The sequence below is a fragment of the Carassius auratus genome, unplaced genomic scaffold (genome assembly GCF_003368295.1).
Source record: "Carassius auratus strain Wakin unplaced genomic scaffold, ASM336829v1 scaf_tig00003593, whole genome shotgun sequence".
In the NCBI taxonomy this organism is placed as follows: Eukaryota; Metazoa; Chordata; class Actinopteri; order Cypriniformes; family Cyprinidae; genus Carassius; species Carassius auratus.
The window spans coordinates 1-67,566 of NW_020523533.1; the positions used below are offsets into that span (position 1 = coordinate 1).

The 67,566-nt window shown below is 39.9% G+C and overlaps 2 protein-coding genes and 2 long non-coding RNA genes across 4 annotated transcripts; 3 read left to right on the top strand and 1 right to left on the bottom strand.

The window, feature by feature from the left end:
* Nucleotides 1-5,904: 5,904 nt before the first annotated feature.
* LOC113070248 (odorant receptor 131-2-like) lies at nucleotides 5,905-6,876 on the bottom strand. The gene has a single exon (XM_026243472.1). The coding sequence runs from the start codon at nucleotides 6,874-6,876 to the stop codon at nucleotides 5,905-5,907; it is 972 nt and encodes a 323-aa protein (XP_026099257.1).
* A 26,330-nt stretch (nucleotides 6,877-33,206) lies between these two features.
* Nucleotides 33,207-37,037, top strand: LOC113070250 (uncharacterized). The gene is made up of 2 exons (XR_003279889.1): nucleotides 33,207-33,465; nucleotides 36,795-37,037. It is a non-coding gene; the product is annotated as an uncharacterized LOC113070250 (long non-coding RNA).
* An 11,854-nt stretch (nucleotides 37,038-48,891) lies between these two features.
* On the top strand, nucleotides 48,892-56,179 carry st14b (ST14 transmembrane serine protease matriptase b). Its single transcript, XM_026243474.1, has 19 exons — nucleotides 48,892-49,249; nucleotides 50,107-50,266; nucleotides 50,376-50,506; nucleotides 50,601-50,671; nucleotides 50,770-50,954; nucleotides 51,099-51,134; nucleotides 51,219-51,453; nucleotides 51,570-51,712; nucleotides 51,969-52,066; nucleotides 52,170-52,276; nucleotides 52,798-52,931; nucleotides 53,031-53,135; nucleotides 53,232-53,339; nucleotides 53,429-53,545; nucleotides 53,797-53,919; nucleotides 53,999-54,182; nucleotides 54,257-54,528; nucleotides 54,891-55,027; nucleotides 55,125-56,179. Exons 1-19 carry the CDS (start codon nucleotides 49,217-49,219, stop codon nucleotides 55,284-55,286), a joined length of 2,541 nt encoding a protein of 846 aa, XP_026099259.1. The 5' UTR covers nucleotides 48,892-49,216; the 3' UTR covers nucleotides 55,287-56,179.
* Nucleotides 56,180-65,560: 9,381 nt separating this feature from the next.
* On the top strand, nucleotides 65,561-66,167 carry LOC113070249 (uncharacterized). The gene is made up of 4 exons (XR_003279888.1): nucleotides 65,561-65,621; nucleotides 65,704-65,750; nucleotides 65,884-65,944; nucleotides 66,073-66,167. It is a non-coding gene; the product is annotated as an uncharacterized LOC113070249 (long non-coding RNA).
* The last annotated feature ends 1,399 nt before the right edge of the window (nucleotides 66,168-67,566 follow it).

Genomic DNA, 67,566 nt, shown 5'->3' on the forward strand with positions numbered 1-67,566 from the left:
TGAATTAGATAATAATATTGTAAAAGTTTGCATAAGATGCAACAGACTCCTACACAAAATGCCACCTTCCTGCAGTAAGTCAGACTGCAGATTCCACAAGCTGCATTCTGCTCCTGAACTTATATAGCCGTTACATCAGAAATGATCTTGTTATCGGATCTACCACCGTCTATGGCTCTACCATTGAAGACAGTGTAACAGCCAACTTCGATCATGTGTTCCATAATAAACCAATCAAATCACAGCAATGACGTCGCTGAATTTATGCAACAGTTAATGTCTCTGTCCCAAATTGTACCCTAAACCCTTGTGGGAATCCTTTCGGAATGCTGCTTTGTCCTGTCGGATAGAAGAATGGCTTGGCAGAAGTGTACATTAAGGGTGCAAAGGTGGTGCTCAGTGCTCACAAGCACCCTTCTGAAATCTAAAATGACGAATGGGACAACTGTACAGCAGGGGTCAGCAAGTAAGTTTGGCATCGGGCCAAATAACATTCTGGCACAGATGGCGGGCCAAAAATATAGTTAAACAATAATTTAAAGAAATGAACTGATGAAAGATGCAACTAGAATTGCCTGTAACAAACTGTTAGACAGTAATTAACAAAAAGAGTGTGGTGGTGTCCGGCAGAATATGCAACAATTTCCCCTCCGCGCACAGAGCATAATAATCACTCAGCTTTGGGTTCACTACTTCCCGCTCCTACTCCAATCCTCGCAGAAACATCATTCCATGTCTAAAATATTTCAAAACGTATAAGAAAAAATAAAAGAAACAAAATAACAGGAGAGTTTCCAAAGTGGCTTATTGGAACACTAGTGTGTAAACTTTTTTCCTACCACACGACAAGCTGACATGGTTGTCAGAATTAAAAAAAAAAATTGTAATTGCTGCTTTTTGCTGTGTAAATGTTTTTGATCAAAATAACTAAGTTTTCATCAGTTACTTTACCTACGGATTGATGCATTTCTTACAGATTTCTGCTCATTCAAAATCAAATACAGATGAAGTAGAACTGTATTACATTTGTTGAATGTATTATTGAGAGAGCGATTGTGTGAATTAGTGTTGTAGTACTTGTTTAAATCATTCTTCTAGCTGAAAATATTCAGTATTGAGAAGGAACAAATTCCTTGAGAACTATAACTTCCTGCTCATGTTCATTGCCGTTATCATAACCTTCACATTCTTTCTGATTTGAGTGATCCTTCTCTATCAAGTTAGCTAAATATGTTTAACATGTGAATTCTTTCTAAATATGCAGTTACAGTATATTATGGGGCGTTGGCATGAATTGTACTCGTGGCAGACGCTCTTGGAGCAAGTGAAAACCACACTCCGACTTTTAAAAAATCCATTCCTCGCTCCATTCAAAATCACACCGCTCCACTCCACACACTCCGTTCACATACTCTGATTTTAAGTAACTGTTGTAGTCATGACAGATCTTTTTCAGAACCAGCCACTATCAAAATAATCTGGCTGTGGTCCAGATATTATTGCTAGCGGGCCAGATTTGGCCCGCAGGCCGCCTGTTGCTGACCACTGTTTTACAATCTATATAGGCATGATGAAGATTAGCCAACAGACTAAGGCCTTCTTGGGCGGGCCATTCAAATGATTACTGACAGGTAAGGCAACTAATATTTTTTAATTTTGTGTCTTATTTAAGAGCATCAAAATTACCCCACAATAACAGACTGTTAACTGTTAACTGTTAGACTGTTAACAGACTGTTATTTTAAAGATTCCTATGCCGCAAACTTTTAATTATTTCACATACTTTTGAAAATCCAACATTTAGTTGATCATTAAGCGATGATCATCAACACAGTGAGTTTCTTCCATAAGAGGGTTTGGCAGCATTTTTGCTTCCAGATGGAACGTGGAAAAAAGAATGTAACCCACATCTCCTGTATAAATCAACCAATCTGAGTTTATAGATAGAAGTGATACTACAGCAAAAACTACTAGGCATGTGAACATAAATATAGCATAATTTTTCACACATTGTACAACAGTTACTATTTTTGCATAATTGTAAGGGGTAGGTTCAGGGTTGGGGTAGGGGTAGACATTAATAAAACACAATCAAATAGGTAGAACATTTTATTTTATGTAAGCTTCCTGTTTTTGCTGCATCCTTTCTAGCCACAACCCCAATCCGACGATGACTTTGAAACTCCATAAGGGTTTCCAATTTTGTGTGTGATATGCATCAGACGTTCAGCCAAGGTCTATAGACGTGACGTCTGATGCTGAGACTCACCGTGGCAGACAGAACCACGTGGGTATAACAAAACAATATAAGTAAAAAGTTATAGCAAGATAAAGAAATTTCTCTACGCCCTGGTTTTTGCATAGCTTTTACTAAAAAATACGTTTCATGTAGTCATGTAAACACCAAAACAGTGTCTAAACAGGGCACAAGAGGTGCAACTTGACTAAAGACAACAAAACTCATGATAATCTGTGAGTCTTTTACATTTTTAATGTTGCATGTGACAAATAACTGAAATAATTTTTATCATAAATGAGGTTCTGAAAACAAGCTAACGTTGTTTAGCTTTTATATGTTTTTAAAGAGTGCGCATGTGTGTGAAAATGATTAAACAACTGAACTTGCAGTGTTTTCTACGTCACCATGTGGGAAGATTTGCATAACACCACCCAAAGGTTCACGCAAGGAAAGAAGGCATAGCTTTTATTAGAAATTAATGATAGAAATTATAATTATAATATTATAGAAATATAATGTGGTATAAGGTTGGCTGAATGGATGAGAAAGGGAGGGAAGGGTGGGTTCGAGAGAACAAGACCAGTGCGATATGAGGTGGCCCGTCATATATGGAGGTTTTTAGAAGTCAGGTTATTTTTTGGAGTGTGCCCCTGCTCCCGAACCATTGTTAATACCAATTAACTACGTTTAACTAGCTAGGACCACGCCACAAACAAGCTATGAAACTGGGGAAGAGTAGAAAGAGTATGAAGGAGTCAAGAAATTCGGATGAAGGGGTCGAGGGAATGGGATGATGGTCAGGTTGATCAGGGCATCTTGAATTGTTGGCTCAGAGAGACTCAGGGTGGGGGTACTGTCTCTACAATATATTTAGGCCTAAAACTTTCTAAAATAGCTGTTGAGAATTATTACAGATGCGAGGGTTGTATTACTATTAAGGGCTGAAGGCAGGGTGGCAGAAGGAATGTTGGGATGAAAGGGTGTGTGTGAGTGTGGTGTGTTGCAAGATGCAGGGAGGGAGGGAGGGAGGGAGGGAGGGAGAGAATGGATAGAAGATTTGAAGGTTGAAAAAGACCGGCTGATATGTGTGAGAAAACACCATAGAATATTCAATGCTCAATAAGGTTGCTCAATTTCAGGAAGCCCTTCCTTCCGAATGAAAGAGCTGATCAGTAAGTCAGCGCATCACTGCAGTTGCCATTAGAAGCGTCCCAGTTGCTATAGAAACAGGCAGTGGTCTTAGACATTCTCTTAGGACTACGCATGCGAACTGACAGATCTAGCCTGAATTGGTAAGCGGTGATATTGTTGTAATCCACTGGAGGCGCCGCCATGGTGGTGCAGTTAGCTGCGGGCTCGTCCGCCTGAGGCGCTGCCGTGGTGGTGCTGTTGTTGGCTGAATGATTGTCCACCTGAGGCGCTGCCATGGTGGTACTGTTGTTAACTGTGGGATCGTCCACCTGAGGCACTGCTATGGTGGTGCGGTTAGCTGTGGGATTGTCCACCTGAGGCGCTGCTGTGGTGGTGCTGTTAGCTGCAGGATCATCCACCTGGGGCGCCGCCATGGTGGTGGTGGTGTTAGTTGTGGTTTTAATAATGCTCCACCTGAGGTACTGAGATGAGCCGGGGAGTAGACATTTGTGGCCCGGAATGTGCGCGACCGCTCGGAAGGAGACTGCAATTGGGATGATGAGAGGTGATCCTCAAGTGTCAACTGTGATATTGAATCGAACAGAGTGCCGTCCAGACCAGGCGAGTCCATCTGTCCTTCGAGAGAAGGAGACTAGCAGTGCGGTAGGAGGTGGGTATATAAGAGTATAAATGGAGGTTTTTAGAAGTCGGGTGATTGTTTGGGGTGTGCCCCTGCTCCAGAACCTTTGTTAATACCAATTAACTCCATTAAGTCATTATAATCAGTAGTTATTTCCCCACTGGATGCAACAAATGCCTCGTTTGTAATGGGTTTCATTGGTTTTGTCTCTCCATGCTGTGAGACGGCATCACAGTATGTTAATGGGCGTAACATTTCTGTCACACGCTTGAGGTATTCAGCCATTCACAACACACTGGATAGCAGACCAATCAGCATACACCTTGCTTTTCAGAACGATGAGCTTTGTTAACATCAACACATTTGCGAAAGGTGGGACATAGAGGAGCAACAATGATGTACATTATGTGAAATTAATGTAATTTTTGAACCTTAAACCGCATAAACACATTTGAAAATTATGAATATTAAATTTTGGAAGCTTTATTATAGTTATTTTACTGTAGAATTAGCATTTATTTATTTATTTGTACAAGTTATAAAAGGTTACATAATATTAAAAAGCTCAACTCTACATACAAAATGTTAATATTCAACAAATCATCATTGAACTGTTTTCAGATCATTGTCTAGAAGGTTTCATCGGGCGCACACGCCTGGCCCTATGTTAACTTCTGGTTTGTGTTGTGTATATTGGTCTGGCTAGCAGTGCCGTCTACAAAAGCAGTTAAAGTTAAGGTGATGAGTAGACTGAAGTTGGGCTCAGGTAGTTGTGCTGTAGGGTGTGTTTCCAGTTCCCATACATTTATTTATTTGTGGAGACTCGCCACGATTTTAAAACTAAACGCTTATCCAAAAGGATCCATTGAATAAACATAAGCACATAATAATAATAATAATAATTCCTTACATTTATATGTACATTTATTATGAGGCACAGGTGTTTTTATATCACTGTATTTCTGAAGGAAGACTTGCATGTTATATGCCTGATAAAGGAGTTTTTAGGAGCGTAGCTCTGCTTTGTTAACAGTTGTTACTGGGGAAACTTCTATTTCTCACGCTTTAAAGCATCTCCTGCCGGCAAAGAATGATTTAGCATTTTCATTAAGTCCGCCTGATTTACACAGCAAACATATTTTGTTTGTTATCAAAACAATATCTACCGTAGAGGGACTTGGTGTTGTTATTGATTCTATTTGGAAGTCTACCGGAAGTAAGGTTAGGGCCCCAAACGCACGCATGCGCAGTAACGTTTGTTTATATTGTTGCAGTTGAAACTGTCTATATATAATAATATGATACACTGCTTTTCAAACAAAAGCTCAAATAAGAGTGGGTTATAAAGTTATGAATGTGTGGAGTTTGTAGATACAAAATACAAAAAGTCTCACTTTAACAGTGTACAAGTGCATAAAATAGATTGTATGCATACATTTCATGAAGATTATATAGTATGTGGCTCTATTGCTTTTCATTATTCGTTTTTTTTCTAGTTTTTTTTATTTTGCAAGAGAAAGAAAAAGAAAAAGAAAGCATGAAAAATAAATATAATATGTGTACATCACTGATATTTAAAAAAAATCTTAAATATTTGGCATAGAATAAATTAATCTCAGAGTTTGCTTATTACTTGAGGGCATTATCAGGTTTAATTATAATGTGATTTTAGAGTGAGCTCTAATGCATTTGCATACAGCATTAGTCCACGGTACTTCTGGAACATTTGAAAATCTCAGTCCATATGCCAAACAAACACAAATGGGTAAAACATTAGATAATTTCTTTATTTTATTTTATATATATATATGTAGTACTATGCTTTAATAAACATCCTTTCGATATTACCATCTGCATATCAAATTATTATTACATATCCTCTCATACCATACAATTAATGTATGATAACAGAGGGCTTTACTTTGCCTGAACAATAGCAGAAAAAATATTTAAATAAGGGCCACACAGCTTCATCTCTCATACCATAGATTAGAGGACTCAGGCAGCGTGGCAGAATAAGAACAACAAGATAATTTAAATATCTCAGATTTATGAAGAGTGAAGAGCCGCTTCCAATCACTGTGTATAGTGTTCTCTCTATTGTTGCATACAGGAAAGAGGTGAGACACAGTCCCAGCTGAATCAAGTGCAATAGCACCGTTTTGAGAGCTTTCTTAGCAGAATCTTTATCAGAGGAAACAGACTTGACTGCCATCATAATGCTAATGTATGTGAAAATTATGATCACTGCAACAGACACGAAATAAAGAACATCAAATCCTTGAGATTTATCTATCTGCCATTTGGCTATAAACAATTTCTCTAGAGTGCAGAATGCAATATCTGCTAAATAATTGGGGTTGACACTTAAAGCAAGAATAATGTCAGCTATAATATTGATAGAACTAAGAAACCAGATGATTCCTATGGCGATTCCAGTCCTTTTTGGTGTGGCGATGTTGCAGTGCCTCAGAGGGAAGCAGATTGCAACATACCGCTCCAGTGACATCAGTGCTAGTGTCAGAGGAGTGTTAAAGAAAGTACAGTATGATATAAAGACTAACAGAGTGCAAATAGATTTAGGTATTGGAAGAAAACAGAGAGCTACTGTGTACATAATAGTTGTGACCAGCAAAAGCACAGAGTCATTCATAAGCATGTGGCCAAAAAGAATGTAGCGAGGCGTCTCCTGGAATATGCGCTTGCTTTTTAAAGCAAAGAGCATCACACAGTTTACAAAACAGAAGAAAAGAGATGTTAACACAGCCACTGCAGTTTCAGTGCTGGTAGCAGCATCCATATCCAGCTTAAAGACTTGTGGATGAAGGAAAGACGCATCCCCAGTTGTGCCATTGGAATCCGCCATGAGCTAAAAGACAAGAAACGGTATAAATCATGCAGTTAGACTCATGATCCTGCCCAATGAATGTTTTCTACCTTTCAGTTTCATGAATTAGAGAGGAATTAAAAGTTTGCAAGACCTCAAACACAAACGTGTTGCCCATCTGCCCATCAGCCTTCTACTAGCTCCCGATTCTGAACTTATATAGCTGTAAAAGTTCTAGAGGGATTGAACGAAAGAGGGAGATGGGGGAAAAGAGTTTTTGTGGGTGGGGGTTAAGAGTTACATAGAGTGGGATTTTAAAGTGAGAGTAATTTAATACAAAATTCTTCATTAAAATTACATTGTCTTCAAATCAATTAGAGTTAACTGAAAATTTACATGAATTTCAAAATATCTTAGTATTTGATTTGTGTAAAACCTGATGATCATGTTATAATGTAAATCAAAATAAAGAAATGGCAGAGTTCACACTTCAAGGATCCATGTGCAGCTTTATTAGTTCACAAGGCAGGTCATACAGACATAAATGAGTAACTGGCATTGGATCCAATGAAAGCTGGGCAAATTCATAAACAAAGTTGGTGATCAGGGTCGAGGAAGGCGGCAGACAGATGTAGCATTTGGACCAATCAGACACACGACTATTTGTTATATTTAAGAAATAACATCTAACGCCCCCTCATTTAACCAAAGGGTCTGTCTATAGACCCATTCCCCTGAAATGCAACTAACACCTCAAAAAGGTCAACAGGCCTTTGGTTCCATGGTAACAAGAGACACACTGTCTGATAACACTAGTTTATGGCTCAAAAGAATGCTGGCAAATCAACTCTTACACAAGCCTCTCTAAAACAGACACATAATGGCCTTAAAAAGGGACTCTTCTCTAATAAATTAATAAGAAAACATTTCTTTGAATAAACACCCATATCCTTCAGGTCATATTTGGTGTATATTATTGGTGTTCTTGCATATTGTCTGTTGAATTTGACTGTTTTATGCATGCTTATGATAGATCACCTAGCAGGGCCGACCCAGGCTCTGTTGGTGCCCTAGGCAAGATTTTAGATTTGCGCCCCCGTCCCCCACTCCCCACTAAAAACAAATATGAAAATGCAGAGTTTTCAAAGCTTACTATAATATAACATAACATAAAAACTGATAACTATTAACATAAATAAGTATTAAATAAATTGTGATCATAAATAAATCAAGATTTTGAAGCGCCTATAGGTATTTTATGAGTGAATCTGATAAAATAGCTCATTGAAGAGACCTGACATGAGCTACTCCCACAACTATGCACAGTGAAAAGTACTTATTACAATAAAGGGAAATATGAGCATTATGAAATGCCTCAAGTAGTCTAACAGACAACAAAGGCAACATGCCATTGGTCGGAGAGACCTGGGTTCGAATCCACTGTGAGACACCCTGTCCCTGAGCAAGACACTTATTAGGGGAAGTCGTCGTTAGAGGGTTGGATTCCAATCGAAGGGTTGTGGGTTCTAGTCTTGGGCCGGACGGAATTGTGGGTGGGGGGAGTGCATGTACAGTTCTCTCTCCACCTTCAATACCACGACTTAGGTGCCCTTGAGCAAGGCATCGAACCCCCAACTGCTCCCTGGGCCGCAGCATAAATGGCTGCCCACTGCTCCGGGTGTGTGCTCACAGTGTGTGTGTGTGTTCACTGCTCTGTGTGTGTGCATTTTGGATGGGTTAAATGCAGAGCACAAATTCTGAGTATGGGTCACCACTTCACATCACAATTTTTTTTTTTTTTTTTTTTTTCAAAATAAAGGCTACATTTTGTATTTTATTTGAACATGTTAGCCAGCTAGTTAGCTAGCTAGTTTGTCTAATTAGCATACCAATACCTATCATTTCAATTTTGTGCATACATACAGTGGAAAATGACATACTTAAACTTAATTATTTAATCTTTTAAATGCCAGATTATAGTTCTATGAAACCCCTGGACTCTTTATGTTTTTTTTCCCCCTGTGACCCAATTTTTGTCTCCCCTGTATGGCTTAATTAGTCCCCAGGTGTGTCTAGTTTCCCCTCCACATGTGTTCCATGTCCATGTTAATTTAGTTATTCCATGCACCTGTGTTTCCCCAATTATCTCGTCTTTATAAGCCATGTCCTTTCAGTCTGTTTTTGTTGGGTCTACCAGTTACATAGGTGTGTCTTCCTCATGTGTACCCTGTGTTGGATTAATAAAGAGTCTTCTTTCGCTTATCGTTGGCTCCTTGTTCTTTCCGGCACAGTATCATGACTGAAGACCCGACCTAAAAAAGTTTAAGTTACATGTCTCCCCTGTTTATTTTCTGGTTTTCCTCAGTACTTTTTTTTTTTCTCTGTAGTGTTGTGTTCATGGATCCCCTCCTTTACCCTGAATTACTCCTCCTCCTGCTGAAGCAGAAAGGATGTTCTCTCAAGGACCATACGAGGTAGTTCCTGTTGCTAGCCCATCTCACCACCTGCCTGGACAAAGCACGTTCTATAATGCAAGCCTCAACACTGTGTGCAGAGAGGTGTCGTCCGAAGATGGTCCTCGGGAGGAATTCGCCACATTTGTGGAGTGGACTCTGGTGAGGTCACCTCTCACCATCTGCCCCATGGAAGTCCACTCCGGGTGGGCTCCTGATCCCTAGTTAAGCCCAGGAAGGGCTCCAGCCCCAGAGCTCACTCCAGTGCTCATTCCTATTAAGAATCCTCCAAAATGCCTGCCCTCCTGCTTCCTCCACCGCTGTCATCTGGCAGCCCCTCTGCTCGTCGTCAGCCCACCATCTGTGGCTCAACCATGGCTCCTAGCTCCCTCTTCTCCATGGCCAGGCAGTCCACAAGCTCCACCTGGCTCCCTCGTCCTTCCAGCTCCACCTTGGTCTGGTGTTGCCCATCTTACACCTCAGGACTCCACTCCTCTGGCTCCGTCAGGCTCCTTCATCCCCTCGGCTCCACCTCAGCCCTCTGTTGCTCTGGCTCCATAGCAGCCTTCTGGATCCACATCTCTGCGTCGGTCACCAGAGCCATCAGTTCCACCTAGGACCTCCGGATCTCCCCATCACCCTGGCTCTTTGGCTCTCCTCCTCGGGCTTCTGCTCCGCTGCTGTGGGTCGGCCCCCTGGAGTCGGCGGCCATTCCTCCTCCATGGGTCCTCCCACCTTTGGCTCCACCTTGGGCCATTATGGCTGTGGCCTGGGTCCTGCTGGGTTTCTTCCTGCTCCAGATACCTCCTGGCTCCTCCCTCCATTGTCTTCTCCCTGGCTCTTTCCTCTGTGGTCCCTGTCTGCTGGCCCCCTCCTGGTACTCCGTCCTCCACCAGAACCTCCTCCCAAGTTCCCACCCATTCCTCCCCTCTGTTTCTATGATGCGAGGATGCACCTACCGTTAGGAGGGAGTAATGTCACACCCCTGGACTCTTTGTGTGTTTTTGCCCCTGTGACCCAGTTTCTGTCTCCCTTGTATGGTTTAATTAGTTCCCAGGTGTGTCTGAAGAAACATCACTCCATGTCTAAAATATTTCTGTATGTTTCAAATATCACATTTCTGTTTATAACGTATAATTAAAGAAAAGAAACAAAATATCAGGAGAGTTTCAAAGTGGCTTACTGGAACACCTAGAGTTTTTTTTTTTACTACCACATGACAAGCTAATAACATGGTTGTCAGAATTAAAAAGGTATAATTGCTTTTTCAGAACCAACCACTATCAAAATAATCTGGCTGTGGGCCAGATATGATTGCGTCCCGCCTGTTGCTGACCATTGTTCTACAGTCTTTATATGCAAACATAACGAATTTTAGCCAACAGACTAAGGCCTTCTTGGTCAGGACTTTTGAAAATACATCATTTAGTTGATCATTAAGCAATGATCATCAACACAGTGAGTTTCTTCTTCTATGAGAGGGTTTGGCAGCATTTTTGCTTCCAGGTGGAATGCTAAAAAAGAATGCAACCCACATCTCCCGTATAATTCAACCAATCTAAGGTGAAAGATGGAATTGATACAACAAAAACTACTAGGCATGCACATCTCAATATAGTATAATTTTTCACATCTTACAAATTACTATTTTTGCATAATTGTAAGGGGTAGGTTTAGGGTTGGGGTGGGTAGACATTAATAAAACAATCAAAATGGTAGAATTAGAACAACCCCAATCCAATAATGACTTTGAAACTCCTAAAGGGTTTCCAGTTTTGTGTGATATGCATCAGACGTTCAGCCAAAGGTTCATAGACCTGACATCTGAGACGGATACTCACTGTGGCAGACAGAACCACGTTGGTATAACAAAATATAAGTAAAAAGTTGAAGCAAGATAAAGAAATTTTGCTCTACGCCCTGGTTTTTGCATAGCTTTTACTAAAAAAATAACTAAACTTGCAATGTTTTTCTTTGTCACCTGGTGGGAAGATTTGCAAAACACTGCCCAAATGTTCACGCAAAGAAAGAAGGCATAGCTTTTATTCTAACTGTAGTATTGTAGCTTGTTTGTCGTTTTTCTAATCACAAAGACAGACATGGTTTTATGTTTACGCGATTATAATCAGTAATTATGTCCCCACTGGATGCAACAAATGCCTCGTTTGTAATGGGTTTTATTGATTTTGTCTCACCATGCCAGAAGATGGCATCACAGTATGTTAAGGGGCATAACATTTCTGTCACACCCTTGAGGTATTCAGCCAATCACAACGCACAGGATAGCTGACCAATCAGCGTACACCTTGATTTTCAGAACAATGAGCTTTGTAAAAATCAAAACGTTTCAGAAAGGCGATGTCACGCTGTCAGTCTCTGTTTACCTGGGTGTCCACTAGTGAGCTCACTTCTACTTAGGCACTTCACCATAGGCACTATAATTACTCTAGTCTTGTCCTGTCTTCACAGTAATTGCACTCCATTTAATTGCACCAGGTGCATGCAATCTATTGTCATTAGTCTCCTTAAAAATACCTGTCTTTCCCTGTTGTTTGTATGGAGTCCTTACCCTTCGTGTTACCTATGTTCTCGTCTCCCGAGACTTACCCTTGCTATCTCGTCCTCCGAGTTCCCTTTCCGTTCCATTCGGTTCCCTCTTTTGTTTTGTTTGTCTGCTTGGACTGTTTGTTTTGGATTACCCTTTTTGTAAATAAAATGTACCTGCAATTGGATCTCTCCCTCTCCTTGTGTTTTCCTGGTGCACGATCGTCACAGAAGGACTCTATCAAAGAGATCCAGCGGTATGTCTGCTCCAATTTCCTCCCCAGCCATCAAGCGGGAGAGGAATGGCTTTGAGGGTACTCGCCAGGTTGTGTTCTGTGGAACCAAGGGAGGTCGCTCCGGAGTAAGCAGTCGTGAGGAGGTCCGGCAGCGATCTCCACTGTGGTCTCCCGTTGACCTGGGGTGCGGATGGGACGTTTCCCCATTATGGACAGAGAGGGCAGAGTAGACGTAAATCGGCTGAGCCACCAACCCAGCACCACGAGGCAAGATGGCCGCCAGTCCAGTGCCACAGCACAAGATGGCTGCCAACCCAGCGCCAAGGGGCAAGATGGACGCCAGCACAGCAGCACAGCACAAAGTGGCCACCAGTCCAACGCCACAGTGCAAGATGGCCACCAGCTCAGCGCCAACGCCCAAGATGGCAGCAGTGACATTTTTGGATTATTTCCACTGCACAAGATGGCCGCCAGCCTGGAGCAACTGCAGAGGAAGGCAGTTACAGTGGGCTTTCCTGAGTTGAGTCAGATTCCTGATGACCTTCCAGAGTAGAGTCAGGTGCCCGTTGACTTTCCAGAGTTGAGTCAGTTTCCGGTTGACCCTCCAGAGTCAAGTCAGGTGTTCATGGACCCTCCAGAGTCAGGGTTAGTCACCATCGACCTTCCAGAGTCAGGGTTAGTTACCGTTGACCCTCCAGAGTCGAGTCAAATTCCAGTTGACTGTCCAGAGTCAAGTCAGGCTCCTGTTGACCTTCCAGAGTTGAGTCAAATTCCAGTTGACTGTCCAGAGTTGAGTCAGGTTCCGGTTGACGCTCCAAGGTCGAGTCAGGTGCTCGTGGACCCTCCTAAGTCGAGTCAGGTGCTCATGGACCCTCCAGAGTCAGGGTTAGTCACTGTCGACCTTCCAGAGTCAGGGTTAGTTCCTGTTGACCCTCCAGAGTCGAGTCAGGTGTTCGTGGACCCTCCAGAGTCAGGGGTAGTCACCGTCAACCCTCCAGAGTCAGGGTTAGTCACCGTCGACCCTCCAGAGTCAGGGTTAGTCACCGTTGACCTTCCAGAGTCCGGGTTAGTCATCTTTGACCTTCCAGAGTCAGGAGTAGCTACCATGGACTTTCCAGAGACAAGGCTAGTCACCGTTGACCTTTCAGAGTCAAGTCAAGTCACCGGTGATCTTCAAGGACTGAGTCAAGTCACCGGTGATATTCAAGGACTGAGTCAAGTCATCGGGGATTTTCACGAACAAATGCAAGTCACCAATAATCTTCATGAGCAGAGTCAAGTCAGCACCGATCTTCTGGAATCCAGTAGAAACACAATAGGATTACCAGAGGTTCGTCCTCCCGTTGGTCTGGCCACACGGATGTTGTGGTCTTCTGCTCCGCCCTGGGGTCCTTCGGCCTCAACCACAAGGATGACTTGGTCTTCTGCTCCACCCTGGGGGGCTTCCGCCCTGACCACACGGTTGTGGTGGTCTTCTGCTCCGCCCTGGGGGACTCCGGCATCAACCACAAGGATGTGGTGGTCTTCTGCTCCGCCCTGACCACACAGTTGTGGTGGTCTTCTGCTCCGCCCTGGGGGACTCCGGCATCGACCACAAGGACGTGGTGGTCTTCTACTCAACCCTGGGGGAATCCGGACTCGACCACAAGGATGTGGTGGTCTTCTGCTCCGCCCTGGGAGGCTTCCGCCCTGACCACACGGTTGTGGTGGTCTTCTGCTCCACCCTGGAGGGCTTCTGCCTTGACCACATGGTTGTGGTGGTCTTCTGTTCTGCCCTGGTGGCATCATGTGATGTCCTTCATGGACTTATGTTTTTGTGTTTTTGTTTTCTTTTGTTTTTCTGTCTGTTTCCTTCTTTGGACCTGGCCCTCCGTCCCTCCCCCTGATCCTCCGCCGGTCCACCACCCTCCTGGACTCCCTGGTTTGCGTTACACTTCTCTTGTCTCTGTCTTCCCATTTTACCTGGGTGTCTTGTCTCTATTTCCCTATTTTATCTGGTTGTTTTGTCTCTGTTCCCCATTCTAAATGTTTCTCCTGTCTCTGTGTATCATGTTTTCTGGCCCTCCGTCCCTCCCCCTAGTCCTTGTTTTGTTTGTCTGCTTGGACTTTTTGTTTTGGATTACCCTTTTTGTAAATAAAACGTACCTGGAATTGGATCTCTCCCTCTTCTTGTGTTTTCCTGGTGCACGATCGTCACAGGCGAGGCATAGAGGAGCAACAATGTACATTATGTGAAAAAGAATGTAATTTTTTAACCTTAAAAGACTAAATCGAACTAAAGAGAATAAATACATTGCATTACACCAAATATACAACATAATGTGCTTGTTAGCAATGTCATATGACCCCTTTAATGTCTGTGATAAAATACTTCACATGGCTCAGATTTTGGAAGCTTTATTGTAGTTATATTACTGTAGAATTAACATTTATTTATTTATTTGTACAAGTTGTACAAGGTTACATAATATAAGCAAGCTCAACTCTACAGACAAAATGTAAATATTCAAAAAATCATTGCTGAACTGTTTTCAGATCATTGTATATATAATAATTTGATCCACTGCTTTTCTAACAAAAGCTCAGATAAGAGTGTGTTATTAATATATGAATGTGTGTAGTTTGTAGATATGAAAACTCTAAATGAGTCTCACTTTAAGTGTACAAGTTCATAAAATAGAGTGTGTGCATACATTTTATGAAGATTATATAGAATGTGGCACTCCTGCTTTTCATTATTCGTTTTTATTTTTATTTTGCAAGAGTGTTCCCAGGCATGTTGCCAGGCATGTTATAACTTGTCAACAACTGCTTCTGTATGATGGAATATGAAAAAAAAGAAAGCATGAAAAATAAATAGAAATTTTTTGTATAATTGATAAATGGTATGTTAAATTATGCACATATGTGTACAGTACTGATAGTTTTAAAAATCTTAAAAAATTTGGCATAAAATAAGTTAATCTCAGAGTTTGCTAATTGCTTGAGGGCAATTATTATGTGACTGTAAAGCCTGTTTATCAGCATGTCATATTTTAGAGTGAGCTTTAAAGCATTTGCATACAGCATTAGTCCACAGTACTTCTGAAACATTTGAAAATCACAGTCCTTATGCCAAACAATATATATATATATATATATATATATATATATATATATATATATATATATATATATATATATATATATATATATATATATATGTAATACTATAATAATATAAATTATGTTTTATATTTACATATACAGAACTATACTTTAATAAACATCCTTTTGATATTACCATTTGTATATCAAATTATTATTGCTTATCTTCTCATACCATACAATTAATGTATTGTAACAGAGGGCTTTACTTTGCCTGAACAATAGCAGAAAAAATATTTAAATAAGGGCCACACAGCTTCATCTCTCATACCATAGATCAGAGGACTGAGGCAGCGTGGCAGAATAAGAACAAGAAGATAATTTATATATCTCAGATTTATGAAGAGTGAAGAGCCACTTCCAATCACTGTGTATAGTGTTCTCTCTATTGTTGCATACAGGAAAGAGGTGAGACACAGTCCCAGCTGAATCAAGTGCAATAGCACCGTTTTGAGAGCTTTCTTAGCAGAATCTTTATCAGAGGAAACAGACTTGACTGCCATCATAATGTTAATGTATGTGAAAATTATGATCACTGCAACAGACACGAAATAAAAAACATCAAACCCTTGAGATTTATCTACCTGCCATTTGGCTATAAACAATTTCTCTAGTGTGCAGAATGCAATATCTGCTAAATAATTGGGGTTGACACTTAAAGCAAGAATAATGTCAGCTATAATATTGATAGAACTGAGAAACCAGATGATTCCTATGGCGATTCCAGTCCTTTTTGGTGTGGCGATGTTGCAGTGCCTCAGAGGGAAGCAGATTGCAATGTACCGCTCCAGAGACATTAGTGCTAGTGTCAGAGGAGTGTTAAAGAAAGTACAGTATGATATAAAGACTAACAGAGTGCAAATAGATTTAGGTATTGGAAGAAAACAAAGAACTACTGTGTACATAATAGTTGTGACCAGCAAAAGCACAGAGTCATTCATAAGCATGTGGCCAAAAAGAATGTAGCGTGGTGTCTCCTGGAATATGCGCTTGCTTTTTAAAGCAAAGAGCATCACACAGTTTACAAAACAGAAGAAAAGAGACGTTAACACAGCCACTGCAGTTTCAGTGCTGATAGCAGCATCAATATCCAGCTTAAAGAATTGCTCATGAATGAAAGGCACATCCCCAATTGTTCCATTGCAATCTGCCATGAGCTGAAAGACAAGAAACAGAGAAACAATACTGATGAGAACATACAGTATAAATCGTGCAGTTAAACTCATGATCCTGCCCAATGAACATTTTTCTACCTTTCAGTTTCATGAATTAGAGAGGAATTAAAAGTGTGCAAGACATAACAGACCTCAGACACAAATGTGTTGCCTTTCTGCCGTGAATGAGTCAGACATCAGCCTTCTACCTGCTCCCAATTGTGAACTTATATAGCTGTAAAAGTTTTAGAGGGACTGAATGAAAGAGGGAGATGGGGAAAGAGTGTTTGTGGGTGGGGGTTAAGAGTTACGTAGAGTGGGATTTTAAAGTGAAAGTCATTTAATACAAAATTCTTCATTAAAATTACATTGTCATCAAATCAATTAGAGTGAACTGATCTTCATAATTGATTTGTGTAAAACCTGACAACATTTCATAATGTAAATCAAAGTAAAGAAATAGCCGAGTCCACACTACAAATCTAAGTATAATCTAAGTATGTTGTCCATCACAATAGTGCCACAGACAATAAATACTGCCACATCTATCAGAAGACTGATTTTGAGGAATAAATGTAAAAAATGCAATTTGGTTGTGTTAATGGCTTGGTTGCGTAATGAGGAGACAGTGGCGTTAGGATTCATGTGTAGCTTTATTAGCTTACAGGCATAAATCAGTAACTGGCGTTAGATGCAACGAAAGCTGGGCAGATTCATAAACAAAGTTTGTGATCAGGGTCGAGGTAGGCGGCAGACAGATGTAGCATTTGGACCAATCAGACACACAACTATTTGTTATATTTAACAAATAAAATCTAACACCCCATCATCTAGCCAAAGGGTCTATGGACCCATTCCCCCGAAATCCAACTAACACTTGAAGAAGGCCAACAGGCCTTTGGTTCCATGGTAACCAGAGACACATTTGATAACACTAGATTTGTCAAAACTTTACTATAATATAACATAACATAACATAAATACTGAGTATTAACATTAGTAAATAAATTGTGATAATAAATAAATGGAGATGTTGAAGTGCCTATAGGTTTTTTATGAGTGAATCTGATAAAATAGCTTATTGAAGAGACCTGAAATGAGCTACTCCCACAACTATGCACAGTGAAAAGTAATTATTACAATAACGGGGAAATATGAGCAATATGAAATGTTTTTAGTCTAACAGACAACATAAAGGCTACATTTTGTATTTTATTTCTACATGTTAGCCAGCTAGCTAACAGTGTTAGTGTTGTCAGTTACGATGTTCTAAAAAATGTCAAAATACTACATAAATGTCACAGTCTAATACACAGTCGTTAACAAGTGATTTTTATCTCTAAATTGATATTATTCTGCTCCTCTTCTTTGTGTCGTTCCTGCCTTGTGCCCCTGATCATTTTCTTTTTTCACTCATTTTATTAGAAATGATACTTTAAGAGCGCATAAATGGGAAAAACTATTTTAAATGCATATGCCATGCATAATTAATGCGTTATGATGACGTATTTAAATTATGACATGAAAGTGTTTAAATTAGTCCAACATGACTTATTGTGAAATCTAATGATTTTTCGTTGATTGATCGTATTTTATTCTAACATTGTATTAAAACCTCTTAGCCTGCAACCAGACACCCGCGTCCTCAACACCCCTAAACTCGCCTGTGTCAGTGTTTACAAACTATATTTCATTATAAAGACTCAAGACTCAAGCCTCAAGCATCGACAACAGATTGCTGTTTTTCGATGGAAGGCTTATAAAGAATGCATTTGCTAGATTTGTGTAAGCAGTACACATCAAAACATGAAGAATGAAAAAGCAGTACATACCAGATTCGTCGTAATAAAGAGTCATAAACACATCCACAGCTGTAAATCCCGGTTTAGTTAGAAAGGTAAGGGTCCACTGAATGGCATCTCATGGAGCACATTTAGTCCAATGAAGCAATAGCGTTGTATTATGGATGATATTTCCTTTGTTTACATTTCAGTTCTTAAGGGTCAGTATTGTTTGTGTCGGTTATGGAATAACTCATGCTCAGAAACTGCATCTTGGTAGTAAAGAAACGGCATGGTTTTGCAGCGTACAGTGTCACAAACAAAATGAGACGATCCACAAAAATAAAGTAAAAGATAGGCCAAAGATAGTTTATTTTAATTCTGGCTCTGTCTCGTGACTGCTCGTGATGTCCGCTCTGACGCACCTGTCATCTGATGGAGGCGTAACTTAGCGATCACTCACTTAGAGAGTGGTTTATTGACTTTATGGCGCATTTAAGAGAGGATCCAGAATATATCTTCTGCACTGACCCAGGACCATTCCTCCAGACCATACCCCTCCCAGTCCACTAAGTACTGGATCATTCTGAATCTCTGGATCAAAATCTCCTGAACTTGGTATGCCTCCTCGCCATCTATGAGAGGAACCATCTTGTCACCAGACTCCTCCTGGTCCTCCACTCCTCTCAGACCACCAGAGAGATTGGGCAAAGAGACATGAAAAGTGTTTGAGATATGATAATGGGAAGGCAGAGTCAAACAGAATAAAACAGGAGTTATTTGTCTAAGAATTTTGAATGGACCCATGTACCTGGGACTAAGATTCTTGCAAAGTAACCGCAGTTGAAGATCCTGACTGGACAACCAGACCAATTGACCCGGCTGATAGTTGGGATTGGTGCGCCAATGGCGATAAGCTTGTTCCCTTGTTTGATGAACTGCTCTTTGGAGATGAACATCAGCCTCATTCCATGTCTCCTCGCTTCGTTGCAGCCATGAATTGACGGCAGGAAGTTCTGATGGTTCCCTGGAGCATGAGAATAGTGCTCCGGTCAGAATGATTATGATGGCTGTATGTTCGGAGGAATCGAGTGAGTTCTTGATTGAGGCGTTCCACCTGATCATTTAACTGAGGGTGATACTCGGAGGTGAGACTGACATTGATTTTGAGTTTTTGGCAGAAAGCTGACCATACTTGAGAGGTGAACCGAGGGCCCCAATCAGAGAACTTGTCCTCAGGAAGGCCGTAATACCTGAACACGTAGTTATAGAGGACTCTTGTCTCAAGAGCATTGGGTAGTTTGGGTAGAGGGATCAGGTGGCAGTCTTTGGAAAAGTGATCAATAACTGTGAGGATAGTAGTGTGACCCTGTGAGGCAGGCATATCTTTGGGTTGAAATGTGGAACAGGCTGCTGAGGACCATTTGAGGCATTGGGTAGCCCTCTTAATCATAAAAGTCATAAGAGCTGCTACTGTGCTGAAGTTACAAATGAATATCCGATCGAAGTTGGAAAATCCTAGAAACTGTTGCAGTTCTTTTAAAGTGGCAGGTTGAGACCAGTTGACAATGGCTCATACCTTCTTGTCATCCATGGCTACCCCTCCCAAACTGATGACTTACCTGAGGAAAGATTAAGACTGTCTCCTGGTGAAGCTCACACTTTTCGGATTTGGCATATAGCTGGTGGTTGATGAGACATTGTAAGACCGCCAAAAACTGCTTAACATGATCCTCACATGAATCTGAGTAAATTAAGATGTTTTCAATTTAAACTATGACCCAGGGATATAACATGTCTCTGAACACATTGATGAAGGCCTGGAAAACTGAAGGCCTTTTGTAAAGCCTGAACAGCATAACAAGATACTCATAGTGGCCAGTTGTTGTAGAGAAAGTGATGTTCCATTCATCTGTGATGTTGAGTCCTCAATAATCGATCCAGGGATGAAGACCTCCATCTTTCTTTTTAACGAAAAGAACCCAGCAGAGGCAGTTGATGTGGATGGTCTAATAAAAACTTTGGAAAGTTCCTCTTTCCAAAGAGCCTTCATAGCCTCAGCTGCAGGATGAGATAGGGGAAAAACCCTTGCCTTGGGAGGATGTAAAACAGGTTGGAGATTGATGGCACAGTCACTTGTTCTACGAGGAGGTAGTTGGGAAGCTTTGATCTTACTGAAGGCCTTGGTGAGACCGTGGTATTCAGCAGGGAGTTGAAATACAGATGTGAGATCCCTCCCCTTTCTGACTGGGGTAGCGTTGAGACAATTCTGATGGCAGTACTCTGACCACTGATTAATCTGTCCTTCGGACCATGAGATAGAGGGGTTGTGCTCCTCTAGCCAAGGAAGTGCCAGGATGATAGGGGTTTGTGGAGATTGAAATATGAAGAGGGGGATAGATTCAGTGTGAAAAGCTCCAGTTGCCTAATTAAATGTCCTTTGTGGTGAATTTAATCTGCCTGGTGCCTAGCAGACAGCCATCTATCACTGGCACTGCCAAATAAGATACACAGGGAACAAGAGGAATAGTATGAGTCCTTGCAAAACTAGCATCAATGAAATTTCCTGCAGCCCCTGAGTCATAGAAAGTGAAAGTGACATTCAGCCAAGTATGGTGACCCATACTCAGAATTTGTGCTCTGCATTTAACCCATCCAAAGTGTGCACACGCACACACACGCACGCACACGCACTTATACGCACACACACGCACGCACACACACGCAATCACACACACGCACGCACACACACCTGGAGCAGGTTATGAGTCAAACTCTCTAACCACTAGGCCACAACTTCCCCTTAGACTCAGGTGAATTGAATTTCTAAAGCAGTGGAAGAACTGAGATTCAAACTCACCACAGAAGGATTGTGAGGTGGACGAGTGAGACAGGAGGCTCACATGTGTCCAGATAATCCATAGTATAGGCACAGATTTTAGCAAATGCATCTCTCTCTCTCTCTCTCTCTCTCTATCTACAGTTACGAGTATACAGCTGTAGCCATCTGTATTAGGAAAACTGGCAACAGACTCACAACAGACACCTCCAGATTTCCTGTAAGGCCCTACAGCGGTTTCTGGGGTTCGCCAATTTCTATCGGTGTTTCATTCGCAATTTCAGCCAACTAGCCTCACCTCTGATGGACTTGACCTCCCGGACCTATTTGTGCCGGAGGAGTTAAGGTCCGAAGTCATTCAGTGGGGTCACTGCTCTAACATTGCTTGTCATCCAGGGATGAGCCGAACCAATGGGTTAGTTAAACAATGATTCTGGTGGCCACTTCTGGCTTGTGACGTCCACGATTTTATTTTGGTTTGCTCAGTTTGTGCCAGTGGTAAGTCATCTAACTGACCTCCTGATGGGCTCCTTCAACCACTGTCTGTCCCTTCGAGACCCTGGTCCCACATCGCACTAGATTTTGTCACCGCCCTCCCGCCCTCTAATGGCATGACGGTCATTTTGACCGTAGTGGACCGGTTCTCGAAGTCGGCACATTTCATTCCCTTGCCCAAATTACTGACAGCCAAGGAGACAGCAGTCACTGTCCTAGATCACGTCTTTCGGCTACATTGCCTCCCATTAGATGTGGTTTCTGACAGGGGATTTCAATTTATATCCAAATTTTGGAGAGAATTTTGTAAGTTGCTAGGAGCGTCGGTTAGCCTGTCTTCGGGTTATCATCTCGAGAGTAACGGGCAGACTGAGTGAGCCAACCAAGATTTAGAGAGGACGTTGCGATGTTTGGTCTCCAAGAATCCTTCTTCCTGGAGTCAACAACTCTCTATGGTGGAGTACACTCATAATTCGTTACCAGTGTCAGCCACGGGCCTCTCTCCGTTTCAGTGCAGCTTAGGTTACCAGCCACCAGTTTTTCCTAGTCTGGAATCTGAAGTCATGGTCCCCTCCGCTCAAGCATTTGTCCAGAGGTGCCACTCAATGTTCCCTCTAATTTTTGTCAGCACTGAGCAAATTCTTTTTTTTCTGAGCGCACATTTCAGTACTGTGAGCAATTTGCAACCACACGACCTGCTGAAAATGACTACGAGCCTGCGTTAGCCAAAGAGATGACTGCAAATGCATCAATATATTTACAAGGTTGATATTTATTCAATATCCTTTATAAGTTGGACTTTGGGAAGATTTTAATGATGGTGTTTTACCAGTCAGTTTAGTTGAACTTAAAGGATCTTTGGTTGATAAGGTTTCAATAAGGTTTAGATAGGTTATTATGACTGGTTCACTGGTTATTATGACTGATAATGATATTTAAAAAAAAAATAAAAGTATCCAAGATGTTTAGTCATTTCTCAGCAGGTACAACATTTAAGTGCAACTTGATTGAAAGAAAAATGCTAATGCAGTGCTTAACAATAATAGGCCTATTAAATTGACATGGTGTAAATTTTCCTAAAGGTAGCCTATGTAAAAAATTTAATAACTGCAACAAACTAGTGCAACACACTAGGTTACAAAACATGTTATTTGAATTTCATTGAGGATGATAGGCCTATCTGGCTATGTGGCTCATCTTGTCTGCAGGCCTATAGAAGACACATCTCTCCAAAGAACAGCATCTGAAAAACAGGTTAACCAAAAGAGAAACATCATTTCTCTTCAAAACACAAAATCATTTTTACATTAAACAACGGCTAAAACAGAATTAACCTACATGATTCAGTGACTAAACATAATTATGTCAAAATGTTGTTGCAGTAATCAAGATCACTTTGATCTATATTAGGCCTAATAGGTCTAATTGAAAATACTGGAAATACATTTCTACCTCAAATCTTCTCTCGTCTGTCTTTGGCCCCTTTCCAGTGGTTGTAGACCTTGTCAAGGTCTATAGGACACTCTTTTTGCCTTGATTTAATTCTCATCAGTTGGTCCAAATGGAAAACTTCAAGACGGTTGCGCGATTTTGTCTTAATGGCATTCATTAGACTGAAACCGCATTCACAGTCGGCGCTGGATGCTTGGAATGTGCCACAACTGTCAATAAGTTTTGCCAGATCTGGAAAATGCTCACTTTTCAGCGACCAGGTTACAATCTCAGAAAATGATCTGAGCAGTCCAATTTTCCTTTTTTCATTAACCATGAACTTGAATTCGTTGTATTGTTGACAAATGCGCCCCGGGGCCGAATCGTCTGCTTCATCCATAAGCGCTTCAAACTTCTTCGCCAGACTGTTCACGTCATTCAGGCCATGATCAAATTCACCAACTGCATGATCCAACGTGTCCGGCTCAAACGCAGCCCACTCTTTGAGCTCATTTTCAGGGAAGCGGGCATCCAAGTGCTCACAAACTTTATGGACAAACAGAAGAATGCCCCGTGTGTTCACTGCACTCTCACTTTCCAAAACTGTGAGCGCTCGTTTTCCCCAGTGAACTCGCTCTCCTAAATATTGCGCTCGTAGTTTCTGTATTTTCGCTCTGGCAATGCAGTGCCCATCCATGACCGTAAGATTACTGCGCTGTAAGCAGGTGCACAGCTGAGCGAGTTCCTCTAGCACTTCTGCTAGCACAGTGACTGCAAATTTGTACTTAGTGTCGTTTAGTTTTCTATGACAGTATTTCACAATGGGGTCAGAGTCAGCATCTTTTGCACAGTATTCGGTCAACGCGCTGAAATTTCGCCCACTGTATGACTGCTGGGGCACGCCAAGAGTAATGTAGGATACTTGTATGTAAACATACTAACATACATCCGGCTTTGTTGTCACATCTCAGTATTTTAAATGTTTATTACATCGTCTTGATGCTCAGATGTTTAACCCTGGAAAAAAAAAATAGTTTGTGCGGTCTGAAAAATGTGCGCGGTCTGAAAAATCTATTGCGCGACTACTTCGACTGGCCTGCGCGGCCGCGCACGCGTGCAGCTTAGAGGGAACATTGGTGCCACTGCACCTGGACCAGAGCACGTGAGACTCCAGGTGAGGGAGCGCACTAAGACCAAGGCCGACTGCCACCGGTCAAAGCCTCCCGTTTACGTCGTGGGTCAAAGAGTGTGGCTTTCTACCAATAACATTCCTCTGCATTCCGTATCTAACAAATTAGCTCCCAAATTTATTGGCCCGTTTACTATCACCAAAATCATTAGTCTGGTGACAGTCCGTCTCAAACTACCTCCAGCATACAGGAGGATACATCCCGCCTTTCATGTGTCCAAAATTATACCCGTGTTTTATTTACGTATTAATCCACCTACTCCGGGTTCCCCCGCCGCGTCTCATAGATGGGGAACCGACCTATTTGGTTAATCATATTCTGGACTCGAGACGGAGGGGGAGAGGATTCCAGTACCTGGTGGACTGGGAAGGTTACGTCCGGAGGAGAGGAGTTGGGTACCTGCTACGGACATACTGGATCATTCCCTTATTGATGATTACAATCAGCAGGCAGGCCCTTCGGGGAACTCCAGGAGGCGTTCTTAGGGGGGGGTGGTTGGGGGGGGGTAGGGGTACTGTCACGGTTGGTAAACCGTGATCTCTGGGTTTTGCACTTTGTGGGTGAACTCTGTGTATTACGCGTCAGCACTGATTAGCTTGTGGGCATCTTTGTTAATTGTCATCAGCAGCAGCTGTCACTCATTACTCATCCCTATATAATGGCTTTTCTTACATCTTGTGTTTATGAGAGCGTTGTTTCATGTTTGTTAACCATGCCTTGCTTTCTGTGTGTTCTGCGTTTGGATGTCTGTGTCTTCCCCCGGAACCCCGTCCACTTTTCACACCCACCTTCAAGCAACACGTCTTACCTTCGGCTCACTTCCCCGCAGTTCTTGTGCCACCCTCTCCTGCTGCCAATTCACCACTGTTTTCGGACTCATCACTTCCCTCCACCATCTTGAACAGTATCTTCATCCCAGCGTTATTTGTGTTCCAGTTTTGTTTTTGTCTGCAGTATCTAATTAAACATTGTTAACTCGCACTTTCTTCCAGCTCCTCCTTCACCCAGTCGTCACAGAACTAACACTTTAACTTGTTACAATAAATTCCATACGAGTAAATAAATTGTCAGAAGCATCACTCACATGCTTCACTCATGTTTTAGCTTAGCAATTTAACATCAATACAAGTGAGCACACTAACCACTTAAATAAATATCTGTCTCTCACACAGGTTGATTATCTGCATCTCAAAATAATCACTTTCATGTATAAATCTCTTTTTTTCCTCCACTATATATTTATACAGGGACATCATGATATAAATTTAACAAGAGTAAAATCTACTTGTTTTCCATTTGCAAAAATTGTGTCAAAAATGTAATACAAAAAAAAACATTCAATAAACATTTTTACACCTTGTACATTATAACATATACTTTTTTCTTCAATCATGAATCAGTTCACAACAACTTAATGCCTTTTTCCCCACAGGTTATACTTTTACTACGCATGCGCAAGGTTTCCTCAACTGTGCGCATACATCAGTGGATCCAGACGATAGGCTTAAATGTTTCCCGGCTTGACTGTTAAAAGCAGATGATTCGCTTTCCAGCGGGAGAGGCGGGACATGTGCATACAACCGCCATCTTTGCCATTACGGGTTTTCCTTATATAGTTGTATTGAGGATTGAGGAAGTCTCTTATAAATTGTCTCTGGTACCAGCTGCAAAGAGTCTTCTCCTAATCTCTACCTCTCAGTTAAAAAGATCATACAGCGACCCCTACACTACGGAAACTACGGTACTGCATTGAACAAGAATAGAACAGTGTAAAACTCTAGGGCGTTATACGTGCTCCATGAGATTTTGTTCAGTGGACCCTTACCTTCCTAACTAAACCGGGATTTGCAACTGTGGATTTGTTTATGGCTCGTTATTACAACGAATCTGGTATGTACTGCATTTTCATTCTTCATGTTTTGATGTGTGCTGCTTACACAAATGTAGCAAATTCAATCTTCTTAAGCTTTCTTTTGAAAAAACTGCAATCTGTCGTCGATACTTGAGGCTTAGATCTTCCTATTGATATATAGTTTGTCAAAATTAAATTAGCTGGTGTCAGGGTGCAGGCTTACAGGTTAAATCATGAACTGAGCCCAGATGGAATAGACATTGTGAGGCTCAGTGCATGTGGCGGCATGGATACATTCAGTGATGTCCCACTGAATAGGGCTGATTATCATGGCTGGAGGGAGGATGGGCTCGAGTTCTGAAGGAGAATCTGGTGAGTGGACTCATGACAGGGAAACTGCTTTCCACTTCAACTACAAATGGGGTTTCAGGGGCAGTATGAGAAAGGATGGGGTCCGTGCTGAGGGGAGCTGCAAGGATGCTGAATTTGTGAATGAAGCATCGGTAGAAGTTTGAGAATCCCAGGAATCATTGCAGGTCCTTCACTGACTGGAACCAACTTGAATCTCCAGCCAATGAACTGCATGGTGGAACACACACTTTTCTAGCTTCAGGTAGGGGTGGTGCTCTCTGAGTTGACTAAGGACCTGAGTCTCATGGTGGCGATGTTCGGATAGATTCAGGGAGTATATCAGAATATCATCTATGTAAACAATAATATAACAATGGAGAAACTCCTGGCGTACGAAACTTTAGACGACTGATGGTGAGTTTTCTAGCCCATACAGCATGACCCGGTACTCGTAGTGGCCTGATGGAGTGATGAAAGCCATCTTCCACTCTTCACCTTTCCAGATCTGAACAAGATTGTAAGTGCTTCGCAGATCCAGCTTGGAGAATATGCAGGCTCCAGGGAGTTCATCGAGGGTGGCAGGGACCAAGGGAAGTGGATACGGCAACTTGACAGTGTGAGAGTTCAGTGCACGGTAGTCAAGTCACTTCACCTTTATTTATATAGTGCTTTAAACAAAAAAGATTGCGTCAAAGCAACTGAACAACATTAATTAGGACAACTAATAATAATGCAAGTCAATAAGTCAATAATGTAAAATGACAGTTAAAGGCAGTTCATCACTGAATTCAGTGATGTCCTCATCTCAGTTGAGTTTAAATAGTATCTATGCAATCATGTGCAACCAAGTCAAATATATTGCTGTAAATGAAGTGACCCAACTAAGCAAACCACAGGCAACAGCAGCAAGGAACCAAAACTCCATCAGTGACAGAATGTAGAAAAAACCTTAGGAGAAACCAGGCTAAATTGGGGGGCCAGTTCTCCTCTGACCAGACAAAATCAGCAGTTCAATTCCAGGTTGTAGCAAAGTCAGATTGTGCAGAGGAATCATCTGTTTCCTGTGGTCTTGTCCCGGTGGTTGTCTGAGACAAGGTCTTTACAGGGGATCTTTATCTGGGGTTCTAGTTGTCCTGGTCTCCTCTGTCTTTCAGGGCTGTAGAGGTCCTTTCTAGGTGTAGATCCACCATCTGTTCTTGATACGGACTGGATCCGGGTGACTGCAGTGACCCTGTGACTTGGATACAGACTGGATCTGGTGGCTATGGTGACCTCAGAATAAGAAAGAAACAGACTAATATTAGCGTAGATGCCATTCTTCTAATGATGTAGAAAGTACATCAGGTGTTATGGGAAGTGTTTACCTAATTAATGCAGCCTGAAAATCCTTCAACGGATTTGGATATTAGAATGGTTTTATATGTAATAAGCAAGATTTTATAATCTATATGATGTTTGATAGGGAGCCAGTGCAGTGTTGACAGAACAGGGCTAATATTGGTCATACTTCCTGGTTCTAGTAAGAACCTTTTTGGACTTTTTGCATTTTGGACTAACTGGAGTTTGTTTACCAAGCGTGCAGAACAACCACCTAATAAAGCATTACAATAATCTAACCATGAGGTCATAAATTCATGGATATAGGTCCTATAATTAGCAACTTCTCTTGTTTCAGAATTTACCAGTAAGAAATTACTCGTCATCCAGTTTTTTTATATCGACTATGCATTCCGTTTGTATGTTTTGCCGGGCTGTGAAGAAATGTAGAGCGGAGTATCACCAGCATAACAGTGAAAGCTAACACAATATTTCCTGATGATATCTCCCAAGGGTAACTTGTAAAGCTTGAAGATTAACGGCCCTAGTACTGAGCTTTTAGGTACTCCATACTGCACTTGTGATCGATATGATACCTCTTCATTCACTGCTACGGATTAATGGCGGTCATATAAATACAATTAAAACCATGCTAATGCACTTCCATTAATGCAAACAAAGTGTTCTAGTCTATGCAAAAGAATGTTGTGGTCAGTAGTATCGAACGCAGCACTAAGATCCAATAGCACTAATACAGAGATACTGTACAACCACAATCAGATGATAACAGCAGGTCATTTGTAACTCTAAGGAGAGCAGTCTCAGTACTATGATACAGTCTAAATCCTGACTGGAAATCCTCACATAATTTTTCTCTAAGAAGGAATATAATTGTGAGGATACTACCTTTTCTAGTATCTTGGACATAAAAGGGAGATTTGAGATTGCTCCATAATTAAATACCATATTTTTCGGACTATAAGTCGCACCTGAGTATAAGTCGCATAATTCCAAAAATATGTCATGATGAGGAAAAAAACATATATAAGTCGCACTGGACTATAAGTCGCTTTCATTTAAAACCAAGAACCAAGAGAAATCATTACCGTCTACAGCCGCGAGAGGGCGCTCTATGCTGCTCAGTGGTAGACTACAGGCGCAGTGAGCAGCATAGAGCGCCCTTTGGCGACTGTAGACGGTAATGTTTTCTCTTGGTTCATGTCAAATTAATTTTGATAAGTCACAACTGACTATAAGTCGCAGGACCAGCCAAACTATAACGTTGTATCCTTGTTAGCAACATGAGCACCCAAATGAACTAGTTAATATAAAAGTAAAGAGTTAACTAGAATAATCAAATGTCAGAAGAATATGAATTAAAAAGGCATACAACCAATTTGCATTTCAACCTAAATTTGAGGTCATACTAAAATGGAGTCAGATTAAATAATAAAATGGAGTCAGATTAAATAATAAAATTTAGTCAGATTTGAGTTTACCCTTAGTTGAATAACACTACGCGGTGAAAGACCGAACACGCAGGAAACCTTCATCCAGCACCGGATACCTTCCTTGGGCTGAGTGCCTGGACCTTACACTTGGAACAAGAAGTAGAATTTACAGTCTAAGCTATATAAATTTGGCACAAAACTAAATAATGATCTGAGATATCATCACTTGGCTGCATAATTTCAACACCATCAACATCAATTCCATGTGACAGTATTAAACCTAGAGTATGATTTCGACAATGAATAGGTCCTTAGATGTGTTGTCTAACCCCAATAGAGTTCAGAATGTCTATAAATGCTAATCGCAATACATCTTTTTCATTATCAACATGAATATTAATGGATATACAAATGCTAGAAGCCAGCATTAACGCGGATGTAAAATCAGCAAACTCTTTAATAAAGTCTATATGGTAGCCTGTATACAGTAGCCAGTACAAACATCACAGGGGATTTATCATTAACATTTGTTTCTCTGGATAATGTTATATGAAGTACCATTACTTCAAACGAGTTATACTTGAAGCCTGCCCTCTGAGAAATCCTTAAAACATTGTTATAAATTGAAGCAACACCTCCCCCTTTACCTTTTGGACGTGGCTCATGTTTATAACCATAATGTTGTGGGGTAGACTCATTTAAAATAATGTAATCATCAGGTTTTAGCCAGGTTTCTGTCAAACAGAACACATCTAGATTATGATCAGTGATCATATTATTTACAAAGAGTGCTTTCGTATGTCGTATTATGTTATTCTGCGGGCACCACTTAGACATCCAGCCATTGAGTGATGGCAATCTGCTATGGATCTCATCGCCACGATAAGCAGGGGGTTACCGTGAGAGTTGTCGATGCCTCTGTCTTTCTTTCCTACAAAAAAGCTGGAAGCGGATGGTGACAAGGATGGTTGAATAAAACCCTGCTGGATAGCCTTCTGGATGTTATGCTCCATTGCCTTGTGGTCCGGAATGGACAATTGGTACACTCTACCCTTGGGGAGTGTTGCTCCAGGTGGTAAACCTGTGGTAAATAGGTGGCTGCCTGCTTCCTGAAAACATCTTAGAATGCCCGGTAGTCACATGGGATGGTCGGCTTCTCCAGAGGTTCAGGACTTTCAATAAGTGTGGAACAGACAAGAATTTTGACAGAGTTCTGTGGAGGTCTGGGAACCATGGAAAGGCAGTTTTAATGACAAGAATTATGTTATGTCCCTTTAATAGTTGTTATTTTTATTAGCATACAGGAGTGTAGGAAAGCAACACATTGATGAATTAATGAAAGGAATGATTGAAAATAAGGGAATCATATGTTACCAGAAAATAAATTGTGTGTCCTAAGCAGTGTTTGGAATAACGGCATTTAAAAGAACGGCGTTAGGTAACGACGTTATTTTTTCAGTAACGGGGTAATCTAACTAATTACTTTTCCTGTCGTTACAACGCCGTTACCATTACTGAAAGTTAAATGCGGTGCGTTACTATGCTTTGATTTAATAAACTATGCAATCTGAACGCACCCCTGGCTCACACACAGCGAGTGTGGAGGTGGGTTAAAAACGAGATAATCAATTATGATTGGTTAAGGCAGAGTTTCATGGTAGCCAATCAGAGCCAGTGTTTTTACACACATGCCGGCACAAGCGCCAACGGCACCAAACACACACACACACACACACAAACACACACACACGCAACAGCTACACAGAGATTCGCAGCAGTAGCAGAAATGGCGAGTCAGGAGCAATCCGATGAAAAGTTGGCATTTTCAAGGTGGAGATATAAGCGCTACTTCAAATTCAATGTGGTCAAAGGCAAGAACGTGCATGTAATGTGTAGCCAACATGTAATGTGTGACACACGTATCTACAAAGCTAGTGGCCCAAAACACTTTTCTTACAAAGACAATACTTGAAGTGCAGGATAAAACTCTTGCTGTCTTCTGACGTGCAATAAATGTTGAAAGTTATGTACGAACACTTGTCTGTTCTACTCATTTCAACTGACTTGTGAAAACTGCTAAAAAAATATATATCTTTGACATAGCAACTTCAGCATAACAATGTCATGCTCTACAACTATCAAAACAAATATTACAGATGTAAACTAAACTAAACTAGGGCCCTATTTTAACAATCTAAATGCAAAGTGTAAAGCGCACTGCGCAGGTGTTCTCAGGGCATGTGTGCAGGGGCACATTTTTGAAATGAGTTGTTCCAATTCTCTTAATAAGTAACTTCAATAAACCAATCAGAGTGTCATCTCCCATTCCCTTTAAGAGTGAGATGCACTCTTAGATGGCGGAATTTGTTGCCAGAAAAGCTGAACCCTTCTCAAGCGAAGAAACCGATCTGCTCTGGTGCAAAGTTAAAGCGTGCGAGCAGATCATCTACAGGATAAGCAGGAATCCACCAATGCTTCCTGAGTTGAATAAAATTACCTGTTAAGTGGCCAGTCAATCTTTCAGTCGTCTGCATTGGATGCAGGCTTTCAAATAGCGTTGCACGATGAGTCAGTTAATATATATGTGTGTGTATTGGCATGATTGTTCAATTAATTAGCCAATTTCATTCATCATTATAAGTAGTATTAGGCTGAATTGCAAATATGTAGCCTAATTCTAATACACGCAATGATTATACATCATTACATTCATATATTTATGTAGTCTACACAATAGTATTCTTTTACACAGTAATCCTTTTGTTATATTTGGCATGTTTGTGTGATGTGCATCCCTGTGTGTAATAAGCAAAGTCAACGTGCACTGTGGACCCGCCTAGAGGCGCATTTTCTACCAACACGCTCTTTAAATACCAAAATTGACTTTAGACTTTAGATCAGGTTTGAGTTGGTCTATGGCGCAGTCTATTTTCAGCTCCTTAAAATAGCAATGCGCCAGCAATGCGCCTCAACACACCTCTTTTTTAGACCAGCACGCCCATGGGCACACAAATGGGTGGAAATGCATTTGCTAATTAAACGACGTGGTGCTGGATGGGAAAATGCGAACGGCACCGGACTGAAACTAGCAAACACACTTACGCTGCGCCTTGCGTGTCATTGCGCCTGGTGTATGATAGGGCCCTTAGTGTTTTTATACATCTAAAATTATCTAAAATTCTAGGTGTTGCTTTAGTACGTCACTGACTGTAAGGACGAAAGAACCTGAGATACTTTGATCTCCTGAGAAACAGACAATACAAACATACACGGGCATCTTCGAGACACCCCACAGAGTGGAGGAGCAGGAGACCTCCTCCACTTCTGGCCATTTGTTTCATTTTAAATCCCTTCACCCATTCTTCCTTCTACTCAGTCTGCTCAAAATGATTACATGAAAATGTCAATGCAAGTGAACTAACACTCATGTCTAGTATCATTGGAAATGTCTCAGTGCAACTGGTACAATGGTCTCACTCTTACAAAAGTAGATTAGAAGATAATACAGATCTGAAGAGTCAAGAGATATCTTGATTACTGTGATGGGAGTGCCCTTACCTTGGGCCCTCCATGTAAATTACCCCCTGTTCCCATTGAGTTGTAAAACCACCCAGGCTTGGGACCTGAGGTAATGCAAATTCCAATTGTTAGTTTCTGTCTTCATCTCAGGGGATGTTTGTCTTGGTCTGAGGTATTTAAAGGATTGCAGCAAAAGGATCAGGGCGATTTCGGTAGCCAGAAAGCCCGTAGTGTGTTGTGTGTCTCTTCACTTCATACTATGTATTTTCTAAGGTCAGGTATGCATATTTTACTTTTAGATTCATCTTTGAGAATTTGATGTTTTGTATTGATATGATTTGATGTTGTTTCAATTGGATATGTAATTGGCAAAATACATATCTACCTGACTGTAAATAAATTGTTACATTTTGATTCTATTCTGTCTTACTCTGTAATTATTGACTATTAGATTACGTTGTATCCTTGTTAGCAACATGAGCACCCGCATGAATGAGTTAATATAAAAATAGAGTTAACTAGAATAATCAAATGTCAGAAGAATATTAATTAAAAATGCATAAAACCAATTTGCATTTCAACCTAAATTCGAGGTCATACTAAAATGGAGTCAGATTAAATAATAAAATGGAGTCAGATTTGAGTTTAACCTAAAATGAATAACTCTACGCGCTGAAAGACAGAACACGCAGGAAACCTTCATCCAGCACCGGATACCTTCCTTGGGCCGAGTGTCTGGACCTTACAAAGTGGTGACCCCGACGTGATCTCCCTAATTATGCAAGTGACGTCTTTCCAGTGCTAATTTCAGATTGATTCTCTCTGAAGACATAAGGTTTGAGCTTCTTCCCTGTCTACAACTGCTGTGGTAAGTTCATTCTTTTTTTTCTTATTAGAAGTGTTGAGGGAAAGCTTTTTGCATTTCACATACAGACACATTTTTAGAACGGGTCGACATACCCATTGTTAGACCGGAGACCGTAGAAATCCGGTGGGGGGAGAATTAACCGGGAAACATGGCTTTTCAGGGACAATACAGTGACAGTGTAGATCAGGAGATCATGGAAATTCAAGCATTACAAATATAAGACACACTTCTTAGTTTAAATGATAAAGGATTCAATCTTAAATGGAAAAACAATGAAATTGTAGCTTGGTTTTTGGCCGAGGGCAAAAAATTGGCATCTAAATCGAAATATAAGAATATCCCAACTGCTATCGTCTACCTGCTTCGTAAAAATGACCTCGAGACAATAGCTGAAAACAAACGAACAATAACAAGCATCAAAGAAATTGAAAAAGGGCACTCTGAAGAATTGCAAAAACTAAGAGCACAGGTCGAGGCATTTACATTCGAAAGACAAGGTTGGGCAAGACAGAGTGAGATGATGTCAAGAAAACTCGAAGGGCTTCAAAAGAAACTCCAAACCGGCAATAATTATATATCAGCTCTTGAAGACTGCTGTAATAATGCAGGCTTCCCACTGGCTGCAGTTAAGCAAGCGGCACTGAATGAAACCTTTGATTATGATAGAAACAGCGATAGTGACGATGATGATGTTGCCGCATTAGATTCTCAGAGAAACCAAGATCCCGTTCAGAGACACGGAGAACAAAATCAGCGAAGTCCAATTAAAACCAGAGCAAAATCCAGCGAAAAACCCTCCAAATCAGTTAAAATTGCTGTACTCAAAACCATAACAAATACAAACGATGAAATAACCACGATTAGCCGCCCATTAACATGCGAAGAGTGTACAACACACAAACAGATTGTGGGAATGATGCCAAGAAGAGGGCCATTCCAACCCTATTGGGAAACACTGATGCTACAAGCCACAGTGTATAAATTGGAAACTAGGGATGTATGGCAAATCGCACTCTTAACCATTCCTGAAGAACTCCGATCTAAATTAACCCCTCAAATGAAATCTGGAGACATAAACAAGCGAAACAATAACGAAACTGACGAAAGTATCTTTGAACGATTAAAACAGGCATTGCTAGATATAAGGGGTGCAACAAGCGCAGATTGGAGCAGGATACTACAAATTAAGCAGGAAAGCAATGAACCGTTTGAAACATTCGCCGAACGTCTGTGGACGACATACAAAGAATATTCCGGTCTAGAAAATGCAAGCCGTGATCACGAACCATTGTTACAGCTCATAAAGATCAATGCTGGCACTCCAGTCCAAAATGCTTTGTTAAACGGAGCAGATTCAGCCGAAAACACATTCAGAGCGATTGTAGATTGGGGTTCAAGGATAGAAAACAGATGGAAATCAAGGCCCAAAACCATTGCATCTGCACAGTGGATGACAGAAGGGAATTATTCTAAAGGCAATGGGGCTGAAAAGCATGTCCACTTCTTGGAGGAGGTGACTCGCTGTGATGAATCTAGAACTTTTAGTTCAGAGGAAGCCTGTGCCACTGCTCAAGATAGTGTGCCGATTTCAGTTCTTAAGGAGATGCAGCACCATAATAGCGCAGAGTTGTGGACCAGTGCGCAAGGCGTAAGAAAGCATTAGAGATTCATGAAAATCCTCAAACTTCAGGAGAACACAGCAAACAAACCTGTGGCAAAGATAGCAGGTTTTGTTCTTCCTGTCAGAAAATAGGCCATAAAGAGGAAAAATGCTGGTCACTGGGAAGGGGTAGACCTCCACCTTATTTTCTGAAACGTAGGATATCACTTTCTAAAGGAAAAGATCAGGGGTTGACATGTAACAAGTCTACCTCTGGTAACACTCTTGGTGAGTTGACTGCATTGTTAATGCAAGGCCTTCAGCTACTGACCTCACTTACTAGTGGGTTAGCAGTTTAATAGCGATGAGTTTAATATGGAAACATCCAAATTTCAATAATCCTGCTTGCATTTTCAAATTTATAATTGTGCTGAACATTGTGAGCATAGAAAACACATTATAGTTGTTTGTGCTACTAAATGTACACATAGCTTAGTTTAGTTTATTCTTTAAAAAACACATGACTGCTTTACTGCAAGTGTGTAAACATTTAGGTTTAAGGTTGTAGATGTACATGCATTCTAGACCATGTGTCTTGTGTAAAATTTAAATAACTTTAATACTGGAATTGAATAGAAATTTCAAGTTGCATGTGTGTCTGTGTTGAATTTGTTTGTCTCCTGAGTGGTACACTCTGCTATTTTCTGTATAGCTGCAGTTAAACCATGTAGAGGAGCATAGAATAGCCATGTGGCCACAGTGTGATTTCATAAATGTCTTAATGAAAATGATCTCCTCACATGTGAGAACTTAAACCGTGTGGCAGATTGATTTGCTTCACAGTGCCAAAAGGGAGGAAGTGAGATTTCATTTCAATAGTGTGGCACAAGCGATAGCAAACCAATTCATCCTTCACTGAGGAGCGACAACTAAAAATTTGATCTGATCAGAGAGAATGGCTAACATTATTTGGAAATGGAAACTCTGAATTTGCAACTAATCTTGAAATAATAAAAACATTTTATGGAAGTATTTTGAGCCAGATCTCACCTTACACTCGCTCTTAGAGGCTATTACCTGTTACAGCAACAGGACCAAATTTACATAACAATTGTAAAAATTCCTTTCCTTTGTTTGGAGCATGACAGCATTTACACAAAGCCACAGTCGTATACAGCCACAAAAGACCATTTGATCTTTTAATCTTTTAAATTGACTTGAAAAATAATGAGAGCGGGGTGTAAAATACAAGAAGTTTTTATGTGCCACAGAGATCTGCATGTGAACAACACCATAAAACAACAATTGTCAAACAGACAACACCAAAACAGGTGAACACATTTCTGCCCACAGATCTGACTGTAATGAGAGCAACAGCAACTAAAGCCATGGACATTGGTCCATTGGAATTCATGACGACATGGGTGATAAAAACACCAATTAATCTAGAAAATGTCCCCAGTAGAACTGGGGTCTCTAATGCTCATGACACAACAGACTGTGAGGGCTCTACTGCAAGAGCAGCATCAGGTGTTACACACTCAGACTGCACTGAAACAGGAGCAGTGATTCAGATCGGACCAACCAAACTCCGTTTCATGTGACATCTGGATTAAAACTACAATACATGAGGATGAACGTAGTTAAAATAATTCCACGTGCCTGAACATGAAACTGATGAAAAGTTCAACATTAACTGTGGTTATCTTTGTATCTGTTTCTGTCTCAGGTTGACCACTGCAATTCTTTGGAGGACAGATACCAGGAGGGTGTCTTGTCCCCTCTGCACCAAGCCAGGACAACAGAATTGTTACATAACCTGAAAAGTGGGAGATGGATGCGGAGACACTTGAAGGGGCCATTCACACCTCACAGGAGAACATCACCACACAAATATCTACATGGCCTCCCGGATTAGAACCGGAACTAAATTTTTGCAACACAGATTGCTATAGATTAGACTCCATTCATCTCCCAGACATGACCATAGAACACACATTTCACCCATTGCATCATCACCTCATCTAGACTATCCAGTCTGTACACCACAATCAGAAGACAATGATGGCTTAGATCACAAACGTGGTACTCCACTAAAGATCTATTGTCCATCATCATACTGACAGAACCACATAGCCTCACACACACAGGACAATAGAATTAATTACATTCCCAAAAGATATAAAATATCCACTATCTGCAACTGTCTAAAAAACGAATGGAACAACACTGTAACTCATTTGTACGACAAGTCACAGATCGATGGTGCAAATTTTTTAACACAGAGGCAGACAAGCCTTTACAATTTAAAATTTTGAATCTTTCAGATTGTTATTAGGGTGGTTGACAAGCCAGAGGGCCCCTGGTTTCCCAACACATCACTAATGACAATAAACATTATTAAAATGATCAAATATGATGTGCCTGCACTTCATCTCTATCAATCAATCATAAAATGTTAAACTTTACCAAACCATCAACTGTGACTTAACCTTTATATCAGATACCCATTCTCACACACACACACACACACACACACACACATACACACACACCTGTTACAAGGAATTTAGGATTTACATTGTAGAATTTTTTTTTAATTGTGTTCTAAGTCACTTCTTAAAAACCTTCTAAACTTCTAAAGTAACTTGAAATAGAAAATTCCTGAATTAACAGTGTGATTATTGTATATACCTTCATAATTGTGTTTGAATATTATTCTTATAGTAATTATATGACGTTTATTGATGCATACTTCTAAATTAATGCTCAAGTTATACTGACCTCTTGCTGCATTTCCTTTGATTCATTCATACCAAATTTTATGTTTACATGGGACCACTTTTAACATCAAATGTACCACTTGCACTGGCTGACATGAATTCATCAGGGTATTTTTTTGTTTTGTTTTACTGTTCTTATGTTAACTTATGACGTTTCTATCTTACTCCATGGGTGATGACATTAAACTGATCAGAATTCAGTCATTGAATGGCCACTAAGATGCTTTTCAGGTGTCCCACACAAATCAAGGAGCAAGGAGAACACCTTCACCTACTGAAGTCTGCTAAAAAAACTGCACCGCTGGAGGTGAGAGGATTCACGAAGATGGGTCAGACTATCGTCCTAGAGAAGGTGCCATAAGGAGCAGAGGTTTCTCCACAAAGGAAGGACACGTTAACTGAACAAGTTGTAAAGGCTCAGATTGACCCACTGAACTGTGCTCACATGCTGAGCTCAACCACAGGTAGAAACCCTGGAGACATTCATCCACCTGCCAAACTCAAGCAACACACACATGCTGAGACTGAGTGTTCTGCAGATGAATACAGCCCTCAGAAGGTTTCTCAAGCTGCTTACATCACAAAGACAATTTTGAGATAACATCTCAAAGATAAACAATCATCTAGCGGTGACCCCATTGGATTCATCTGAATGTGACCCATTGGGGGTCAAACGGAGGAACTGTAAGGACGAAAGAACCTGAGATACTTTGATCTCCTGAGAAACAGACAATACAAACATACACGGGCATCTTCGAGACACCCCACAGAGTGGAGGAGCAGGAGACCTCCTCCACTTCTGGCCATTTGTTTCATTTTAAATCCCTTCACCCATTCTTCCTTCTACTCAGTCTGCTCAAAATGATTACATGAAAATGTCAATGCAAGTGAACTAACACTCATGTCTAGTATCATTGGAAATGTCTCAGTGCAACTGGTACAATGGTCTCACTCTTACAAAAGTAGATTAGAAGATAATACAGATCTGAAGAGTCAAGAGATATCTTGATTACTGTGATGGGAGTGTCCTTTCCTATGGCCCTCCATGTAAATTACCCCCTGTTCCCATTGAGTTGTAAAACCACCCAGGCTTGGGACCTGAGGTAATGCAAATTCCAATTGTTAGTTTCTGTCTCCATCTCGGGGGATGTTTGTCTTGGTCTGAGGTATTTAAAGAATTGCAGCAAAAGGATCAGGGCGATTTCTGTAGCCAGAAAGGCCGTAGTGTGTTGTGTGTCTCTTCACTTCATACTATGTATTTTCTAAGGTCAGGTATGCATATTTTACTTTTAGATTCATCTTTGAGAATTTGATGTTTTGTATTGATATGATTTGATGTGTTTAAATTGGATATGTAATTGGCAAAATACATATCTACCTGACTGTAAATAAATTGTTACATTTTGATTCTATTCTGTCTTACTCTGTAATTATTGACTAGTAGATTACGTTGTATCCTAGTTAGCAACATGAGCACCCAAATGAATGAGTTAATATAAAAATAGAGTTAACTAGAATAATCAAATGTCAGAAGAATATTAATTAAAAAGGCATACAACCAATTTGCATTTCAACCTAAATTCGAGGTCATACTAAAATGGAGTCAGATTAAATAATAAAATGGAGTCAGATTTGAGTTTAACCTAAAATGAATAACTCTACGCGCTGAAAGACAGAACACACAGGAAACCTTCATCCAGCAACGGATACCTTCCTTGGGCCGGGTGCCTGGACCTTACACTGACATACTAACCTTGTCTCAACTCTGAGTCGAGGAAGCATCCAAAAGCAAATTCTTTTGAAGAATACAGAGTAGAGTAACAACTTAATAGTCAACAACGGAACACTAAGAAGAGCAGAGCAATTGGGAAAACACAAACCCACAGTAACAATCACAACTGATGGACTCAACGTGTGGACAGCAGAGCCAACAAACTAATGCAAGCCCGAGAAAAAGCATTGCTCCCGTCCAGCGTCACTTCTGACTTCTTATACCCCCTCGTTATACTCCGATTGGTTCCTTAAGAATCTTTGTTATGCCCATAATGAAGAATGACAGAGAGATCCTCCAATCACAGGACCCTTAGACTCCAATTGGTTCCTTAAGAAGCTTTGTCATGTCCATAATGAAGAATGACAGAGAGCTTCTCCGGTCACAGGACCTGAGAGATAAAGACAGAGAAAAATACAAAAAGGATGGGTGAAAAAAACCTTTCTGAACTCTACGGAACAAGGGCAAACACTGAAACAGAACAACCTGAGTCAGAAGTTGCACTGGTAACAGTGACGGTAAAAATATCAGGGTCTAATTGAATGGTACTCACCACAGGGCGTGGGGGTCGAATGGGGCAGACCTTGATGAGATGATCTGCAAAGGCACAGTACAGGCAAAGTTCAGCTGCAAGGTTGCGTGCATGACCCGTGCGTGTGAGGCATGCAGTGTCGACTTGCATAGACTCTGGTACTTGAGGACAGGCAGCAGGTGAGACTGGATGAGCAGTTGCCTCGGGCTGACAGGCTGAGTGTCGTTGGGAGACACAGGTTGCTGGTTGCATGAAACTCTCCTTTATGTACTCAGCAGTGCAGCTTCGTTCCACCCACTTCTAGTCACCAACATGCAAAACTGCCGGGTGTAATCACTGGTGGATGATGTACTTTGGCGCAGCCCCAGAAGTTAATCACGGATGGATAACTCTCCTGTTATGGTACCGAAGACCTCCTTAAAATGATTAGTGAAGGCATCAAAAGAGTTAAGTATGGTACTCTGGGTGTTCCAGATGGGATGTGCCCACAGCAATGCCTTGCCTGTGAGAAGAGAGATCAAAAATGCCACTTTTGTTTGTTCCATGGGGAACTTCTGTGGCTTTATCTCAGTGAACAAAGTAAGAGGCAGAGTTGTGACCAAGTCATTATTTTGCTAGTCACAAGCAAATATTCATCTTTGCATTAAATTCTCAAGTCAAGTCCTGTCTTTGCATTAAATTCTCAAGTCAAGTCCCAAGTCAAGACAGACAAGTCCCAAATCAAGTCAAGACAGACAAGTCCCAAGTCAAGTCTTGAGTCAAGTCCTCAACTTTTAGCTTCAAGTCTTAAACAAATCATTAATGTGCTTTGCCCAAATTATTGTCTCAGAATTAATTACCATTTCAAATGTGTAGTAATTTATATCAGCAAGGTAGGTAGAATATGCTTAGTTCAGTTTCATGTGAGTTGGGTGCCCTTATAGTAAAACTGCAAGGTCAATATAGGGATTGCGCTAAAATGGGACACGCAGTGGGACACACAATTCTTAATATATGCTTCTAAGTATTATATCTAAGCCAATGAGCCGTGTGAGCAGAAATGCAGAAAGAACTGCTTTGAAAGAACTAGAAGAAATAACTGCTACCATACAAGGGAGAGGAAACAAGCAATATGGATGCAGACAAACTCATGAAGACAGTCATTCAAAAATGCTATAAATGTGCTATAATCTTATATAAATAAGAGTAACAAAGACAAAATCTTTTTTATAAAAAAAAAACAAAAACAAAAACAAAAAAAAACCTTGTATGGTAAATGTAAAGTTTGTAATATGCATAGTTGATTGCTATACAGTGTTTAGGGGCTATGCACTACGTAGAATTCATTCATTTATCCCGAAAGAAATTAAAGTAACATGAGTGCCCTGGTGAAGAGGTAGAACAATTGAGTATATTTTATAGTTATATTCAGTGGTCATTTTGTGAAAGAAACACTTCTTCAAATTATATTTTAAATGATCACTAAAGGCCCAGTCAAGGTTAATCTAATAATTTTGTTGCACCAAACTTTAAAAATAAGCAAGTTTACATTTTAACCCATCATTTTGATCCTTAAGATAGCCTTTAGATTAACTTCAATTAAAAAAAAAATCCACATGCAATTAAAATATGTAACGGATTGAACAAAAACTAGTTATTTGTGTAGATGCATATTGCTGAATCTTGCCATTTAATTCACTTAAGGTAATGGTGTTTGTGGTCACAGTTTCATTCATGGATCCTTTATGTCAGATACGACTGACTGACCATATGGACTAGACTACAACCTGGATAAGATTCCTAAAAGTTTCACACCTACAGGACTTATTACAGACATTGATGCACAAACACTGATATGTTCTACATGTCTAAAGTATAAAGAAAGAATAAACAAGTCTTATAAACTCCCTGATTTCGCTTAAGAAACTTTGAATATAATATCCATGCACAATGAACTATAGTATTTACATCACTTGACAGAAAGGTTTTTGCAGGTTTTAATAAAATGTAAATTAAAAAAGAAACAGCTGTCCTTTTCATCAACCCTTAAGCCCCCCTCCTCCCTTGATGGCATAGGTCACGAAAAGTAGACTGGCAAGAAAGTTACTCTACTTATATCATGCATTTACTGTATCTTCAGAATTCAAAATCATCAACCTTTCATGTTAGGTATCGTTCTAAATGTCTGTGCAATTGGTAAAATGGTCTCAATCTCACAGTAGTCACTTATATTATGAAAAAGATTGTAAAAATTTGAAAAATTATGTTAGGCTGCTGAGGGGTGTGTCTGCTTCAGGGTCTGTGAGAATGTTTATCTATCTCCAGCCAGGTGTGACCCTAGGTCAAGAGAACCTAACAAACCAAATGTTTTATTTTTTTTTTATAATTTTTTTTGTTTTTATTTGAAGACTTCTTTGTTCTGTTCTGAGTATATAAGAGAAGTGACAAAACACTACTTTGGGGATTCTGTAGCCAAAAGAGCCCCCCACAGTGAATGTGAATCTCTGGACCTTTGTACTAGAACTCAAATACTGCTGTGTGTCTCTTTGTTGCCAGGTATGCATCTCTTTGAGCAATCCATGTTTTTATCATGTATTTATCTGAATTGGAACTGAATTTAATTCTGAATTGGCTTCTAATCGTTTAATTTTTTAATTAGCATGACACAACTTTACCTGAATAATAATAATTTGTTATATTCAATTTATTCTGATCTCTTCATTATTTTAGTAGATTGTAGCGCAGTCTAGAGTTTCCTCGTCTGTTTGCGTCCAGGATAGATCATACTAAAATGAATGTAGCAGGGGTTCTGATTTCTGTCTATCACTGGCTTAACAAGTTACAGTTTTCATGATATACTTTTTGTTATTTGCTAGCAGGGTGCAGCATATATAAGGGTATTATAATTACCCTGTATCTTCTGAGTAAGATCAGAAGTGGCGAATTTGTGTCCCTGTGTTCACTGTTGGCCGACTGAATTGCTAAGTGATGTCAGGTCCGTGATGAATGAACAATTGAAAGTATAGGATTTCCAGAATAATCGAATATCTAAATTAATTACAAAAATAATAATTAGAAATAATATAACTTTAATGATCACTTAAAATTAAAGTCAGATTGAACATGAAGCTAGAGTAAATTAAACTAAATCCTGATAAATAAAGTTTATCGTCAAAATAAAAAATTATACTGACTGAAAGCTTTTGAATTATGTTGTGTATAATGGTACAGACGATTTTATTTCAGGTAAATGCTGATATTTGAATCTTTTTATTCATTATATAATCCAGATTTATTTTATATAATCATACTAATAAAGTGTTTTTCTTAAACAGCAAATCACCACATTAAAATTACTTCTAAAGCATCATGCAACACTGAAGACTGGAGTAATAATGCTGAAAATGTTGCTTTGGTCACATTAATAAATTACATTTTAAAATATATCCAAATAGAAAGCAGATATTTTAAATAGTAAACATATTTCACAATATTACTGCTTTTGCTGTATTTTGGGGGGGGGGGGGGGGGAGACCCTGGCTTGGTGAACAGAAGTGACTTATTTAAAAAAAAAAAAACATTAGAAATCTTAAAATCTGTTAAAAACTTTTGATCGGTAATGTATGTTGTAAAAGATAGAAACACAAAAAACAATGTAGGCAGAGCTGAATCAACTCTTTCCTAAACTGCTCCCTGATCTCCTCATTATGACATGTATTAATAATTTATGATCATTCTGTCTATCAAGTGTGTTGTATTTGTAAAAACATAACTTCCTTGGGGATATAAGCCTCTATGCATGTAGAGCAGCCTTCCCTGTAAGCGCAGCCAAACAAAGACACACAAATAAAGAATAAACATTAATAAACAACCAGTGGTTTGTGCATTATATCAATAATATGTAGCTCAGGTGTTCTTTTTCAGGCCAAGAACCCTGGATATATAGAGATATGGAGCAGGTTACTCTGATGCTTGCCTTGAAAATACATTAAAAAAAGATTATTGACAAATAGACCAATAAAGCTTCCAGTTTTATAAAAATTTTGGTAGCACTTGGTGCATTAGCTAACATAACAATGAGCAATACATTGTTACTATTGTTACAATATTTATTACAACATTAGTTAATAAACCACTATTAGAATAAAGAGAATAGAAGAGAAATAGAAAGAATGGTAACACTTTAGTATAGGGTCGAATTCACAATAATAAGTAGTTGCTTATTAGCATGTCTATTATTAAAATATTGGCTGTTTATTAGTGCTTATAAAGTACATATAATTCATGACATCCATAATCCTACCTAATACCCTACATTTAACAACTACCTTAAAAACTATTAATAAGCAGCAAATAAGGAGTTAATTGAGGCAAAAGTCATAGTTAATGGTTGGTTAATATTGAGAATTGCACACTAAAATAAAGTGTGACCGAAGATTAATTTACTCCGAAATAAAAAAATGTACTCCAAAGTGTAAATTAGTTTGTTTCTTTATCTGAACAGATTACATCAATTGCTCTTCAATAAATTATGAATCAGCTGCAGTCAGAATGAGACTCCAAACATCTCATAAAAAATCACAACAATTATGCTCTCTATCCATAATATTGCCTTCTCCAGTGAAAAAGTGAAAAGAGAGACATGCACAGATTAAGCATTTAAAGTGACAGTCCATACTGTTCTAAACAAATATGTTGGTGGATTTAGCAAAATTTCATTAGTTGATGTTAGTTCAGGTCAATTTACCAATTTTGATTTTAATAAAGTCGTAAATTTTTAAATCAGCATTGAATTAAATCTGATTAATAAACACTTTAGAATACAAAAACAATAATAATAATAATGCTTAACAGCCACCTCATTGAAGGCGCTTTGCATTAACTAGTTAGGAAAGTTCATCCACAATTTAGGCCTAGTTAACACTGACATATCAAGGGAATACCTGTACTTTTTCTTGACAGCACTAGCCCTCAGCGAAAAGACTGTCTCTAAAGAGAAGCCTTGTTTTTCCACTACATGATGACATTTGTTATGGGCTTCCTCAGGTCTGAAATGACAGAACGATTTTAATAATTAATTAGTTGTTATGAGATGGTTTTAATGTTGATCTTATGGGTGTTCTTGCTGCTCTCTTGTGTCTCTTTACTTTAATGTTTACTTACAGTTAGTCTGTCCATCAGCATCATCCCCAACATCATCATGACAATGTGGTATTTAACTTTTCAAACTTATAATGTTATTAACTTTTGGCACATTTCAAGTATACAGTACAAGATTATGACTATACACTCACCGACCTCTTTATTAGGTACACCTGTTCAATTGCTTGGTAACACAAATTGATAATTAGCCAATCACATGGCAGCAACTCAATGCATTTAGGCATCTTGATGTGTTGAAAATAGCTTGCTGAATTTCAAAGCGAGCATCAGATTGGGGAAGAAAAGGGATTTAAGTGACTTTGAATGTGGAATGGTTGTTGGTGCCAGACGGGCTGATCCAAGTATTTCAAAAAGTCCAGTCAGCTAAGAACAGTAAACAGAGGTTATTTTTCATACAGGCTCACCAAAATTGGACAATAGATGGAAAAATGTTGCCTGATAAGTCTCGATTTCTGCTGCGACATTCAGATGGTAGGGTCGTAATTTGGGGTAAAGAACATGAAAGCTTGGATCCACCCTGCCTTGTCTCAACGGTTCAGGCTGGTGGTGGTGGTGTAGTAATGTGGAGGATATTTTCTTCAAACACTTTGGGCCCCTTATTATCAATTGAGCAGTTTTTAAATGCCACAGCCTACCCGAGTATTGTTGCTGACAATGTCCATCCCTTTATGACTACAGTGTACCCCTCTTCTGATGGCTACTTCCAGCAGGATAATGCACCATGTCACAAATCGTACTGGTTTCTTGAACATGACAATAAGTTCACTTTACACAAATGGCCTCCACAGTCACCAGATCTCAGTCCATTAGAGCAGCTTTGGGATGTGGTGGAACGGGAGATCCGCATCATGGATGTGCAGCCGACAAATCTGCAGCAACTGCGTGATGCTATCATGTCAATATGGACCAAAATCTCTGTGGAATGTTTCCAAGGTGTACCCAATAAAGTGGCCAGTGAGTGTATATTACTGACTACCAAAAGTCAGATAAAGTGGCTAACTCTGAATTCCTTTTCAACCTCAACATATGAACCCCCATTGAGATGTTCATCAACAGATTTGTTAACTTGTTTTCATCCAATTTCTTCTCTACAGCTAGCTATATATATATATATATATATATATATATATATATATATATATATATATATATTAGGGCCGGGACTTTAACGCGTTAATTGAGATTAATTAATTACACAAAAAAATAACGCGTTAACTAAGATTAATTAATTACAGAAAAAAAAAATCCCGCATTTTTAATAACTTATTTTTGCACCGCGGAACGTTTCTCACTGGATGAGTTTCGGCGGACCGATACTGAAGCACCAACTAGCGTTCGCTTCGCTTCGCATTTCACCGCAGCAAATCGAGCCTCAAGTATCACCTCAACGCAAAACATATAGCAGCTAGCGTGGACTTTACACTTTATGTTGAACTATGTATTATTTTGTTGTTGCAACTGGCAGTTTATGTTGAACTCTTTATTGTTTTGGCCAAGGTTATTGAGAGTTGGTCTTAGTATGTTATGGCCTCTGAAGCAACAGAGAGATGTTTTCTAATAGTCAGTGTTTCCTATGTTCTGAATGTAATTGGCAGTATTGTGTTTTACTTAAAAAAACACTTTACAGAAGGTTCCAGCACCTATAAGCTTCCTGAATTTCTGAAATGTACTATTTCTAAATTGTTTCTAAATATGCTATTGCTACACTTCATGGCAAAAATTGCACTGGTCTGCTAGACTTGGTTGAACAAAAATTAACAATATTTTGTTGCTTAAGCTTATGTATTCAGTCATTATTCAATGGTATACTATAAATCCATGTGAAAAAAAATTACTTTTCACTGTTCTCAGGTCAAATATTTAAATGCGATTAATTTCGATTAATTAATTACAAAGCCTCTAATTAATTAGATTAATTTTTTTAATCGAGTCCCGGCCCTAATATATATATATATATATATATATATATATATATATATACATTTTTTGATACTTTTCAGTCAGGTTTTAAATCACTTTACAGCACATAAACTGTACTGTTGAAGGTTAGTAATGAACCTTTTGCAATTTCTCGATACTGGTTCATATGCGGTGCTTTTTTTTTTTTTTTTTGATTTAAGTGAGGCATTCGATACAGTTGATCATAGTATTATGTTACATCGGTTGGAAAAGTTGGTGGGTATTCAGGATGTCACTCTGCAGTGGTTGGGCTTTTATCTCAAAGACAGAACCTTCTCAGTGAACATTGGAAAGCTTTCTTCTTTGTTTGTCAGCTCCTTTGTCATGCAGTCTGCCCCAAGGGTCCATTTTAGGCTCTCTTCTTTTTTTCATTTTACATGCTTCCCTTTGGTGCCACTTTTAAGAAATACAGTTTCTTACAACTGCTGTGCTGACAATACACAGTTCTATTTTCAGCAAAATCTGAAAGCAGTGATTATTTGGATGTGCTCCTTGACTGTTTTGAGGAGATAAAATGTTGGATGGCTAATAATTTTTTGAAAAACTTCATAACATCACCCCTGGATTACTGTATTTCCTTTTACTGTGAACTGCCTCAAACAACTATTTCTCACCTGTAAATTTTCCAAAATGCTGCAGCAAGGCTTCTTACTGGAACAAAAAAGAAGGATCACATTACTCCAATTTTAACTTTCTGTAAAGTTTAGAACTTATTTTAAAATAGCTGTCTATATCTGGTCTTGCAAATATATCCACACAGAGACGTAAACTTGGAGGCGTGTTTGAATGAGCCATTTTAGGGGGGCATGGCAGAGTCTTAACTTGGATAAAGAATATCTCTTTGGTTTTGAGCCTTTAGTCTTTGCAACTTTCTTCATGCACCAAGAGCTTTTAACACTCCAAAGAGAAAGGAAAAATTTAAATCACATCATACGATCTCTTTAATGTCAGTTTAAGGTTTGCATGCATGTTTCCTATTATACGTTTTATATACGGTACGTACCTTTGGCGCAACTCTGTGCTTTTAAATGTGCTCTCACATTCACAACACGTTTACAGTGTATTGTAAACATTTAAAAAGTTTTTTTTTCTCTGACAATGTTGTAAGTAAAATAAAATAAAATAAAATATTAAGTTTGCAAATTCAGCTTAAATTAAGATCCAATCTACTTAGGACCACTTATGGTTCCACATAATCTAAAGAAAAGTATTTGACAGCGTGTTATACACACACACACACACACACACACACACACACACACACACACACACACACATATATATATATATATATATATATATATATATATATGTGTGTGTGTGTGTGGGTGTGGGTGTGTAATGATGTGTGTGTGTGTATAACACGCTGTCAAATACTTTTCTTTAGATTATGTGGAACCATAAGTGGTCCTAAGTAGATTGGATCTTAATTTAAGCTGAATTTGCAAACTTAATATTTTATTTTATTTTATTTTACTTACAACATTGTCAGAGAAAAAAAAAACTTTTTAAATGTTTACAATACACTGTAAACGTGTTTGACAGTAAACATTAAACACTTTTGATCATTTCTATCTCGTTTATTGATTCATTTACAGGTGTCCTGTTTTTGTCACGTCACACTGTGTTAGCGTCTCTACAGGAAGTTCTTCACAGGATGCTTGAGACGGACTCACCTGCAGCTAGAAACTGGGTGGGAAGTGAAAACTTAAGATTTGCAACAAATATGTTTGTTTTTCAGATACGAAACCCACATTAAAATCAAATCAACAGGGTTATACCCTCTCGGTGCTAGGATAATGTAAAACAGGATAGAAGGTTAGTTACTTGCGGTTTCTCCAGAAGACACCTGCGCGCGCGTCAGTGAGTTTCGCTGTAGGTGAGGACAAAAGGCCGCCTGCGTGACACATGAACGGCAACACAGAGGACTGACAGCGGCCAGTTTGACAAATACATCGTATGACATGGAGCCACTCCAATCTGGGAAAAAAATTCCGGTATGTTTTAAACTGAATATCATTTATTTATGTTTTCTTTTACTCCGCCGTTTCCGTGGTTGTCAACTTCTACATTTTACGATATTAATCTTCTGGTACGTTCTGTACAGGGCTGTTTGTGTTTGGAAGTTTACATAATTATGTGCCTACATTTCTCGGAATATATAGTTCATATACATATATATGCTAGTTGGATAATATATTATTATATATTCTAAAAGTTATTTGTAATCATATATGTATATACAGTACTTCCTACACAGACACAGACACACACACACACACACACACACACACACACATATATATATATATATATATATATATATATATATATATATATATATATATATATATATAATGTATATGTGTGTGTGTATGTATATCTGTATGCTATGATTTGTCTCACTGCGTTTTATATTGTTCAAATTATGATCATAATGTTGTTTCAGTTTCACTTTAATGCTTATACTTTAATTTTTTGAAAAACATTAAAAGTTGTGACTTTATGATTGCCATCTAAAAAACCTGTTTTTCCTATACTAAGAAAAGCTACCACTTGAGTCACATGACCCACACACACTTTTGCTAATGCATACTTGATTGGGGTGGGTTGTTGACGCTGATGAACAAGGTGTTGGTTCAGGATTTAGAAAACAGTTGTCATGTAGTCATACCTGTGAGTTTGGAGTGCTTAAGAGGAATAGCCTGTTTTGATATGGGTGGTTCAAAATTGCTTCTTAGTCATGTACAGTACACTGCGTCCTTAGGGTTGTTACAGAGCATTACTCATTCTATTTGTAACCGTCACATGTAAAAACAAGTGTATTTTACTTGTATTTTACATTTCTCTGTAGGACCATGGCTTGGACCAGGCAGAGGCGTTTCTTCAAGCATCAGATGCAAAAAAGTTGCAGAAGAAGAGGGTATCATTCCGGGCCATCATGACAATAGGTCTACCCACAGCACTGGCAATCATTGCATTAGTAACTGGACTGTTAGTGTGGCATTTCCACTGTGAGTTATTTAACTCCTAAACAAACATACACTCTATTATTATCACCAGTAAACTGTACATTTGAATGATTATGATAAAACTGTAACTCCGTCGTGTCCATTGTTACAGACAGGTATAATGGCAGGGTGAAGAAGATGTTCAGTGGTTATTTAACCATCTCCAGTCAGACGTTCTCAGATGCTTATGAAAACAGTAACACCACTGAATATAAAGAACTGTCTACAAGGGTCTCAAAGCAGGTGAGGTGCTCTTGTTTCTTTGTAATGTTTTCAGTTATTTTTCATTTTCTTTATGTCTACTTAAAACTTTGCTTCATTGTACGTTGTCTTTCAGCTCAAAGGTATATATGGTCAGGTGCGCTTGCTGTCAAAGTACCATGTGGCGTCCACTGTGCAAGGTTTCAGGTAATAATAATTTATATAATTTAGGATTCATTTTACACTATGAATTTCATTGATGTTTATTTGTGTTGTAAGCTCCATTGTCATTTTTTTCTCTTAAGTGAGGGCAGTAATAATGGTATCATCGCTTATTACCTGTCTGAGTTTAATGTGCGGGAGTCCCAAGTATCTGCTGTGGACGAGGCCATGGCATCCCTGGATTGGGGAGAAAATGCAAGGAAAAGCAGGAGGGGGTTTGGTCGCAGGAATGACAATAGCCTTACCATTGACAGCATGACGGCAGGAGGTAAATCTACTGGAAGATTGTTTTACATTACTTGCATAGTTTCAGTCTGTCACCTCTTGTGATCTAACCAGAAAATTCCTTTTAGTCTAGCACTGTTCAGTCTTGATGGTTAACAGTTTCAGATATGTTTTGTGTGCATTACAGCTGTAGATGCTCGGTTAGCTGGCAGAAACCTCAAATGTGAGTTAACAAAACTTTCTTTACATTTAGCTGTTTGTACGTGTTTCTATCGTGGACTCATATTCAACTTGTTCTGTCTTTCAGGGTCCAATAAAAGGTCTCATCATGCTCATGGGAACCAGACTGACATTATCCGGTCTCCAGGTTTCCCCGATTCTGCCTACCTGCCCAACCTTTACACCGAGTGGCAGATTCGGGCCGACCCTGACCACAGGATCAGACTGGAGTTTGACGTCCTAGACCTGGAGAAGGATTGTCGTAATGACTTCATTAAAGTGTACGACTCATTAGCACCATCAGAAAAGCAAGTCATAGCGGAGTAAGTGTTTATACACTCTCGGTCATCCTCTTCGTGGCATGTGTGAGCTGTATCCCGTGACACGTGTTTTAATTGTCTTTTTCGATATGTGGAATCTAACAAATGTGTTCATGCAGGAAATGTGGATATCGCTTACCTGATGAAAAGCTAATTTTCATCTCCTCTGGGAATGTCATGCTGGTTACACTAGTCACAAACGAGGAGAAAAACTTCCCCGGTTTCAGGGCATTTTATTCTCAGATTCCAGACAAAATTCAAGGTAGAGTGTACTGAGGTATAATAAACTCATTAGGGTCCAAAGTTCACTTTCTGATAGACTTTACCTGTAATACACAGATATTTCTTACTTGCCACAAAACTGTATTTATAAAAAAATAAAAAAAAGACATGAAAATAGTTTTTTTTTTTAATGTTTCTTTAGTGAGCATTAATTCTGGATCCTGCTCTTCCTGTGTGTTAAATCAAGCTGTCATAGCCCTATATTTCTGTTAATAATGTCCTGACACATTCTTTAGACTGTGGAGGGAGACTGACAGGGCTCCGTGGGACCTTCACATCACCTGGCTATCCCTCCCATTACCCACCTCAGACTGAGTGTGTCTGGAACATTGAGGTACACTAAAATGATTTACCCTCAGTGTTATTTAATATCATCTTCATCATTGATCTGTTCCTAACATTCAATATAGTAAGTTCTTAAATGTTCTGTCTGACAGGTTCCGTCAGGAAAGCATATCAAGGTGAAGTTTGACAAGTTGTCTATACATAGCCCTGAACAAAACCCCATCAGCTGTCCAACAGACTACTTGGAGATAAACTACAGGTCAGATAAAAGTGTCAAAAGAGTAATCATTGTACTTATACTTGAGTAGATGTTACAAACTAGGAGAAATAAAGAAATATTCCATTTATACCCCACTATTGAAGAGCCTTAAATGAATCAAAGTGACAGTAAAAACATGAAGTTACATTGAATGTTTTCTATTTCAAAGAAAAGATGTGCTTTTGAATTTTCTATTCATAAAATAATCTTTAAAAAAAAGTGTATCACGGTCTCACAAAAATATTAAACTGCACAACCGTTTTTCACATAAATAATAATAAACAAATATTACTGATATCTGAAGGATTATGTAAAGTCTGCAGTAATGACTGCTGAAAATTCAGGAATAAATTGTGTATTACAATATATTTAAATTCAGTGATATTTCACAATAATACAGCTTTTACTGTATCAAATGCAGACGTGGAGAGTCTAAGAAAAAAATCTTACTGAGCCCAAACTTTTGAATAGGCTTTGAATAGAATTATAACTGTCATTTGTTCTTTTATAAATTGATTTAGGATATGTGGGGAGAAGCCACCCAAAACTGTGTACACAATCAAATCAAGCCAAACAACAGTCAGATTTCATTCTGACCTGTCTTACGTGAGCGAGGGCTTTTCTGCCGAGTTTGAGGCCTTTGAACCGACTAATCGTGAGTAGAACCATACTATTTTTCCTACTTCTATTAAAACGCGGTGTTCAAAGCCACAACACCATGACAACAAACATATCTAAAATCGCTTTTCCACAGCCTGCCCTGGGAGATTCCAGTGTGACAACGATCTGTGTGTGTCTCCTGACCTAAAATGTGATGGCTACAATGACTGTGGAGATATGAGCGATGAGAGGGGCTGCTGTAAGTTCATACCATATTACTTGTGCTTAACCTCTGTACAGTTGTTTTCTCGAGTGTCATTTGGTGTTGCATTACATTCTTTACCTATGTATGCAGCATGTAACGAGACTCAAATAAAATGCAAGAACGGCTTCTGCAAGCCCAGTTTCTGGCGGTGTGATGGGGTGAATGATTGCGGAGATAACACTGATGAGGAAAACTGTGGTAAGGATGAAACCAGCACTCAGAATCATGAACAATGGAGCAAAACTGGTAGAAACGATTTCAAGTTGGTTGTTAAATTATCTCTGTAGGGAACTGCAAAGCTCAAGAATTTAGATGTCGAAACAACCGATGCATCCCAGCGCACAAGCAGTGTAATGGCTACAACGACTGTGGCGATGGCTCCGATGAATCCCAGTGTGAGAAATGTGAGAACTTTCAGTCAGGAAATACTGTTGACTGTTTTTTCAATATTTGGCCTTATTTTGACCTCAAAAGTTTATATAGTAAATTAGATAATTATTATTAATATATATCTCTATTGTTTATATATACCGTAATTTCAGTTACTGTAGTCACTTACCAGAACTAAAATTTAACTTGGAGCTTGATAAATATCCCTGCTGCCAACCTAAGCACTAACTATATTAAGTGACTCAATTGCTTCTTTTATATCCAGCCATAGCTGTTCAGTGCTCTGATCTCACCTATAAGTGCAAGAATAACCAGTGTATTAGCAAGCTGAACCCGATGTGTGATGGAGAGACTGACTGTGTGGATGGTTCGGATGAAGCTGAATGTAGTAAGTCCAGAGTTTTTCTGTCTTTCCTCATATATGTCTTTCAGTGATGTTTTTAAACTGTGTTTCATGTTTACTGTAGAATGTGGGACGAAGCCCTACAAGTCCAGCCGTATTGTCGGTGGAAAGGACTCGAATGAGGGAGAATGGCCCTGGCAGGTCAGCCTCCACATGAAAACACAGGGTCATGTGTGCGGGGCGTCTGTTATCAGTAACCGCTGGCTGGTCACTGCTGCTCACTGCGTGCAGGACAGTGAAAAGTTGAAGTGAGTTCTTATGTTGTTTGGCCCTCTCCTCCACTCCTGTTCTGATCCTGACTGAGTGTTTGGTCTTTTGCTAGATATTCCCAGCCTGACCAGTGGGAAGTCTATCTGGGTCTACTTAACCAGGGTGAGACTAGTAAGTCCACCCTTAAACACGTGAAGCGCATCATTTCTCACCCTCACTATGACGCCTTGAGCTACGACAATGACATCGCGCTGATGGAGTTGGACAGCCCTGTAACATTCAGCCAAAGCATCTGGCCCATCTGCTTACCTGAAGCCACACATGACTTCCCAGCAGGCAGATCTGTCTGGATCACTGGCTGGGGCAAACAGAGAGAGGAAGTTGGTAAGTCATCTAACAACCTATGCTACCATTCGAAAGTTTTAAATGTTCATTTTTTTATTTATTTGTTCAAAAAGACACCAAAAACTTTAGACTTTGGACTACGACAGATATTTTCCAGGATTTGTGAAATCACAAATACTGACGAATGGGATGAGACCTAGTTGAGCTGCATCAGAAAGCAATGAGTGTTGTCGGAGACACATTAGCTTTCCTAAGGCAGACGATCTTAGAATGGTTACAATAATTTGAGTTTGTCCAAACCAGATAATGAGAGACAGTACTTAAAACATCAGGTTTGCAGTGAATATCTCGGAAACCTAAAATTGTTAGTAAGTTAATAAAATGTCTTCTCCTTGCTTTAGACGCCGTTGCATCAGTGTTGCAGAAGGCCGAGGTGCGCATTATTAACAGCACTGTGTGCAGCAGGCTGATGGATGATGGGATAACACCACGCATGATCTGTGCAGGTGTATTGAGCGGAGGTGTAGACGCTTGTCAGGTGAAATGATAGATCTTCTGTTTTCTTCACATTCAGATACATGTCATAGCCTTACATTTCTCAGTAACACACAAATAATCCCTAATTCCTCTACCAGGGTGACTCAGGTGGTCCAATGACTTCCACTGAGAGCAATGGGCGCATGTTTCTTGCTGGCGTGGTGAGTTGGGGAGATGGCTGCGGTCGAAGGAACAGGCCCGGCATTTACACACGTGTCACAGAATACCGCAGCTGGATCAGGCAGGAGACCGGGGTATAAGAAATGGTGACAAAAAATGGACTAAAGCAAACAGCATCTACCTGTAGTAAGAGTTATTGAAAATAATTAAGGCATTCATGTTCACTGAGTTTTATTTCAGAAGCCATAAAGATTGCTAAAATCAGGCCAAATGTCCACTAAAACTGTTCTTTGACTTCTGTTTTCCAAGAATATAAAAATGAGCTTACATAGTTTCTTTATCTGTTCGTTATGTTTCTCTATGTATTTACGCTCCTAAAAGAGTTTCATCTATGTTGAATATTCTGTTTTTGAGCTCAAGTGTTGCTCTTGCTGTGGATGAAAAGTATCCGTGCTGCCTTGCTTATTAAGTCATTACAATTTGAGTGGTTCTCAGGGATGTTTTTATGTAATTTTTGGCATAATGTGTTAATCGTTTGTGTTTTATTTTTATTACTTCATAGTTTAATCACCTTTCATACCAAACAGACTTCATGATCAGATCTGTGCAAAAATGTATTTTATGACTAAGTAATAGGAAACAAATTTAGAAATTTCATTTATTCACGCCAGTTGATGCCCTGCTTGAAAGTCATTTTAATTTTAAATATATGCTGATAAAAATATAGAATTTCTGTAAGCTTTGTGTTAGTAGCAGACTAAGTATATTTTGTAAATTTGAAACTTGAAATATGAAAATTTCGTTGAAACAATTGGCAATTTTTTTTTAGATTTTTTTAGTGTTTTTTTTTTCAGTTTTGTTTACACAGTGATTTTTATTTTAGTATTATGTGTATCTGTGATAATTTGTTATAATATTATTTTTTTAATTTCAATTTTTGTTAATGCCCTCTTTGGGGGATTGGCATTCCCATAATGTGCCTTAATGCTTCAGTGGATTCTTTGTTGAACATTAAAATGGAAATTCCAACCTGCTTTGTATTTGCTTATTTTTTTATGTTGTTAATTCAGAGGTTGGTGATATATTTAAAGATATAAAAAGAACAAAACAATTCTAATTGCATCAAATACATTTCGAATATAACAAATTTGTAAACAAACATGTAAATACATTACAAATAAAGACAAGAAGAGGTTATAAAAAAAGTTTATAAAGATTAAATAAAATTTATACCTTTAGCAGATGCTTTTATCCAAAGCATTCAGGCTATCAATTTTTGCCTATCCTGTGTTCCCGGGGATTCAAACCCCCAACCTTGCGCTTGATAACACAATGCTCTAACAATTGAGCTACAGGAGCACAAAGATCAGTGAATACTTTTAATTATCTTAAAGTATGTAATTATTTGTTTATATATTGTACAATGATATATATGTAATGCCTTATTTCCTTTAAAAAAATCCCTTAAATGTAAGGCTTGCAATTATGACATTTCCATGTGTGAAATTTACTGAGAATCAAATTAAATTCATAAGTAAATTTGTATTTTCTTTATGCAACAAATGCCATGTGGATGGCTGAACAAGTGCATAATTGGTTGTGAATACTTTCACAGAAATATTTTCGAAATGGTCATTTACATTGTGTAAACTTGCCTATAGGAAACTCCTGTTTCCTCTAAACACTGAAGCTTGATTTGTTATCATTCTTGTAGCTGCACCAGCAAATGGGATTTCAGCTCACCAAAATGGGCAGAGCGGACAGCCTATCTAGTCAATGCTATCACCCTAGTTTACGTCTCAGTGGATTTAGTGTCCTATTCGAATTAGGGCCCACTCCACCAGAGGAATGGCCTCCTCCTGGACTTAGTCTGTGAGGCCATCAGCTGGTTTTCATTGCTTGCCTTCACTTGGTTTTATAACCTGGACATCCCAGTTCTTCAGGCACAGATCTTGTGTACCTTATCACACTAATCCCTGATGTAAGTGGGGTCCTTGTTGACATTGACCCCAGCCTTGTGACCAGGGTCTCGTTTTTTCTGGGCCTAATGTGCCCTTATTGGCTCATGCTTTTTAAGGGCCCTTAATATGGATGCCCCACGCCTGAATGGAAGTTATTCCTACAGCCCTGTGGAGAGCTAGCTAACAGATTCATTCCTTCTTTCCACCAACACTAGTTGTATTTTTGCTATTGCATTTTACATTGAACCAGAGTCTGTTTTTTGGGGGGGGTTTTATCCGATACCAGATCAGTTTTATACATTTTAAACGAGTCATTTGTGTAGTTAAAAGGAAGAGTAGTATTTAATGGTCTCTTACTAAAAAAAAAAAAAACAACAAAAAAAGAAAGCAAATACAAAGCAAGCTAATTAATATAAGAACAAATTTTTTAACATTTGTTGTGCATTTTAATATTTAATGGTATTTGATGGTTTATTAATTGCATTTAGTATGTTATACTTACAATAAATATATTTGCAGTTTTGTGAAATATTAGCCAAAAGATGTTATGCACGTTTTGGTATAAAGTAGTATTTTTGTTGTAATTACCCGGTTTTGACCAGCAGGTGTCACCAGCGTGTCGTGCACAGATGAAATTGTCTCTGATGTAACACATTTTGTAATACACATTCATTAATATTAAGCAGTAGGCCAGAAGCATTTGAAAAGGACAGTGGGATGTTTAAAGCAATTGGGATCTGAATAGCATCTTTTGAAACAATGCTGTATATTCTAGCAGTTGGCTTATTATCAGTTCTATCATTAATATATAAATGTGAAAATGCAAAAAAAGGAGAAAAGCCATTACTGAACTGGACAAAGCTATTCCCATTAGGCCTACAATAAAACATTTTAACACATTTGCATTTTAACACATCAACAAAAACCTCTGTCAAGGGCCTGTAAAATGTTCTAAGTATTTAAAAAAAAATCCGGATTGGCATATTTGCTAAAACTAAAGGATATTTATTCTCAATATTTGGTCTGTCTAGTCTGAAGAAATATACAGAGTCCTGTTCCTCTAGTCATTTCCTATAAGACTAAGGCATGTTCAGCCTTTCATTTATGTCCTCTAAATGATTTGACTGATCAATAAGCATAATTCTTTCTAGCAATTCTTTTAAAGAATTGAAGAATCTTTAACATTTTTATGTGGCATAAAAGTAGTGATTCTAGCCATAATCTTTCTTCATTATTTTTTCTTAGTTTCAATGAGGTACTAAGAAATGTTCTACGTTTCCCAATTTCATATTCAATAAGTTCCCAATTATTACTATCCTCGTTATTTGCTTTATCACAGAGATTAAGTTGTCATTTCAGCATCTATCTAAGGTATTATTCAATTACGAATTTGGAAATTTAGACAGCATATAAAGTATATGCAATGAATGAAATTTGTTAAAGTGTTTAAGATACAACAAACCAGATCTGTGTTTAAGAATGTTTTGTAACCCCCTATAGTTTAAAGTTTAACCCTCTAGTTTAAGACTCTAGCAATCTAACCCTCTAGACTTATTCCTGTGATTAAAGCTGAGTTTTCAGCAGTCATTACTCCAGTCTTAGGTGTCACATGATCCTTCAGAAATCAATCTAATAGTTTAACAGTGTAATGTTTTGCTTAATGTTTTTGTGGAAATCGTGATGCATTTTTAAAGGATTCTTTGATTAATAGAACGTTCAAAAGTAAAGCATTTATTTAAAATAGAAATATTTTGTAACATTATAAACGACTTTAAAAGAAGAAGAAGTAGACGCTCTCCAGCCCTAAATCCATGAAAAAAAAAAAATTGGTACCACTGTATATTAGTTGGCCTTAACTACTATCTAATTACATTAAAAATTAGTACAATGTAGGCTACTGTACATATTGTGTTCATATTGTGTTGCAAAACACTTTTGCTGCTATTAATGGGTACATTTAGGGACAAGTTTGGTATTATCGTGATAGGTTTAAGGGATGGGTCAACAGTGCAATTATAAATGTTATTACAGAAATTAATTACAGATGTAATTACATGCATGTGTTTTAAAAATATGTATATAATTACAATATAAAAACATGTGTGTGCACAATAAGTGCATTGTATCAAATGGTTATTTTAAATGTAAGTAGTATAAGGCCAGTTAATATAAAGTAGGACCTAACTTAAGAAAAAAGGAAAAAAGTTTAAAATCATGTACACACATTATGAATTAAAATCCAGCCATAACAGCTGTCTGATAAAAATAAAAGTGAGTAACCAAAACATGAATACAGCAAAACTGCTAGACTTGCCAGTGCAATTTTTTTGCACCTTTATGCATAAACCCTCTCGAAAACTCTTGACTGGTATTGTGTAAGTAAGAACACAATAAGACATGAGCTGCTCTGTTTGTCCAAACCAGATAATTAGAGACATTACTTAAAACATCAGGTTTGCAGTGAATATCTCGAAAACCTAAAATTGTTAGTAAGCTAATAAAATGTCTTCTCCTTTCTTTAGTTGCTTTAGCAATGGCCGGTTTATTTGTAGCGGGAAATTAAGGTCCTGCTTGAATATAATATATATAAGCTGTTTTAGGAGGGTGTGGTTGACTCATAACTTTTATAAAGAATATCTCTTTGGATATGAGACTTTATTCTTTAAAACTTTACAGATCCTCTTAATGCACCAAGAGTTCGTAACACTCCAAAGAGAAAGGAAAAAATTGAATTGCATCATATGACCCCTTTAAGAAACTCATTTTTGCATCTTATTTACAATAAATGCTGATTTTTAACTGGGAACATGTAAGTTCTTACAGATACAGCATGTTTTAATTGTACATCAAGCCCAAAATGACAATGTTGACATTGCTAGGACAGTGGTCTTCAAACTAGGCTCCGGGGACCTCCTGGTGCTCACAAGGGAGTGCAAGGGGATCCGTGAAAGAGTTTATAGAAAAATAGTGTAAAAATGTAAAATTAAGTAATAAAAAAAAAAAAAAAAAAAAAAAAAATATATATATATATATATATATATATATATATATATATAAATGGAACTAAATATTTACAAATCACACACACAGATTTCCATTTTTTTATTTTTTTTTGTGGGGACATTTCATAGGCGTAATGTTTTTTACTGTACAAAATATATTTTCTATCCTCTAACCCTGCACTTAAACCTACCTTACTTGGTACATGAAAATATATAGCTGCCTTTTAAATTTTAGGAGGTTGGGGGGTCCCTCCCATGAGGATGACTATGTTTGGGGGTCTGTCGCTTCTAAAACACTGAAAAACAAGGCACTAAAAGACAAGATAGAAATAAGTAATGATGTTATTTTTAGGATAACCCTGACCTCATGACCTCTGACCTCAATCTTGGTGATATCATGACTCGAATCAACATTGGCAAAAAAGCATCTGTTACAAGTGAGAATGATGCTTCTCTTAAATATGAAATGCATTAATTATCGCAGCAGGTGGAAATCGATGTGCTCCGTGTCTGTGCTTTTGACCAGTAGACATATTTGACCTGGCTGGACCTAAGAAGAAGATAAAGGAAGAGAGGAGGAAGAAAAAGATGCGGCCTATAAAAATGGAATCAGAGGAGGTCTGTGATATTCAGATGTGTGAGGCTTCCATGAACCCAGGTCTTGCTGATGTCCCCACTTCTCCTCCACAAAGCGTTAAAGAAGAGTAGGTCTTTCTACTGTACATAAGATACTTTGTACACATCTCTCAGCATTTAAATATCTCATACTAACCCATTTTACTTTTGTACAAAAGGTCCATAGATGATGATAAATTTCTATTATGCAAAGGACTCACTAAGTTGATCAAAAATGACAATAAATCATAATTTCAGAATAATTTCTGAAGAATCATGTGACACAAACTTAAAATCTGAAATATCATGTTTGCAGAAATAGCTGAAGGGAGTTTAATAGTATTTCACTGATCTTGCTGCTCACCCTTAACATGAATTAAGTATTGTCCCGTTTATTTTTGCTCTCAGGTGGAGGAGAAGGTCCAACAGTGGCAGTCATCTCCAGCCAGCACACTCAACCCTTGGTTCTCTTTGGCCCTCTGCTGGTCAGAGTTGGTAGTTTCTGCTCTACAGTTTCTTGCTGGAGAGAGCAAAGGTATACCTGAAACATTTTTTAAATGAAAATTTCCTGAAGCTGTCATTTATTATTTATAAATTGAATTTGAATGATACATGTTGATAGCTGGACTTGTGCTTGATGTCTTTGTTTCCTGTCAGCTGGTGTAATGGCTCTGCCTACTGGCTTCGTACCTTTTGTGGAGTTCAAGGAACTTTCCCAGCAATGGAAATGGATAGGTATGATTTTGAATGGAAACATAGGCTGTTTAAATGTATTGGGTTGCATAATACACTACCATTCAAAAGTTTGCGCTTGGAAAGTAAATTTATTTTGATAAATAAAAATGCAATCAAAACAGTAATATTTTGAAATATTATGAGAATATAAAATGTTAATATATTTTAAAATCATTCAGAATTACAGACATTCTGATATACTGATCTGGTGCCCATGAAACCTTTTTGGTTATCAATGATGTAAAAAAAAATCGTGCTGCTTAATATTTTTGTGGAAAAGGTGATTTTTTTTTTTGGATGGGGTTATGGGTTCAGGATACATTTGTGGACAAATATAAATTAAATGCTTTTACAAAAGTGATATTCTAACTGCAATGTGCAAAACTAATCTGTATGACTTTTTAAAATTACTTTTAAGAATCAAGAATTCATTGCATTAATCAAAGTGACTAATGAATTATTGCAGAATAATAGCAATTAGAAAAAGTCTTATTGAACAGTTGTGTGCCCTCCTTTGATAAAAAGGTTAGAACATAACTTTTGTAAAAGCATTCCATCTTATTTGTGTCTACAAAACACATTTTTAAATGAGTGTCTTTCAGATGAAGGGGCTTTTAGATCCATCCATCCATCATCTTCCGCTTATCCGGGGCCGGGTCGCGGGGGCAACAGTCTAAGCAGAGACGCCCAGACTTCCCTCTCCCTAGCCACTTCCTCCAGCTCTTCCGGGGGGACCCCGAGGCGTTCCCAGGCCAGCCGGGAGACATAGTCCCTCCAGCGTGTCCTAGGTCTTCCCCGGGGCCTCCTCCCGGTGAGACGTGCCTGGAACACCTCCCTGGGAAGGCGTCCAGGAGGCATCCGAAATAGATGCCCGAGCCACCTCAGCTGGCTCCTCTCGATGTGGAGGAGCAACGGCTCTACTCTGAGCTCCTCCCGAGTGACCGAGCTTCTCACCCTATCTCTAAGGGAGCGCCCAGCCACCCGACGGAGAAAGCTCATTTCGGCCGCCTGTATCCGGGATCTTGTCCTTTCGGTCATGACCCACAGCTCATGACCATAGGTGAGAGTAGGAACGTAGATTGACCGGTAAATCGAGAGCTTTGCCTTACAGCTCAGCTCCTTCTTCACAACGACAGACCGGTACAGCGACCGCATTACTGCAGAAGCTGCACCGATCCGTCTGTCAATCTCACGTTCCATCCTTCCCTCACTCGTGAACAAGACTCCAAGATACCTGAACTCCTCCACTTGAGGCAGGAACTCTCCACCAACCTGAAGTGGGCAATCCACCCTTTTCCGACTGAGAACCATGGCCTCGGACTTGGAGGTGCTGATTCTCATCCCAGCCGATTCACACTCGGCTGCAAACCGTCCCAATGCACACTGAAGGTCCTGGTCTGAGGATGCCAACACGACAACATCATCCGCAAAAAGCAGCGACGAAATCGTATGGTCCCCAAACCGGACACTCTCCGGCCCTTGGCTGCGCCTAGAAATTCTGTCCATAAAAATTATGAACAGAACCGGTGACAAAGGGCAGCCCTGCCGGAGTCCAACATGCACCGGGAACAGGTCTGACTTACTGCCGGCAATGCGAACCAAGCTCTTGCTCCGGTCGTACAGGGACCGAACAGCCCTAAGTAGGGAGCCACCGACCCCATACTCCCGGAGCACCCTCCACAGGATGTCGCGAGGAACACGGTCGAATGCCTTCTCCAAGTCCACAAAACACATGTGGACTGGTTGGGCAAACTCCCATGAACCCTCCAGCACCCTGGAAAGGGTATAGAGCTGGTCCAGTGTTCCACGACCGGGACGAAAACCACACTGTTCCTCCTGGATCCGAGGTTCCACTATCGGCCGAATTCTCCTCTCCAGTACCCTGGCATAGACTTTTCCAGGGAGGCTGAGAAGTGTGATCCCCCTATAGTTGGAACACACTCTCCGGTCCCCCTTCTTGAAAAGAGGGACCACCACCCCGGTCTGCCAGTCCAGAGGTACTGTCCCCAACCGCCATGCGATGTTGCAGAGGCGTGCCAGCCAAGACAGCCCCACAACATCCAGAGACTTGAGGTACTCGGGGCGGATCTCGTCCACCCCCGGTGCCTTGCCACCGAGGAGCTTTTTAACTACCTCGATGACTTCAGCCAGGGTGATGGACGAGTGCCCCTCCGAGTCCCCAGCCACTGCTTCCTCAACGGAACACAAGTCGGTGGGATTGAGAAGATCCTCGAAGTATTCCTTCCACCGCCCGACGATATCCCCAGTTGAGGTCAACAGGTGCCCATCTCTACTGTAAACAGTGTTGGTAGGGCACTGCTTCCCCCTCCTGAGGCGTCGAACAGTTTGCCAGAATCTCTTCGAGGCCAACCGATAGTCCTTCTCCATGGCCTCACCGAACTCCTCCCAGGCCCGAGTTTTTGCCTCCACGACTACCCGGGCTGCAGTCCGCTTGGCCTGCCGGTACCTGTCAGCTGCCTCCGGAGTCCCACAAGCCATCCAGGCCCGATAGGACTCCTTCTTCAGCTTGACAGCATCCCTTACTTCCGGTGTCCACCACCGGGTTCGGGGATTGCCGCCTCGACAGGCACCGGAGACCTTACGGCCACAGCTCCGAGCAGCCGCAGCGACAATGGAGGTGGAGAACATGGTCCACTCGGACTCAATATCTCCAGACTCCCTCGGGATCCGGTCGAAGCTCTGCCGGAGGTGGGAGTTGAAGATCTTTCTGACAGGGGGCTCGGCCAAACGTTCCCAACAGACCCTCACAGTACGTTTGGGTCTGCCGAGTCTGTCCAGCTTCCTCCCCCGCCATCGGATCCAACTCACCACCAGGTGGTGATCAGTTGACAGCTCCGCCCCTCTCTTCACCCGAGTGTCCAAGACATATGGCCGAAGGTCTGATGACACGACCACAAAGTCAATCATCGACCTCCGGCCAAGGGACTGTGAACTGTCACCTTATCGTGGTGGAGAGGTTTGAGTACCCGAATGATCCTGGGAGCTATGTTGTCTGGGGCTATATGCTCCTGGTAGGGTCTCCCAAGGCAAACAGGTCCTTGGTGACGGGCCAGACTAAGAACAGTTCATAAAACCCCTTATGGCAAAATTAAAATCAAGGACCGTGACGTCGCCCGGCATGGCGCAGCCGGGGCCCCACCCTGGAGCCAGGCCCGGGGTTGGGGCCCGTATGCGAGCGCCTGGTGGCCGGGCCTTCCCCCATGGGGTCCGGCCGGGCTTAGCCCGAAGGAGTGACGTGGGGCCGCCCTCCTGTGGGCTCACCACCTGCAGGAGGGAGCGTAAGGGGCCGGTGCATAGAGGATCGGGCGACAGTCGAAGGCGAGACCCCCGACGACCCGATCTCTGGACACGGAATCTGGCTTTAGGGACGTGGAATGTCACCTCGTTGGCGGGGAAGGAGCCTGAGCTTGTGCGGGAGGTCGAGAGGTACCGACTAGAGATAGTCGGGCTCACCTCAACGCACAGCTTGGGCTCTGGAACCACACTTCTTGAGAGAGGCTGGACTCTCTACCACTCTGGAGTTGCCCATGGTGAGAGGCGGAGGGCTGGAGTGGGTTTGCTAATAGCCCCCCAGCTCAGCCGCCATGTGTTGGAGTTCACCCCGGTGAACGAGAGGGTCGCTTCCCTGCGCCTTCGAGTCGGGGATAGGTCTCTCACTGTCGTTTGTGCCTACGGGCCGAACGGCAGTGCGGACTACCCGGCCTTCTTGGAGTCTCTGGGAGGGGTGCTGGAAAGTGCTCCAACTGGAGACTCCGTCGTTCTACTGGGGGACTTCAACGCTCACGTGGGCAGTGACAGTGACACCTGGAGGGGCGTGATTGGGAGGAACGGCCCCCCTGACCTGAATCCGAGCGGTGTTCTGTTATTGGATTTCTGTGCTAACCACGGTTTGTCCATAACGAACACCATGTTCAAGCATAAGGGTGTCCACCAGTGCACGTGGCACCAGGACACCCTTGGGCTTTTAGATTAAATATGTAAATTCATACATTTCATACTCTGGTTCATTCATGTACATCAAAACCCCCAGTAGTGTGCATTTCTTCACACTGATATGTACAGGTCCAAGTCAAGAAGAGACAAAGATCTAAGTGCCCTGTGCCAGGTATGGCTGGAGTCAAAGGATCATGTGATTGTCAAGGTAGTAAACGTCTTCTATGCTTTCTCACAAAGATGTAGTGGCACACTTGCTGATTTCTGTTTCTGTTATGTTTGTTTTACAGCAAGAGGGAGAGGAAACCGCAGAGCTCACTCCTCCAACACCCAGAGTGTGAGTTTGTCAGTGGATAACCGTGTTTACTTAACCATAAGTGTCATACTTGAACAACAACTCCTTTGTCTTTTTAGTTGCGACTGGTGCACATGTCAGTTTTTTATGCTGTTTTTTTCCTGTTCTTTATTAGGTGGACTGAGTATGTGGTGAGGCCTAGTACAGGAGAGGAGAGGCATGTTTTTCAAGAGCAGGTTAGTACTTGGGTCTCACCTACCCTAAAAAGGCATGCTGTCAAACGCATTTTTTTACATTGTTGTACCGCTTGTGGAACGTAGTCTGTTATTATTCTTTCAGTCAATGGAGTGTTTGTGTTTTTTAGGAGCAGCAGCGTTATGATCAATATAAACACAAAACAGCGCGGAAGCCCCTCACGGATGACTGCCGTGCACAAACAAAACACAAACTAAAACCCAGGCCTGGTCCTCTCTCATCCTTCACTGTCATCGCTCCTGTTTTATATCCTTCCATCTCCTCCGTGGGACTCGAGACGGGTGAGTCGAGCAGGTTTCGCTCATTTCTCAATCACTCCACCGGCCTCGTTCCATTCCCACGGCTCTCGGCCCCGCCCCACTCATCACAGTTACTTATTAAGATCCTTTTTTCTTCCCAATTTCTGGTGTTAGTTCCTCAAAATAATTACAGTTATCAGGGATAGTTCACCAAAATAAGAATTCTTCTGTCTTTCCTTACCCATTTCTCTAATTATTATGAAAAGAATGGTCAGTAGGAAAGGAAGTTCAAATGAGTTTGGAATGACAAGAACCATGGGAAAGTCAGATTTGAATGGTCTTGAATTAAAAAATGTTCTGTTTGCAAAAAACAGTGCGAGATGCTGCTGCCAGGCTTCCTAACGGAGAAGGTACTAGAGCTGAGATTTGTGAATTACTCAAGGACTCCCAGTTCTTGGCCCCTGATGTCACCAGCGCTCAGGTCAGATGTGTTTTATGCTGCCGTATTTACTGTTTTAACACATTAGTCATTGTAACACTTAACTCATTTTGTCCATTTTTAGGTTAACGCGGTGGTGAGCGGTGCCCTCGATCGCCTGCACTACGAAAAAAGACCCTTGCGTGAAATACGACATCGGCCGCAAGCTGTGGATCTACCTCCACACGGACCGGAGCCAGGAGGAATTTGGTGAGCAACCCTGGCTGTAACCAGTACATTTACATAAAATCAAAAAGGTTTCATTGCCACAGGCAGATTGTGGATCAGTATGTGTGCTTGCTGTCACACTTCACTACAGAATCCCATTTATATTGCCGACAAGTAGAACAGGTTTTGTATTTGGAGAATAGCAGGCTGTATCATGTTTCCATATGCTGCAATTAGTAAATATGAACCTGCAAATCAGACATGACAGGATGGTACCAAAACCAGTGTAATTTTAGTATTACTTATGTACTATTGTATTTTTAACAAATAGCTTTTGTTTTTATATTTTAAGTTTTCATTTTTTAAGTAATTTTGTTAATTTTAATAGTTATTGTTTTTATATGTATATATATATTTCTAAATAACATTTGTTTATTTTTATTGCAGTTATAGTCATTGTAGCATTTCATCTTAAACTTACAAATGTTGCCTTGGCAGTTAACTGAAATTTTAAAATAGTAAATTGTTCATCATATATTTATACATATATATATATATATATATATATATATATATATATATATATATATATATATATATATATATATATATATATATATATATATTAGCTTTATTTAAATTATCATGTTGTGGTTAATAACAACACTGCAACAAACAAGCTGGAATTTGGCCATTTCTCTGAGACATAGCCCTGCGC

Coding starts and splice junctions, on each gene's coding strand:
- LOC113070248 (XM_026243472.1), bottom strand. CDS start 6,876: ATGGCGGATTCCAATGGCACAACTGGGGATGCGTCTTTCCTTCATCCA.
- st14b (XM_026243474.1), top strand. CDS start 49,217: ATGGAGCCACTCCAATCTGGGAAAAAAATTCCG. Junction 50,267..50,375: donor GTTAGTGTGGCATTTCCACT/GTGAGTTATTTA, acceptor CCATTGTTACAG/ACAGGTATAATGGCAGGGTG. Junction 54,529..54,890: donor CAAACAGAGAGAGGAAGTTG/GTAAGTCATCTA, acceptor TCCTTGCTTTAG/ACGCCGTTGCATCAGTGTTG.